This window comes from Microtus oregoni, unplaced genomic scaffold (assembly GCF_018167655.1).
Source record: "Microtus oregoni isolate MIOR12 unplaced genomic scaffold, Mior012 000054F_ref0000373, whole genome shotgun sequence".
NCBI classification, from domain to species: domain Eukaryota; kingdom Metazoa; phylum Chordata; class Mammalia; order Rodentia; family Cricetidae; genus Microtus; species Microtus oregoni.
The window spans coordinates 1,273,535-1,345,623 of record NW_024543830.1 but is presented as its reverse complement, the minus strand read 5'-3'; the positions used below and the strand labels follow the sequence as shown (position 1 = coordinate 1,345,623).

Below are 72,089 nucleotides of genomic sequence, written 5' to 3'. Positions count from 1 at the left end.
GAGGAACTTTGTCTCCTGGAAAGAGAAACAGTTCTGCCAACTAATGATACTACCTTGAAGGAGAACCTGGAGCTGAGACAGTGGTGGGTCAATGAATAGCAAGATCACACCCCCACCAGGGCTGCTTAGTTATGTGTATTTCCTGCCCTCTGTTTAAACCTAAGCTCTAAGTCAGAGCCTGGAAGATTGACTTGGCCATTAGACTTCCTTTTTCCTCTTCCCAATGTGGTTAAATTGAATAAATCTTCTTTTCGGCTTTTCACTATGTCTCAATAAGGATAGAAAGAGTAAAAATCTTAGAGACATGAGAAGAGAAAAGAGCCCATCCCTTGGAATCTAGAAAAAGTCTCTTACCAGCAAAGAAGCAAGAATTGGACTGGTGAGACGGCTCAGCAAGTAATTGTTGGGGAATATTATTTTAAAGTGTGTTGATTTTGTTTATGCTACTTTTGACTCTGTGAAGCTGTGTTAACTTTGCCTGTCTAAAACACCCGATTGTCTACTAAAGAGCTGAACAGCCAATAGCAAGGCAGGAGCAAAGATAGGCAGGACTGGCAGGCAGAGAGGATAAATAGAAGGAGAAACAAGGAAGAAGAGGGGCAGCAAGAGAACAGGGGAGAAGGATGTCAGGTGCCAGTCACCCAACCACCCATGAAGAGTGAAAGTAAGATGTACAAAAGTAAGTAAAGGAGAAAGCCCAGAGCCAAAAATTAGTTGGGAAAATTTAAGAAAAGCTGGAAAGAAACAAGTCAGGTTAAGGCCGGGGCATTAATAATTAAGAATAAGCTTCTGTATGAAGCTTTGGTGAGTCAACAGTCCAGTGAGCTTAACACAGTAAATATACAAGCTGTGGAGCCTACAAACCAAGACCTACTTGGTGGAAAAAGAGAATCAACCTCTGCCAACATAGTGTGACAAGCATGCTCTCCAATAATGCATCCAAATAGATAAAGATAATACACAAAGAACCAAGAATTTCAGCATAGTAATTGTGAGGACAGGTGAACAGGGGATGGAAACTGGTTGGACAGTTTTAGGGCAGAGATCTTGAAAGAGAGAAATTCTAATTTTTGTCCTTGGGCAGAAGCCCAAAGTAGCCAGATTGACTCATCCATCTCCAAAATTATTTTAAGGTCTTAACTCTTGAGAGGGGAATGTTACAGAGATATCAGGGCTTAGTTGAGGCCCATTAAGGGGGACCTACTTCTTTCAGATTAAAAGAATGGTATCTACCTCATGCCCTATGTGAACCCGACTTTCGGATCTGTTACAGAGAAGAGAACATTTCATATTATTTTCTCCTCCATTAAGAGTTAACCTGGGAACTGAGCAGCTGTGGTGCAAGTCTTTAATCCCAGCACTCGGGAGACAGAGTCCATGAGTTTGAGGACAGCCTTGTCTAAAAGCAAGTTCCAGGACAGCCAGTGTTGTTACATGAGTAAGTGAGTAGAGTACTTGCCCCTGAGGCTTGAGAACCTGAGTTGATCCTCAGAGCACATATAAGGGTGTAGGGGACTCTGCTAGAATGCCTTGGAACCACATATAGTTTCATTCTCTCTCTCTCTCTCTCTCTCTCTCTCTCTCTCTCTCTCTCTCTCTCACACACACACACACACACACACACACACACACACACACACACATGCTAGCTTCTTGAACCTCCTTATTCTCCAGGGATAGGTGAGTGCGCTATCTGCCCATCCTGTAGCCCCACGATGCAGGACCATCCAGAAACGCAGACCCATGATGCAGTACAATCACATGCAACAGGGAGCCGAGTCAAAGCAGGAACTCAGTTTATTACTGTGAATGTCAGTTTATATATTAAGTGACATGGTGTGATGTGGGGGTACTTCCAGCCAATAAAAGGCAGCCAAACCCTCCCTCTGGCTAGAGGGGTGTCTACCTAGTTTTTGCTGTCTCACCCCTACTCTGTCCTACAGGCCTCAAAGTCTGGGCTCTGAACTCGAGCCAGGCTTTTTTCTGTCCTCAAGGTACAGGCCCTGAGATAATTTTGGCCCAACACACACACACACACACACACACACACACACACACACACACACTAACCTGTTTCAGAGGGGGAGGAGTTGGCATTTCAGCAGAGTTCTGCCATGTGTGGATGTAGATAATCGAGTAATAGTGAAAAAGCTTCTCTGTAGCCCTAAAAACTGGGACCATAAAATCCACAGAAATTTAAGGACTCCTGAAAACTGTAGTCAGTGCCCTATCAGTTTATCTAAACTGCATTCATCAATGCTAAAACTCCAAACCTCCGAAGTTCCAGTATAATAATAGCATAGAAAGAGGACAGAAGTCTGAAACGTCTTACATATTGTAAGTTGTTTAAGGGAAGTTACATCTGAAACCTGTTTATTCTTTACTATGAAGTCTGTGAACAAGGCAAACCTGTTAAAGTTTTTTAACAGGAAACTTAACTAATGAACTAATGACCTACCAAGGTGGTTATTGCCTTGGGGGATGGGGCAGAGCTATTAAACTGGTAAGTCTGTCAGTACCCTAGTCATCAAATACTGTCAGAACTGAGAAGGATAAATTTTACCTGAGTAAGCAGAAGTGAGACCGCTTTCTAGCTACCTAGGTATCTATCCTAGGTTTCTCTGTGGTCACTGGGGACAGAAGTCCCAAGGCACTTACCAATCTTTAGCTGCCAAGCCCAGAAGATCTGACAGACTTTCCTGTGGAGTAAGAATTTCGGAATACTGGTCTACCTTGTCTTGTCAATCAGTTCCCCATTGTCCTGTGCAACTAAACACTTAGTAGCAACTTTAGTCACTGAAGCTAGCTCACAGGGAGGGGACAATTTGGGCCCAGTCATAGCTTTCTTTCTCCAAATCTGGCAGCTAAAGCATGCAGCCTTTTCAGCAGTAGGGTCTTACCAATTCTGGGATGCAAACAATGACGGTGGCAATATCCTTTATTGTTTTAGGAGTCTCTAGAATCTCTGGAGCTAAAACTCCTAGGAATGTATGGTGTTTTGAATAAGAATAACCCTTATGAGCTCATAAGTTTGGATGTTTAGTTCTCTGGTTGATGGAACTGTTTAGGAAGGATTAGGATGTGTAGCCTTGTTGGAGAAGGTGTGTCACTGGGGGTAGGCGTAGAGGTTTCAAAAGTCCATGCCAGACCTTGTCTTACACTATATATACCTGTTGACTGTGGATCAGGATGTAAGCTCTCAGCTCCTGCTCCTGCACCATGCCGCTGCCAGCTGCCAGCTGCCATTATGCCCCACCATGATAGTCATAGGTTTATCCTCTGAAACAATAAGCAAGCCCCCAATTAAATGCTTTTTCTTATAAGTTACCTTGGTCATTGTATATCTTTACAGCAATACAACTGTAACTAAGACAGGAGGTAACCTACTACCAATACTGAGATCCCCAGTTAATCAACTCACGTCTTTTGGATCCTTCAACATTACAGGCACAGGCTAGCTATTGCAGACTTTCCCTAGTCATCATGGTGGGTATCACTTGTACTAACTATAAAGCCCCCAAGAAACCCACAGCCACCTGGCCTTTTCACCCTTTGTAAACTAATTCCTCAGGCTTGCTTTGTCAGGTGCATTCCAATGTCTCTTAACTGAGTCTCCAAATCTGCAAAAACACTCAAAGGTTGGTGTTATGCTATGCAGATGTAACAAAATGTTTATGCAGAGGAGCGGCCCAACTCTGATCATGAACAGTGGGACTATGGAAATAACCCTGGTAAAACCCTTCACCACTCTGTTCCAAGCAAGTGTCTGGTGATCACAGAAGTTCACAACAAAGGAAATACTGATGGCATACATAAGCAAGGTGTAACACAGCTTGAGATGCTATTACCCATTAACTTCCGTTGTTCCCTCCATAGGTCCATGTTGGGCACAGTATTATAGACAGGAGGCACTAGCTTAACTCTCCACGGTCCTCAGTCATCTCTGAGTCATTCCTCTTCTATACCCTGGTGCTCTTCCGAGGAGCCTCCCCATATTTCCCCACCCCTGCTAGCTTTCTGGGTCTGGTTCTTGCTGCTCATCCCTGCCTAATGCCAAGGTGGAGTAAGGATTCCCTCTCCCCAGCTGTATCCGCTGCTTCTCTGGGCTAGAGAGGCTCTGGGTTGGCACCTTGTACTGGCCTCAGGATGTGCAGCCTGTGGCTTCAGGGCTGATGGTTACATCTCTCTGTTTCTTTGCTTCTGCAGCACTCAGAGTGAGCCCATCTGCACCCATATCCCACGGCCTCACAAGGCATGTGTGGGAGATTCTCTTTGCTTGTAAAGCTTTCTCCTAATTCCAGCAATTCCAGTGCAGAATATTCTTTGGTTGCCATGGTCTCTTGTGCAGAATCCCCATCTGCATGAAGGCTTGTGGGTTTTCCCTTTCTTGGTAGCAAAAGGTCAGACTCTCGGGTATCTTTTGTTGCTTTTAGGTCACTCATCAATACTGGACTCTTCTCATGGGTTCTAGACTTTGGAGTCTCAGAAGGGACTCTGTATTACTGGTCTAATATGGGCCGACTTTTACTTTTGGCTCACCCAAACAATGGCAGCCTAATGCTTCCATTTCTCCTCTTTTAGCCAATTTACTTCTTAAGTTGGAGGCTAGTGCTGAAGACAACACTCTCATATTTCTTTTGCTACAATTCTTTCTTTATACCTGTTTGATTGGCACTAGGCTTGCCCCTGCATAGTCCTGGAAGTCCCATTTCTATCTCTCTATCTCTCCAAACCTCACCCTCCCAGAGAGTATCTGAACAAAGGGAAGGCACCAAAAAGCCCAGTTCCATATCCTTGGCCACTATTGCATCTTCTTCCATGAAGTTGTTAGCTGCCCAAGTCCCCACCTAAGTGCTCAGCTTTTGACCATACTTGGGCACAAACCCAGCTTGTGGTGGATGCACTATCATCCCATGCCTACAATCTATAAAACTTTTCTGCCCTGGCCTGGACATACACATTCTCTGGCCTGGATCTCTGGGACCAGAGATCCTGTTTGGGAGTGGCTTTGATTAACAGACCTGTTGTTAAACTTTTTCAGTTTGGCTTGATCTGGCTTGCTGTATTGGTAGAGAACCTTAGTATGGGGAGGGCAGAAAACCTATTAACACCCTCCTGGCTGAGCCTTGACCTCAGATCTCTTGTTATGCACTGCAGTGGCCAGGCTGCTCCAACAACTATTTATTGACACCTCCATTCCTGTGTTACACCCGAGCTTGGAATGTCTGCTCCGGACCTCCAGCAGTCCCCAAAGCACTTCTATACTTCCAGGGTGGACTCTGCCCATCAAATGAGCATGGAAGAAGGCACACCACCTGGAAGAAGACTGCCACCCCAGGGGTTCCCCCACAGACAGCCCCTGCCCAGGTGGCCTGACCTTAGTTACATACTCCTCTCTGCACTGTCTGTGTCTTTGCCACTGCCCCTCCAAACTCCCCTTTAAGAACAATCTACCATGCTCCCCCCCCCCCCACCTTCCATATTGCTTCAGGGACAACACTGTTGTTTAAATCAGGGACAAAACCATTGGTCTAGTCAGGGCCTCTCAAGGACTACACAGCCTTGCCACACCTCCCAGGCAATTCTCAGTCCCCACATTACAGACATTCTTAGTATCACAGCCCCGTTGTTTGAAAGTACCCAATTAGGGGCTGGAGAGATGACTCAGTAGTTAAGAGCACAGGCTGCTCTTCTAAAGGCCCCAGAGTGGATTCCAGTACCCACGTGGCAACTCACAACCATCTGTAACTCCAGTTCTAGGGGAATCTGACTCTCCTCACCTCTGAGGGTACCAAGTATGTACATGCAAGTCAAAACAAATGAACAAGCCTACCTATACATATAGATAAAGTAAACTAAATCAACTTATGTTACTAAATATGGGAAGCAAAGTACCTCCCACTCCCGAATCCCGCTGTGGATTCAAGTCCAGCTTCTTGATTCTTTTTTTTTGTTTGTTTGTTTTTTGGTTGTTGTTTATTTTTTGTGTTTTCAAGACAGGGTTTCTCTGTATAGCCCTGACTGTCCTGGAACTTACTTTTCAACCAGGCTGTCCTCAAATTCACAGAGATCCACCTGCCTCTGTCTCCTGAGTGCTGGGATTAAAGGCACACACCAGTGATTTGGGAAGTCTTTCTGTATATGTGTTGCTTTTATTGGTTAATGAATAAAGAAGCTGCTTGGGCCTATGACAGAGCAGAATAGAGATAAGCAGGAAAACTAAACTAAATGCTGGGAAAAAGAAGACGGAGTCAGAGAGACACCAGATGCCCAAAACCTTACCAGTAAACCATGAGCCTCATGGTAAAATACAAAATAATAGGAATGGGCTATTTTAAGATGTAAGAGTTAGTTAATAAGTCGAAGCTATTGGCCAAGTAGTGTTGCAATTAATATAGTTTCTGTATGATTATTTTGGGTCTGGGTGGCCGGGAGTGAATGAGTAGGCTGTAACTATACACCATCACCACCCAGCCAGCCTTTGGATATTAATCTGCTGAGTCTGTATGATGGCATAACAATGCATCTTGGAAAAGAAACTTCAGTGTTCCACTTCCCTGCTTGAAAAGCTTATTACAAAAATGTCCAAATATCTAGTCATACTAACGCTATGCAATCTGAGCAGTCCATTCTGCTAGCTGAAAGGTCTGTCTGTGTGAACTATAGAGAGGGCACTGTTTAGGGACTGCTGACTCCATTTTCTTTTTTTTTAAATTTATTTTTAAAAACTTATCTTTTCTCATTTTACATGCCAAATTCATTCCCACCTCCCTCTCTTCCACCTGCTCCCCCCACCTTCCCCTCCTGACACTCCCCATCCCACCTCTCATCCATTCCTCAGAGAGGGGAATGCTTCCCATGGGGAGTCAACAAAATCTAACACATTGCTCTGAGGTAGGCCCAAGGCCCTCCCCACTATATCTAGGTTGAGGAAGGTCTATCTCCAGAGAAAATGGGTTTCAAAAAGCCAGAACAAGCAGTAGGGATAAATTCTGGTCTTACTGCCAGTGGCCCCATAGTCTGCCCCAGACATACACAACTGTCACCCACATTCAGAGGGCCTACTTTGGTCCTATGCTGGTTCCTTCACTGTCAGGCCTGAGTTGGAAGGCTTCCATTAGCTCAGGTAAGCTGCTTCAGTGGATGTTCCCATCATGGTCTTGACCTCTTTGCTCATATTCTCACTCGTCCATCTCTTTGGCTGAATTTTGAGAGCTCAGCCCAATGCTCTGCTGTGGTTCTCTGCATCTGCTTCCATCAGTTTCTGGATGAAAGTTCTATGGTGACATTTACAACAGTTATCAATCTGACTACAGGGCAAGGCCAGTTCGGGCACCCTCTCTACTATTACTTACGGTTTTAGCTGGGGTCATCTTTGTGGATTTCTGGGAATTTCTCTAGTGCTAGGTTTCTTGCTAGCTCCATAATGGCTCCCTCAACTAAGATAGATCTTTCCTTTTTCTATGTCTCTGTTCTTACCCCATCCTGTTCCCTCTAGCTCTCTTCCCTCTCCCCTTCTCCTCCCCTTCTGCCTTTCCTTCTCCTCCCACCCCCATACTTCCAATTTTCTCAGGAGTTCTTGTCGACTTTCCCTTCCCAGGAGTTTCTCTTAGGTTTCTCCTTGTTATGTAGCTTCTCTGGGGCCATGGACTATAGGCTCCTTAACCTTTGCTTTATAGCTAGTATTCACCTATGAGTGGGTACATACCATGCTCATCTTTCTGGGTCTGGGTTACCTCACTCAGGATGTTTTTTTTCTAGTTCTATCCACTTGCATGCAAATTTCAAGATGTTATTGTTTTTTTATTTTTTGCACACAATTGCATAAATGTACCACATTTTCTTTATCCATTCTTCAGTTGAGGGGCATCTAGGTTGTTTCCAGGTTCTGGCTTTTTACAGATAATGCTGCTATGAAAATAATTGAATAAAAGTCCTTTTAGTATGGTTGAGCATCCTTTGGGTATATGCCCAAGAGTGGTATTGCCGTGTTTTGTGGTAGGTTGATTCTCAATTTTCTGAAAAACCACCATACTAATTTCTAGAGTGATTGTACAAGTTTGCATTCTCACCAGCAATGCAGGAGTATTCCCCTTACTCCATATCCTCTCCAGCATAAGCTACCATTGGTGTTTTTGATCTTAGCCATTCTGATAGGTGTAAGATGGTATCTCAGAGTCATTTTGATTTGCATTTCCCTGATGGCTAATGATTTAATTTTGGTATGTGGTACCTATCCAGAAAATTGTCCATTTCTTTTACATTTTCCAATTTTGTGGAGTACAGGTTTTTGTAGTATGACCTAATGATTCTCTGGTTTTCCTCAGCTTCTGTTGTTATGTTCCCCTTTTCATTTCTGATTTTTTTTTTAATTTGTTCTCTCTTTGCCTTTTGATTAGTTTGGATAAGGGTTTGTCTATCTTGTTGATTTTCTCAAAGAGTCAGATCTTTGTTTCATTGATTCTTTATATCGTTTTCTATGTTTCTATTTTATTGATCTCAGCCCTCAATTTGATTATTTTCTGTCATCTACTTACTCTTCCTGGGTGAGTCTGTTTCTTTTTTTTTCTTAAGTGTTCAAGTGTATTAGTAAGTTACTTGTGTGAAATTTCTCTACTTTCTTTATGTAGGCACTTAGTGCTATGAACTTTCCTCTTAGCACTCCTTTCAAAGTGTTCCATATTTGACTATGTAGTCATTTTCATTGAATTCTCAGAAGTATTTAATTTCTTTTTTTATTTCTTCTTTGACCCAGGGGTGATTTAATTGAACACTGTTCAATTTCCATGAATTTTTAGGTTTTCTGCAATTAGTGATGTTAAATTCTAACTTTTAAACCATGGTAATCTGGTAAGATACATGGGGCTACTTCAATTTTTTTTGTTTTTTTTTAAATTTATTTATTTATTAAGGATTTCTGCCTCGTCCCCACAACCGCTTCCCATTTCCCTCCCCCTCCCCTGACCAAGTCCCCCCCCCATCTGCTCGAAGAGCAATCAGGGTTCCCTGACCTGTGGGAAGCCCAAGGACTGCCCACCTCTATCCAGGTCTCGTAAGGTGAGCATTCAAACTTCCTAGGCTCCCACAAAGCCAGTACGTGCAGTAGGATCAAAAACCCACTGCAATTGTTCTTGAATTCTCAGTATTCCTCATTGTCCGCTATGTTCAGCTAGTCCAGATTTATCCCATGCTTTTTCAGACCTAGGCCAGCTGGCCTTGGTGAGATCCCAATAGAACATCCCCATTGTCTTAGTGTGTGGGTGCACCCCTCGTGGTCCTGAGTTCCTTGCTCGTGCTCTCTCTCCTTCTGCTCCTGATTTGGACCTTGAGATTTCTGTCCGGTGCTCCCGTGTGGGTCTCTGTCTCTGTCTCCTTTCATCGCCTGACGAAGGTTAATATTCCTGAGGATGCCTATGTGTTTGTCTTTGGATTCACCTTATTTAGCTTCTCTAGGAACATGAATTATAGGCTCAATGTCCTTTATTTATGGCTAGAAACCAAATATGAGTGAATACATCCCATGTTCCTCTTTTTGGGTCTGGCTTACCTCACTCAGGATAGTGTTTTCTATTTCCATCCATTTGTATGCAAAATTCAAGAAGTCCTTGTTTTTTACTGCTGAGTAATACTCTAATATGTATATATTCCATACTTTCTTCATCCATTCTTCCGTTGAAGGGCATCTAGGTTGTTTCCAGGTTCTGGCTATTACAAACAATGCTGCTATGAACATAGTTGAGCATATACTTTTGTTGTATGATAGGGCCTCTCTTGGGTATATTCCCAAGAGTGGTATTGCTGGATCCAGGGGTAGGTTGATCCCGAATTTCCTGAGAAACTGAAACACTGCTTTCCAGAGTGGTTGCACAAGTTTGCATTCCCACCAGCAATGGGTGAGTGTACCCCTTTCTCCACAACCTCTCCAGCAAAGGCTATCATTGGTGTTTTTTATTTTCGCCATTCTGACAGGTGTAAGGTGGTATCTTAAAGTTGTCTTGATTTGCATTTCCCTGATCGCTAAGGAAGTTGAGCATGACCTTAAGTGTCTTTTGGCCATTTGAAGTTCTTCTGTTGAGAATTCTCTGTTCAGCTTATTGCCCCATTTTATAATTGGGTTGATTAGCCTTTTACGGTCTAGTTTCTTGAGTTCTTTATATATTTTGGAGATCAAACCTTTGTCAGTTGCAGGGTTGGTGAAGATCTTCTCCCAGTCAGTGGGTTGTCTTTTTGTCTTAGTGACAGTGTCCTTTGCTTTACAGAAGCTTCTCAGCCTCAGGAAGTCCCATTTATTCAATGATGCCCTTAGTGTCTGTGCTGCTGGGGTTATACATAGGAAGTGGGCTCCTGTGCCCATGTGCTGTAGAGTACTTCCCACTTTCTCTTCTATCAGGTTCAGTGTGTTCGGACTGATATTGAGGTCTTTAATCCATTTGGATTTGAGTTTTGTGCATGGTGATAGATATGGATCTATTTTCATTCTTCTACAGATTGACATCCAGTTTTGCCAGCACCATTTGTTGAAGATGCTCTCTTTTTTCCATTGTACACTTTTAGCTCCTTTATCGAAGATCAGGTGTTCATAGGTTTGTGGGTTAATATCCGGGTCTTCTATTCGATTCCATTGGTCGACTTCTCTGTTTTTATGCCAATACCAAGCTGTTTTCAATACTGTAGCTCTGTAATAGAGTTTGAAGTCAGGGATGGTAATGCCTCCAGACAATCCTTTATTGTATAAGATTGTTTTGGCTATCCTGGGTTTTTTGTTTTTCCATATAAAGTTGATTATTGTCTTCTCCAGATCTGTGAAGAATTTTGATGGGATTTTGATGGGGATTGCATTGAATCTATAGATTGCTTTTGGTAGAATTGCCATTTTTACTATGTTGATCCTCCCAATCCAAGAGCAAGGGAGGTCTTTCCATTTTCTGGTGTCTTCTTCAATTTCTTTCTTCAAAGACTTATAGTTCTTGTCAAGTAGATCTTTCACTTCCTTGGTCAGGGTTACCCCAAGGTATTTTATGCTATTTGTGGCTATCGTGAAAGGTGATGCTTCTCTGATTTCCCTCTCTGCTTCCTTATCCTTGGTGTATAGGAAGGCAACTGATTTTTTGGAGTTGATCTTGTATCCTGCCACATTACTAAAGCTGTTTATCAGCTGTAGGAGTTCTTTGGTAGAATTTTTGGGGTCGCTTATGTACACTATCATATCATCTGCAAATAACGAAAGTTTAACTTCTTCCTTTCCAATACGAATCCCCTTGATCTCCTTATGTTGTCTTATTGCTATTGCTAGAATTTCAAGCACTATATTGAAGAGGTATGGAGAGAGTGGACATCCTTGTCGTGTTCCTGATTTTAGTGGGATGGCTTTGAGTTTTTCTCCGTTTAATTTAATGTTAGCTGTTGGCTTGCTGTAAATAGCTTTTATTATATTTAGGTAGGACCCTTGTATCCCTATTCTCTCCAAGACCTTTATCATAAAGGGGTGTTGAATTTTGTCGAATGCTTTTTCAGCATCTAGTGAAATGATCATATGGTTTTTTTCTTTCAGTTTATTTATATGGTGGATTACATTGATAGATTTGCGTATGTTGAACCAGCCCTGCATCTCTGGGATGAAGCCTACTTGATCATAATGGATAATTTTTCTTATGTGTTCTTGGATTCGGTTTGCCAGTATTTTATTGAAAATTTTTGCGTCGATGTTCATGAGTGAGATCGGTCTGTAATTCTCTTTCTTGGTTGTGTCTTTTTGTGGTTTTGGTATCAGGGTAACTGTAGCTTCATAAAAGGAATTTGGCAATGACTCTTCTGATTCTATATTGTGAAATACATTAAGGAGTATAGGTATTAGTTCTTCTTGGAAGTTCTGGTAGAATTCTGCATTGAAACCATCTGGTCCTGGGCTTTTTTTCGAAGGGAGATTTTTGATAACCATTTCTAATTCTTCGCGAGAAACCGGTCTATTTAGATCATTCACCTGGTCTTGGTTTAGCTTTGGTATATGATACTTATTTAAAAAAATGTCCATTTCTTTTGTATTTTCCAGTTTTGTGGCATACAGGCTTTTGTAGTAAGATCTAATGATTCTCTGAATTTCCTCTGTGTCTGTGGTTATGTCCCCCTTTTCATTTGTGATCTTATTTATTTGCGTGTTCTCTCTCTGTCGTTTAATTAGTTTGGATAGGGGTTTGTCGATCTTGTTGATTTTCTCCAAGAACCAGCTTTTTGTTTCATTGATTCTTTGGACTGTTTTCTGGGTTTCTATTTTGTTGATTTCAGCCCTCAGTTTTATTATTTCCAGTCTTCTACTTCTCCTGGGCGCGTCTGCTTCTTTTTTTTCTAGAGCTTTCAGGTGTGTTTTTAAGTCCCCAATGTATGCATTCTCCGTTTTCTTTAAGTGGGCACTTAGTGCTATGAACTTTCCTCTTAGCACTGCTTTCATGTGTCCCATCGGTTTGAGTATGTTGTCCCTTTATTTCATTAAATTCAAGGAAGACTTTAATTTTTTTCTTGATTTCTTCCTTGACCCAGGTGTGGTTCAGTAGTTGACTGTTCAGTTTCCATGAGTTTGTCGGTTTTTTGGGGGCAGCGTGGTTGTTGCCTTCTAACTTTAATCCGTGATGATCTGATAAGACACAGGTGGACACTGATATTTTTTTGTATCTGTGGAGGTTTCCTTTGTTTCCGAGTATGTGGTCAATTTTCGATAAGGTTCCATGAGCTGCAGAGAAGAAGGTATATTCTTTCCTATTTGGGTGGAATGTTCTATAGATGTCTGTTAAGTCCATTTGCTTCATTACCTCCAATAATTCTCTTAATTCTCTATTAGGTTTCTGTCTGATTGACCTGTCCCTTGGAGAGAGAGGTGTGTTGAAGTCTCCTACTACTAGTGTGTGTGGTTTGATGTCTGCCTTGAGTTCTAGTAATATTTCTTTTACATAAGTAGGTGCTTTTATATTGGGGGCGTATATATTCAGGATTGAGACGTCCTCCTGATGAATTGTTCCTGTTATGAGTATAAAGTGACCGTCTCGGTCTCTTCTGATTGATTTTAGTTTGAAGTCAGTTTTGTTAGAAATTAGTATGGCCACACCTGCTTTTTTCTTAGGACCATTTGCTTGAAACACCTTTTCCCAACCCTTTACTCTGAGTAGGTGCCTGTCTTTGTGGTTGAGATGTGTTTCTTGCAAACAGCAGAATGTTGGATCCTGTTTTCGTATCCAATCTTTTAGCCTGTGCCTTTTTATAGGTGAATTGAGCCCATTAATATTAAGTGATATTAATGACCAGTGGTTGTTTACTCCGGTTATTCTTATTGCTTTTGGTAGTAGAGATTGTGTGTCTCCCTTCTTTGAGATGTGCTCGTGAAGGGTCATTAGATGCCTGGGTTATTGTAGGCAGTGTTGGCAGTGTTGGATTCCTTGGGTTGAGATTTTCCTGCTATTACTTTCTGTAGGGCTGGATTTGTGGCTACGTATTGTTTAAATTTGTTCTTATCCTGGAATGTCTTGTTTTCTCCATTGATAATGAACGATAGCTTGGCTGGGTATAGTAGTTTGGGTTTGCATCCATGGTCTCTTAGCTTCTGCAGAACCTCTATCCAGGACCTTCTGGCTTTCATAGTTTCCATCGAGAAGTCAGGTGTAAGTCTGATCGGTTTACCTTTATAAGTTACTTGCCCTTTTTCTTTTGCAGCTCTTAATATTCTTTCTTTAACCTGTATATTTTGTGTTTTGATTATTATATGGCGAGGAGATGTTTTTCTTTGATCCAGTCTGTTTGGTGTTCTGTATGCTTCTTGAATATTTAAATGAATATCTTTCTTTAAGTTGGGAAAGTTTTCTTCCATAATTTTGTTGAAAATATTTTCTGGGCCTTTGAGCTGTGACTCTTCTCCTTCTTCTATTCCTATTATTCTTAGGTTTGGTTTTTTTATTGTGTCCCATAGTTCCTGAATGTTTTGTGTTGAGAATTTGTTGGCTTTGCTGTTTTCTTTGATCTGTTCATTTATTTTCTCTATGGTGTCCTCAGCATCTGAGAGTCTTTCTTCTAGCTCTTATATTCTATTGATTATGCTTGTTTCTGTAGACTCTGCTCGTTGGCCTAGATTTTCCATATCCAGCTGGTCCTCAGTTTGTATTTTCTTCTTTGCCTTCATTTCAGTTTTCAATTCTTGAACTGTTTCCATTACCTGTTTGATGGTTTTTTCTTGGTTTCCCAGGGTATCATGTACGTATTTACTCATTTCTTCAAACTTTTTGTTATACTTCTCATCCATTTCTATAAGGGCATTTTTTACATGTTGTTTAAGGGACTCTATTATCTTCATAAAGTTGATTTTTTCCACTTCTTCTGTGTTAGGTTGTTCAAATACTTCTGTTGTAAGATCATTGGGTTCTGATGTTTTCATGTTGTTTTTCGGATTATTGGGTGAATTCTTGCCTTGGCGCCTGCCCATCTCCTCCTATTGATCCTATCCAATGGGTCCTTTAAAAACCGGATCAGTTTTCCCTGCTGGCCAAGGGCTCCGCTTACAAAATGCCCTCATTCTCTTTCGTGGTTCCTGCTGCAGGCCAAGAACCCTCTCACCCCTCCGAAGGATCTTCAGGACAGGACTAGGCTCCCCTTGTGCCAGTGACCTGGCCAACCAAAGGCCTACCTCTTTGATTCAATTGTAGTAGGGCGATCTGCTCTCCTTATTGCACGCCTGTCCCTGCTGCTTGGGTCTGCTGCTGCGCCGGTCCCCGAAAGCTTCTTCCTGTATGCGGTGTTGCTCCGCTGTGTCGCGCGCCGCTGCTCCGCCGCATCTGGCCGCGCCGCTCCGCCTCTGTGCATCTGGCCTCGCCGCCGCTCCACCTCTGTGCGTCTGGCCGCGCGCCGCTCCGCCTCTGTCTTCAATTTTTTTTTGTATCTGTTGAGGTTTGTGATCAGTTTTAGAGAAGGTTCCATGAGGTGCTGAGAAGGTATATTCTTTTTGTGTTTGAGTGGAGTGTTCTATAGATATCTGTTAAGTTCATTTGAGTCACAACATCTATTAGGTCTCTTATTTCTCTGTTAACTTTTTGTCTGATTGACTTGTTCTTTGGGGATTGTGGGGTGTTGAAGTCTCTTACTATTAGTGTGTGTGGTTTGATGTGCAATTTAAGCTTTAGTAATGTTTCTTTTACATATGTGGATGCTCTTGTATTTTGGGGCATAGGTGTTAAGGATTGAGACTTCATCTTGATGGATTTTTCCTGTTATGAGTATAAAGTGCCCTTCTCCATCTCTTCTGATTGATTCTAGTTTGATGATTATTTTCTTAGATATTAGGATAGCTACACTAGTTTGTTTCTTAGGTCCATTTGATTAGAAATTTTTTTTTCCCAACGGTCTGAGCGCTGGCTCAATGGCATGGAGCGCCGCCCGCAGAGCCCAAGGTCGCCAGTTCGAGTCCCAGGTAAGTGTGTACTGTGTGTGAATGCATCTGTCTGTCTGTGTGCCTATGTGAGAGACGTGTGCTTGCATAATTAATCGGGGAAAAAAAAGAAATTTTTTCCCAACCCTTTACTCTGAGACGGTATCTGTCTTTGTGGTTGAGGTGCGTTTCTTGCATATAGCAGAAGGATGGATCCTGTTTTTGTATCCATTCTCTTAGCCTGTGTCTTTTTATAGGTGAATTGAGTCCATTGATCTTAAGAGATATTAGTGACCAGTGATCGATAATTCCTGTTATCTTTTGGTGGTAGTGTTTGTGTTTCCTTTATTTGGGGTATGCTGGTGTGAGTTTATCTGTTGCCTGTGTTTTATTTGGGTGCAGTTAGCTTCCTTGAGTTGGAGTTTTCCTTCTAATATTTTCTGTAAGGCTAGGTTTGTGAATAGATATTTTTATTTTTATTTTATTTGTTTGTTTATTTATTTATGTATTTATTTATTTATTAAAGATTTCTGTCTCTTCCCCGCTACCGCCTTCCATTTTCTCCCCCCTCAATCAAGTCCCCCTCCCTCGTCAGCCCAAAGAGCAAACAGGGTTCCCTGTCCTGTGGTTAGTCCAAGGACCACCCACCTCCATCCAGGTCTAGTAAGGTGAGCATCCAAACAGCCTAGGCTCCCACAAAGCCAGTACGTGCAGTAGGATCAAAAACCCATTGCCATTGTTCTTGAGTTCTCAGTTGTCCTCATTGTCCACTATGTTCAGCGAGTCTGGTTTTATCCCAGGCTTTTTCAGACCCAGGCCAGCTGGCCTTGGTGAGTTCCCGACAGAACATCTGCATTGTCTCAGTGTGTGGGTGCACCCCTTGCGGTCCTGAGTTCCTTGCTCGTGCTCTCTCTCCTTCTGCTCCTGATTTGGACCTTGAGATTTCTGTCCGGTGCTCCAATGTGGGTCTCTGTCTCTGTCTCCTTTCATCGCCTGATGAAGGTTAATTGAATAGGTATTTTTAAAATTTAGTTTTGTCATGGAATATCTTGTTTTATCCATCGATGGTGACTGAAAGCTTTGTTGCATATAGTAGTCTGGGCTTTCATCCATGGTCTCTTAATGTCTGTAGCACATCTGTCCAGGATTTTCTGGCTTTCATGGTTTCCATTGAGAAGTCAAGTATAATTCTGATAGGTCTGTCTTTATATGTTACTTGGCCTTTTTCCTTTGTCTGTATGTTTTGATTATTATATGGTGTGGGGACTTTCTTTTTGTTTGTTTTGATCCAATCTATTTGGTGTTCTGTAAGCTTCGTAGGCATATTCTTCTTTAGGTTGGGAAAGTTTTCTTCTATGATTTTGTCAAATATATTTTCTGTGCCTTTGAGTTGGAGTTCTTCTTCTACACCTATTATTCTCAGGTTTGGTCTTTTCATGGTGTCCCAGATTTCCTGGATGTTTTGTGTTAAGAATTTATTCAATTTTTCATTTTCTTTTACCAATGAGTTTATTTCCTCTGTAGTATGTTCAACATTTGAGATTCTCTCTCCCATCTTTTGTATTCTGTTGGTTATGCTTGCATCAGTAGTTTGCGTTTGCTTACCTGGATTTTCCATTTTCAGAATTCCCTTGGTTTGTGTTTTCTTTATTGCCTCTATTTCAGTTTTCAAATCTTGAACTGTTTCTTTTACCTGTTTGATTGCTTTTTCTTTGTTTTCTTGAGTCTCTTTAAGAGATTTATTGATTTATTCCATCTTTTTTTGTCTTTTCCTCCAGTTCTTTAAGGAATTTTTAATTTTTTCTTTAACGGTTTCTATCTTTATAAAGTTATATTTAAGATCATTTTCTTCTGCTTCTTCTGGGTTTAGGATGATCAGGTCTTACTGTTGTATGACCACTGGTTTCTGGTGTTACCATGTTGCTTTTTAGATTGTTGAATGAATTTTTGCATTGGCGCCTACCCATCTCTTCCTCCAGCTGTTGCCGGCAGTGTCTTTGCCTCTTGGTCCACTCCTTATGGTTCCTGTCGTGTCTTAGGGAGATGCTCTTAGTCTCCTCTGTGCAGTTGCTATTTGTGTCTCAGGGAGCTGCTGAGGTCTCTCTAGGCTGCTTTCTTGATTCTCTCTGTGCAGTTGCAGACTGTGATTCAGAATTCCTCTGAGCAGGGGATGGGTGGGTTTAGGGATGAACTAGGTCTTGTAGCTTACAGCGTTTGATGGATGGGTGGGGATGTTGGAGCAGCCTATCTGCAGGAATCTTGCCTGCTGACTGGCTAGTGGATCTGAAGCAGGTGGGTGAGGGGCCTGGGGTTCTGCTCCAGTACTGAGGGCCTAGAGAATGGGGTACCCAGCTGGCTGGCTGATCACTCACATCTTGGTCCACTGTGTGCAGTTGCAGCCTGTCTCCATTTTCTTTTTAGTTAAACAGTGGTGGACTTTGAGCATGTCCTCAGCTAGAGATCAACTTTTTTTTTTTAAATTTACTCTTCCTCATTAATCTTGCGTATTACACATTGTAAATTGTTTCCAGTGTTCCAAGAATGAACTGACCATAAGATGTTTTATGGATGTTAACTGACTGACTGTTGGAGGGGGCTGCTTGTTGGTCCCAGGCTGCCCGGCTAGCTTAGACCCAAAATAATCACACAGAAACTATATTATTTAAATCACTGCTTCCCATTGGCTCTAGTTTCTTATTGGCTAACTCTTACATATTAATTTAACCCATCTCTATTAATCTGTGCATCACCATGAGGTTGTGGCCTACCAGTAAAGTTTTAGCACATCTGTCTCTGGTGGTGGCTCCATGGTTTCTCTCTGATTCTGCCCTTCTTTCTTCCAGCATTTAGTTCTGTCTTCCCCGCCTACCTAAGTTCTGCCCTGCTATAGGTCCAAAGCAGTTTCTTTGTTCATTAATGGTAATCACAGCATACAGAGGGAAATCCCACATCAACTGACCATAAGCCCATAACTGTACCTTTCCCATGACCATAACAAGAACTGCCAAATTCCATCTTTAATCACTTGCTCACTTGGTATAAAGAGACTGCTCTGCCTCTAGTCTGTCATTTTCAGTCTCCTTCTAGGGGAGACTGAAAATACGGCCCAGCCATTAGTAAATTTTTACTTTGCGACATATTGGTGTTGCTCCTGTTTTTGACACTGTGGCAACTCAGTGGTTAAGAGTAAGGGCTACTCTTCCAGAGGACCTGGGTTTGATTCTTAGCTCCTTCATTGGGTGGCTCACAATCACTTGCAACTCCAAGGGATCAGACACCCTCTGACACACACATGCGCACACACACTAAAATAAAAATAAATCTTAAAAAGAAATATGTTTGTAAATTAATACTGAATTTGCAAACTAGTTTCTTTAAAGAATTGATTTTGTTGGCTGTGTTCTTGTAAAACTTTTTAACTGTTGTCTGCTAGCAGTCTGTAGCGGTATTTGTTTTTGATGGTTGAGGGTTTTGGTTTCTTGTTCATTTGTTTTTAGACAGTGTCTCACTGTGCAACTCTGGCTGTCCTAGAACTGGATATGTAGACCAGGCTGGCCTAAAGCTCAGAGATCCTCCTACCTCTGCTTCTCCAATCCTGGGATTAAAGGAGCATGTCACCATACCCAGCTGGTGGCTGTGTTTTTGGAAAGCTTTATGAGGAAATGTTGTTCACTAATATTTTGCGTCAATGAAACTTCTAACAAAAGGACCTGAGTATTACTTTTCAGGTGCTTGGACTTCACCTGTAGGACAGACAAAAGGAAAATTCAAGAATCAACTCCAGGTAGGGTTGATTTAAGATACACTTCTTTGTTGGGCATTATGGTGCACACCTTTAATCCCACTACTTGGTAGGCAGAGGCAGGCAGATCTCTGTGAGTTTGGAGCTAGTCTGGTCTACACAGTGAGTTCTAGGACAGCTACATGCCTTAAAAAAAAAACGATCCACTTCTTCTATAACTCTTCATTACTTAAAATTGGCTATAAATGGTTTTATTGGCAGGAGATCCTTGGTGCATATATCACTGTACCAGATCTTTTCTTTTTTGACACCAAACAGTCCACAAACCATGACACAAAGACTTAGTATTCATTTTGAATGCACAGCCTAGCTTAGGTAGTTTCTCGCTAGCTCTTTTAGCTTAAATTAACCCATTTCTCTTTATCTACCTTTCGCCTTGGGGCTTATTACCTTTCTTTTTCTGTATATCTCACTTTCACTGCTCCACTGTTTGTCTGTCTGTCTGGCATTTGCCTGACTTCTTGCCCTTGGCATGTCCCTCATTATTCTTCTCCTATTCTTCCCTTTCTTTCTCCCGAGCCTAGATTTCTCCTATTTATTATAAATAGGAGGTTCCATATTTATAAATCTCAGAAGGGAGTGACTTCATGTAGAGATCCGGCTGTCCCTAGTTCTCTGGTGGGAGGCAGGAGGAGAGGGAGTCTTGTATTAGCAGGCAGGACACCAAGGAGAATCTAAGGAGTGGCACATCTGACAGGCACCCATTATATGGGTGGCCTGCTCAAATCCCAGAGACTAGCAATCTGAGGTCTATAAACTTTCTTGGGGAAGGGAGAATGATGTCTGCTATTCTTCCCAAGTCTGGACACCTGGGGAATCTGTTAGGTTGGAGATTCACAGTAGAAGGGCTGCCATCTTCCCTGTGGCAGCAGAAGAAAGAGGCTACACATGGTAGAGATAGCCTGCAGTCCCAAACTTACCAAAACAAATTGTCCTTTGAATTATTTCTTTTAATCATGGTGAAAAAATTAACACAGTGGTCTCAAATACATATCAAATACAACTGGAAGACAAGATTGCCAAGGTTCCGTGGCTCCTGCGAAATCTGCTCTAAAGTAAGGAAACAATTTCCCCATGAACAGCAGCTGACACTTCCCATGGCTGAGCTTGATCATGTGCCACAGTTTACTTTGTGAGAATGGAGGCTGGGGAGAGACATGGCTAGGAGAGAAAAGGAGATCCAGAGAAAGGAGTGAATGTTCCTCAGCATTCTTTCAGCTAGGAGGTTCTACAAGGCTGTCCAATGAAGCCAAAGGACAGGCATGAAAAACCAGCACTGTTTCAACTTCCACCTGTAACTAGATAACAGACAGCGATGGCACATTGTTCTTTCAGCTTCCCATTTAATATGCCAAGTCCAAGAAATACAAGTTGTCATAACACTCTCTCAGAAGCTTCAGAATTGGCTGAAAGGGTGAATGGAAATAAATGATGGCTGTTGCTCAAAGGTAAGTGGATTACAAAGCCGTAGCCCACCACTTCCCAGGCACTACCTCAAACCCTTGGAGTTTCCATGGAGAAGCAGCTGCCAATTTCAACCCCATGGGCTACAGGTGGCTACCAGAACTTCTCCTAGGACCCGAGTCCCTTCTGTGGCTTGGCCACCCCAGGTTCAGCTGGCGCTGGCTCTAGCTCTGGAACATCCAGCTGATCTTAGGCTGTGGAAGACTGGTGGGGTACCACATGGCTACCTGACCTGGGGGATGAAGACCATATGAGAAGATAAAGAAGGCAGAAAAGTTTGGGATTAGGAGATCTTGTACAAGTGGATGGCTCATGGACAACAGGTTTAGTAAGTAAAGAATTTACATACAGTTTGTGGGGAAAAGAGGAGACAGTCAACATAAAGCCATCAGACAATGGGATGAAGTCAGCAGGAACTAAACAGGAAATGTTACACAGAGGGAATACAGGGCATCTCAAGAGCTGTACAAATCAAGCACACACCAGCTTTGGGACTGATAACCATAGCATATTAAGGTGGGATGAGTTGTGTCCCTACCTGTGGGGTTACATGGGTCCTGATCTGTGAAGGAACGTAGCTCCTTTTCTAAACCAGGAACATGCTTGGCAGAGCCAGTTTTAGCCTAGGGCCAGAGCCTTGGGAGCTTTCCCCTGAGGCCCTGGTGTATGGAAAAGAAACACAGTTCCCTCTCTAAAACCAGGAATGTGCTTGGCAGAGCCAAAAATGTCTTAGGACCAGGCAGGTGGCTATGGGGAAAGGAGAGTCACTGTTTTAAACGAGTGTGGCTCCTGATAGGTTGATCTGCTCCAGTGGATATGACCTCACCCATGAGTACATGGGCAACAAAAACTGGGCTCAGTGGGTTATTTTTAAAAAAGAGACAGTAAACAAAGATGGGAGGCAACAGGGTGGATCTGCAAGAGTCTGGGAGAGGAATGGGGGAGAAAATGTCCAATATGTTGTACACATGTATAAAATTATCAAAGAATAAAAATTAATTATGAAAAAATTATTTAAAAAATTAATTAAAAAAAGAAGCAAAATACAGGAGGCAAGAAAGAGCAAGTATGGCTCTTCAGGAGGAGCTTGATTTCCAGTTCCAGAGGATCTGACACCTTCTTCTGTCCTCTTCTGGAGGAGCTTGATTTCCAGTTCCAGAGGGTCTGACACCTTCTTCTGTCCTCTTCAGGCACCCATATGCATGATACACACTCACACACCCAGACACTTACGTATAAATAAATCTTTTTTAAAGACAGGGTTTTACTATATAGACTACACTATAGATCACTCTATAGATCAGCATGGAGCTTATAGAGGTTCACCTGTCTCTGACTGCTAATGCTAGGATTAAAGGTGTGTATTACCTCACCTGGTCAAAAGTAAGTCTTTAAAGTAAATGCACAAAGCAGCAGCAAAATACCATGGTTAACCATGAGGTGGTGACAAGTAAGCCCTGGCATTTGGAGGCAGAAGCAAGTGGACCTCTGAGTTCTAGGCCAGCCTGGTCTACTTAAAAACCTCCAGGTCTCATCTCAAAAAACAAAATAAAAACAATAAATGATGACTAGAAGCCAGGTGGTGGTGGTGGTGCACGTCTTTAATTCCAGCACTTGGGAGGCAGAGGCAGGTGGATCTCTGTGAGTTCGAGGCCAGTCTGGTCTACAAGAGTTAGTTCTAGGACAGCCAGGGCTGTTACACAGAGATACCCTATCTTGGAAAACCAAATAAATAAATAAAAAAAAAATAAAAAAAATGATGACTGGAGAGATGGGTCAGCAGATAAAGGTGCTTGCCCCTAACTCTGATGACCTGAGTTCAATCGTGGGGACCCACACATTAGAAGGAGAGAACCAGCTCCCTCATACTGCCCTCACGCTGCCCTCACACTGCCCTCACGCTGCCCTCACGCTGCCCTCACACTGCCCTCACGCTGCCCTCACGCTGCCCTCACACTGCCCTCAATCTGCCCTCACACTGCCCTCTGAACTCCACACATACACTTTCATGGCACATACATGCCCCCCAATATATACAAATAAACGTAAAAACGAGAAGTAAATATGTTTTCTAGCACATTAATCTCCCAATTTATTTGAGCACCTACACACACACACACATACACACACACACACACACACAGATAGATAAAGAGAGAGAGAGAGGGAGAGAGAGAGAAAGGGAGAGAGAAAAATAAATAAATAAACCCTTTCAATCCTTTCAAAGGGAAATTTGGAATCAGGGACCACAGAAAGAATATGATGGAGAGATATAATGGGAAACCATGCTGTGTCTAAAAATCAGGGAATGCTGGAGGCTTTCTTGGTAGAAGCCAGGAGATGTGAAATAGCTCCCGCCCACAACCTTCAGAAGGAGCAAGGTTTGGTTAACACTTTAACTTTAGACGTCTGGCCTCTGGGACTATGACAGTGAAGTCTGTGTTGGTTTAAACACCTAGCTTCTAGTCCCAGGAAGCTCACAGCCTTCTCCCAGTGACGACAGCACAGTGATGTACGATACAATAGCACAGGTTGAGGAAAAATGAACAACGGTTTAATCTCTAGGACCCTAGACAACAGAGGTGTGGATCCATTCCCATAGGAATGAGCTGTGTTCCCTAAGATGGCTGGAAAGACGTTTGTTCACAAACAACAAACCTCTCTGTAACACGCAGTCTGTGCTCGTGTACACACACACTCCACACACACCACTCCATTTCCATGTTTGCAGTGAGTTTCAATGCAATCCTTTGCTCCAGTCTGCAGTGGAGCAGGTACTGGGCTTGTCAGCTTTGACGTCTGTTCATATTTCAGGACATTTGTCCTAGGGACACATGAGTGCTGAGACTCTTCCAGGGAGTGCTTCTTATGACAAGTCTGAAAGGCAGACAGCGAGTTCCTGCAGCCCTGTATTTTAGAGGCTGTTCTGAAGGGTCCGTGAGAGCAGGCTTTCCACTGGGGGTTCAGCAGCTGGGACACGAGTGGAGACCGGTGCTGCTTGGGTGGGGGGGACTTCATGCAGCACAGTGTGGAGTTCAACAGAAGTTCTTTATGTCAAACGTTTGTCAGGATCCAGTTTTATAAATAAAGCTAAACCAACAAAACAATAGATGATTGTAAGTCAACTCTTTTCCATTAGATGAGGCCAAGCAGGAAGACAGTAGGAAGGGATTGCTCATATCTTTATCTTTCTACTCTCGTTTCTCAGAAAACTTAACTAACTTTTGACTGGGGGTAGTAGTGCACACACTTAATACTAGCACATGGGAGGGAGGCAGAGATAGGTGGATCTCCGTGAGTACAAGGCCAGTCTGGTCTCTATAGTGAGTTCCATGCCAGTCAGACGCTGTCTCAAAAGTAAACAAATCAATTTTTGACTGTCAAAGTCATTACCTTCCTTCCCCTTTACCAGGTCCTCCATTACTTCATGATTCATTAATACTTCTATCAAGAGGAAGCCTGGGAGATGACAATTAACTGAGCCAACTGATATGGAAGGTTTTGTGAGCGTGCTAATAAGCTTTAACTGTCAACCTGACAGCCCTGATACCCGAGAAGGGTGTCTCAATTAAGGGCTCACCCATATCAGATTGGTCCATGGGAGCAGACAGTTCTGGGCTGCCTAAGGCAGCTAGGCAGGAGCCTGCTTACTGAAGCAGTGTCCTCTATGGCTTCCCTCAATGGTAGATTGTGGCCTGAAGAGTAAGCTGAAGTAAACTTTTCCTTTCTCTAGACTGCATTTGCTCATGGCGTTTTATCATAGCACCAGAAGCAATCTGGAAAAGAAAGACTTGGAATGGTCTGCAAACTGACTGTGGATTCAGACCATTATGCCATCCTCCTCTCCTTACCCATCGTTCTCGTGAAAAGCTGACACTTTGGGGAAGTGAACTTTTTAAACAGAGTATGAAAAGCATTACTCATAAAGGAAAAAAAAATCTACTAACCGGAATACACTAACATTACAAACTTCTGTTCATAAAGAGATGCTTTAGAGCAAATAAAACCATCTTACACACTGGAGGATGTATGGAGTGTCTACCTATCCAACATAGGCTTAACCAAAAGTAACTATAGAACTCCTGGAAATTGGTGAAAACAAGAAAAAAGAGAATATGAGCCAACAGGAATTTCACACAATGGGAAAGAAATATGGTCATGAACATATGAAGAGATATTCAACTTTATAGGTTACCTGGTAAATGTAAATCTAAATGACACTGAGATTCCATTTTAGCCAGGCATGGTGAAGCAGACCTTTAATGCTAGCAGTTGGGAGGCAGAGGCAGGTGGATTTCTGTGAGTTTGAGGCCAGCCTGGTCTACAGAGTGAGACCTTGTCTCAAAAAGGAATAAAAAGATGTATTTTAAAAGCTTTTTGGTAAATATTGGGAAATGTCAACTGCTAGAGAAGACAGGGATCAAAAGAACGTCATATATTTGGGGACAGCTTTTGACGACAAGGGGGGCTCCCGTGCAAAGCAGAGCATTTATACATCCAGAAACTCTGCTTTTAGGCAGATGCCAAGCTCCTGCCACGCAGAGGGCACAGACAAGAACACGCCCAGCAGGGGCAGAGCCCATTATTAGACGAGCCAAGTCACTGTGGTGGGATGGCTAATGGGGCATTACTTGGAAGTGAAAGAAGGGACCGCACAGCTCAGACTGGGGCTGAATCTCAGCAATGTACAGTTAAATAAAAACCAAACCCAGAGAAGCCACACATCATAATCTCTTTCTACAAAGTTAACAATGAACAGCTGATGAACATACCCCTTAGATGTGCGTTATTCTTTCTTTTTTGAGGGAGAGTCTTACCATATAGCTCATGTTGGCTTTAATCTCATAATCCTCCTGCCTCAGACTCCCGAATGCCGGATTATGAACCAATTTTTCTTTCTTTCTTCCTTCCTTCCTTCCTTCCTTTCTTTTTTGAGACAGGGTTTGTCTGTGTAGCCCTGGCTGTATTAGAACTAGGCTGGCCTCAAACTCAGAGATCTGCCTTCCTCTAACTCCTGATTACTGGGGCTAAAGGTGTGCACCCCCACACCTGGTATACTCAATCATTCTTAAGGAAATTTTAAAAATAAAATCTAGAAGCTAGAAAATAATACAAGCTACTAAATTCAAGATCAGAGTTTTCATTAAACAGGAAGAAAAGATGGGGTATGTAGAGATAAAATACGATTGAGTCTGATTCCTATTTGGTGGTAGGCCCTAGGGTATTATTTACTATTAAATTTAGTAGATGAATAAATAAAAGATGAACAGCTATATTCCAGTGGGGACCGTGTCATAACTCAAGAACTATGATTAGCATAAACAAGTGCACTAAAGGTAAAGGGAAATGTACCTAGAGCTGGAGACATTTCTAGGTGGGATTTCTGGCTTGCTGCCTACGGAGAGCTCAGCAGGAAGGAGCCTGCATCTCTAAGTCAGCAGAAATAGGCTGTGGTTTCTTTTCTCATCATAACTAAAAATTCAGTTTTATACCAAATATTGAATTTTTTTTTTGATAAATCGGGCTTCTTTTAAGTATTGGGATCCATTAAGTTCAACTCCCTTCCTGGTAATCATTTCTCATGTCTTACTCTCAGGATATGCACAGGGCCTACAGTAAACTGCCCACCTGGTCCCCTTTCCAGAATAGTCTCTGTGCCCTTCCAAGAGCTGTCTATGTACGTGCAAAGAATTGTAGACATTTGCCTTTCCTCCCATTTCAGAGTCTTTACTCTGGAGTAATTTCAAGTTTATAGAAAAACTGTGAAATTGGCACAAATGTATATCTCTCTCTAAACTATTAGAGAATAATTTAGCAACGTGTGCATAAAATGACTTTTCAAAAGTTATTACACTATTTGGGAGAACAACAGACTGGGAAAACCCACATGTCCAGTGCAAGCTCAGGATTTAATTACGACTTTCTCCCTCTCTGTGACTGTGTGTCAGAGTGAGCCTGCGCCCACCACTGCTGCCATGCTCCAGGCACACCTTCCTTGGGTCTTGGCATCCTGTGACGGGCTGCTCCCTGTGATATATCCTCCTTGTCCTGTCCAGGCTCTGACACTGCTGGCCACGGTTGCTGCTCGTCTCCCTGTCCCTGGGCTTACCTCATCTAAGTCTACATAATGGCTCTTACAATAAACACAGGGAGGGAGAGGAGGAAGGAGGCAAGGGCAAGTGAAGGGGAGGAATGGGGAGAAATGGAAGGACTTCTGCCTTTCTCTCTACGCCAGTGATACTGACTTAGATCTCTGCCATGCCCTCTCTGGCTCTCACCCAGGATATGTTAGTGAACTTGCTTCACAGCATAAGTTGGGGAAGAGCTGTAGTTCTTTAGCCAGTTTTCCGCGGAAGTGGGTCAATGCTCTGCGTATTCTTTTGCAGTTGCAAGTGAGGGATGCACAGTCCTAAAGCGTAGCAACCTCCTATGTTACGTATGAGATACAGTCCTGGAGTCGGATCAAATGTTCTCTCACCTCCAGTTGTAACAGATATTGGCAAATAGTCCTTCACTAGCAGCATGTAAGAATGCCTTTAGCTACGGGGCTGGGGATGTAGCTCAGTGACAGAGTGCTTGCCTTGTGTGTACAAAGCCATGGGGTTTGATCCAGCACTGAACCTCTCCTCCTCAAACAAAAACAAAACTAAAAACAAAACCCAACCAACCTAAGCCAGGTGTGGCGGGTGGTTCAAGCCACACTCAGAACTCAGGAAGTGGAGGGGGCAGGATCAGGAGTTCAGGGTTATCCGTTGTGACAATTTCAAAGCCATCCCAGGCTACCCTTGTCTCAAACACTCAACTCCTAAACACTGAACTTGTTTTGTGTGTTCTGAAATGAAAGCAGAGGTAACCCCAAGCCAGGCCAACCTCCCAGCCTAGAGACAGTGCAGTTTCTCACCTGTTGCCTGTGTGTATAACGTCTTCTCATCAACACTCTGAACAGTACAGGAAATAAAAAGTTTCCTTCCTTCAGTCTTACTAAGTTGGCTGGTTACCACCACAACAGAACAAAGGGGAATAGGTCTGCAGAAGGGAGAAAAAAAAAAAACCATTTTTTTTTTTTTGTTAAATCTGTGTAACACTGGCTGACCACCAGGTGCACAACAGGGTGGATACACACTGATGCTAGAGAGTGCTGGCTGTCTCAGCTGGAACATCCCTTAAGGGCTCTGACACCAACAGTGTCTCCGTCCCTCCTGCTTCCTTTCTCCCACACTCCTGCCTGCAGGGCATTCTAGGGCATAAGCTCCCAGACTGCCCTTCTGGGCTCCAGTCCACAGGCCAGGATTCCAGCTGTTCGGGCAGACTTTCCATCCGGAGATCCAGAGCCTAGTCTGATGCTAGTGGCAGAAAGCGGTGAGAACAGTCCTTGCCAGTGTCTGTTATCCTCAGAATTTCTTGGGCCAGTTAGATGACTCAGTAGGTAAAAGAATCTTGTAGCCAAGCCTGAGTTCAGTCCCTGAAAGTTGGCCTCTGACCTCCACATGCATGCTATGTGTACCCCACCCTAGACATAATAAATACATACATATAATTAAAATTTTTCTTATTGACTTTTTTTTAGAGTACTTGCCAGCAACAACCTTATTATTCTAAGCCAGTGTTCTGTAGCTGAGCTGTCCAATGTGGTAGTCACATGTGGCTACTGACCACTTGAAATGTGGCTAGTATAAATGAGAAACTGAATCTTACAATTTATTTCATTTTAATTAACTTATATTTAGACTTCGATAGCTATATGTGACAGTGGCTAATCTTTTGGGGAATCCTGGAGGTCGAGCACCACAATGAGAAAGAACTTTCTTTGAAGGTCAGAGTTCTGTTGGTTGATGTAAAACATAGAACATGGAAATGTCCTCTGTTCTACAGCACCACCATGTGGATGACACAGGAAGTTGTCACTGTGATTGCCCCCGGCCCAAACTTCCCTCCCATCACCTTTTAACAGGCCATTCCACTAGCTCTCCTGACCCCGCTGATGGAGATGCCAGGCGTTGCTCTTCTATTGGTGTCTATTCAACATCTGCCAAGGTCCTGGGGACATCTGGTGTTCTTACCTGTCCAGCATCTCTTTCTATTTTTTAAAATTTCTTTTTAAGATCTTAAATTATGCTTGTTTAATTGTGTGATAGTATGTGCAGGTGAGTGCAGTTCACCAATGAGGCCAGAAGAGGATACTAGATCCCCCCGGACATGGTTACAGATAGTAACTACCTAATGCGGGTGCTGGGAACTGAACTCAGATCCTGTGCCATAGCAGTAAGTGCTCTCAACCTCTGACCCACCTACCCAGTCCCCCTTTAAAATGTCTATTTATTTATCTACTTATTGTGTGTGTGTGTATGTGTGTGTAAGTGTGTGTGTGTAAATATGTAAGGGCAGACATTGATGTTTCATGAGGATTGCTTGCTTGCAAGGGAGGTCAGAGGACAACTTTTGGAAGTTGTTTCTTTCCTGCCTTGCTAGGGTAGGATCTCCAGGCTGGTTGGCCTGTGCACTGCCCAGTGAGCCTATCTCTGCCTCCTCCTTTAATGGAGAAGTTCTGGAATGACGGACTCCTGCCATGCCCACCTGTTTTCTCTGTACCTACTACTACTTTTTTTTGGGGGTACAGTTGATTTTTGCTGATCTCAGTTTTCTTCTGATTGTTTTTGTCTCATGTATTTTCCTTTCTTTAAAACTTTTCTGTGTCAGGCTAGGCACAGAGGTGCACAATTTTGATCCCAGCACTCAGGAGGCAGAGGTTGGAGGATCTTTGTGAGTTTGAGGGCAGCCTGGTTTATGTATGGTGTTCTAGGCCAGCCTGATTTATGTATGGTATTCTGGGCCAGCCTGATTTATGCATGGTGTTCTAGGCCAGCCTGATTTATGTATGGTGTTCTAGGCCAGCCTGATTTATGCATGGTGTTCTAGGCCAGCCTGGTTTATGTATGGTGTTCTGGGCCAGCCTGATTTATGCATGTGTTCTAGGCCAGCCTGGTTTATGTATGGTGTTCTGGGCCAGTCTGGTTTATGTATGGTGTTCTGGGCCAGCCTGATTTATGTATGGTGTTCTGGGCCAGCCTGACTTATGTATGGTATTCTAGGCCAGCCTGGTTTATGTATGGTGTTCTAGGCCAGTCTGGTTTATGTATGGTGTTCTGGGCCAGTCTGGTTTATGTATGGTATTCTAGGCCAGCCTGGGCTATTTACAAACAGACCCTGTCTCAAAAAACAAACAAACAAACAAACAACAACTTAAAAAACTTTTTTTTTGCTGGGCGGTGGTGGCGCACGCCTTTAATCCCAGAACTTGGGAGGCAGAGGCAGGAGTATCTCTGTGAGTTTGAGGCCAGCCTGGTCTACAAAGGGAGTTCCAGGACAGGCTCCAAAGCTACAGAGAAACCCTGTCTCGAAAAACCAAAAAAAAAAAAAAAAAACAAAAAAAAAAACAAAAAAACCCCCAAAACCCCCCTTTTTTTTCTGTATCGTTTTTAAATGTTTCATATGCTTCTCAGCTTTTTACATTAATTTCAATCTTATAACCTGTGTTTGGACTGATGTTTGGTCAGTCAGTGCACTGACTTATTTCTGGTACTATCTTACTTTGCTTTTTCTTTGATTCACATCTTTTTTCTTGTTTTAAAAATTGAGTTATTTTCCTATTTGTTTGTACTTTTCTATTGCTTTTTGTATTAATTATCACTCACTTTAATTTTTGTCCTACTGAAAAATACAAGGCATTGCTTGCCTTCTCCCCAGCTCTGTCTTGTTTCAGTGTTTCAGCTTCTTGCTGCTCTCCAGATGTAGACCTAGCCTTGCTGGTGAGCCCCATGTCCGGCACACGGACCATGTGTTTTCATAACCTCTCTCAATTTTTGGCTCAATGAAAACAACTTGACTTTGCCCTCTGAACTTTGGCATGCTGGACGCACAGTTCCTAGCTGGCCTAGTATGCTGCTGAGCCTCTTCTGTTGCTGTAGGTTTATTGCTAAGGTAATGGCGCCCTCTTGCGTCCTAGTATGCTGCTGAGCCTCTTCTGCTGCTGTAGGTTTATTGCTAAGGTAATGGCGCCCTCTTGCTTCCGGAAACAGCTCTCCTACGTGTGCTCTTCTGTGTCTGGTGCTTTTTAGAACTGTATAGCTAACTTCTCTATAATAATATAATGCCTTACTGTCATTTATCCTGATTGATATTTATTGTATTTTTTAAACCAATTTTTTCTACTGTTTCTTATTAGAGTTTTGATCTGTTCCCATTATATCTCAACTCCTGTTCTCTCTATACTGGATTCAAAACATCTCTCCCTCCCCTTACTCTTAAAATGATTCCAAACCACCACTAAACATATTAAATTGCCAGCTCTGAACACATCAGTAGTCCTAACAGCCTTCTAGAAAAACTGTTCTCATCTCTTATTGGATGAGCCATCTGAGGGTCAAAGAGTAGCCAATGCTGTATCAAATTGAATCCATGTCAATCTGACTGGATTCTGCTTCTCCTTTTTATTTACACTTGGTGTATCTGCAATTGGTTTAACTGCAGTGGACATGTTAATAAAATTGTGGGATATACTTGATGTCTCATTGACAGTGGAGTGGGTGAGTATCGCTGACCACCACCACTGAGCACACCAGCTCCGTGTGGAATCTGGAACAAATCTCAACAGAGGAGGACTGTCTGTAGTGAGGAGAGATTTGAGGCTTCACTGGGCTGTGAGATGATAAAGGACATGCGTGGATTTTCAGAGCAAACACAGGCAGGATTTAATTGTACATTTTAGAGGAGCAAGCTTGATGAGTGTGAGGCCAACTGCTACTCGCTGATCTAAACTGCTGAAAGGTAGAGAAAGAACAAATGTGACCTAAACTCCCAGGGGACAAAAGAACAGCTAGGGATGCCCCCACCCATTCCTGTTTCTCTCAAAGAGAAGGAACTGTGGTGGACAAGCATTAAAGAGCGACTTCCCAGGCGCTAAGGATTCACTGGCATAGCCTTCGTGTGGCGGTTAGAGATGGACATGCCACAGGTGATGCACCTTTATCAGGAAAATGGACAGAAAGCTTGGGCTGTGGTTTTGACTTTCTTTTTCCTTCTTTTCTTGGGGGGGGGGGGAGAGAGTGGTTTGAGACACAGTTTATCTGTATGTTCTGGTGGCCTTGAACTCACTCTGAGACCAGGCTGGTCTCAAACTCAGAGACCTCTGCCTCTGCTCTCTGAGCTCCAGGATTAAAGGTGTGTGCCATCTCTGCCCGGCCTGGCTTTCTAAACAGATTCAAAGAAAAGGTTTTGAGCTCCACGGGCATTGTGACTGCAGGTTCATTTCCTTAGTTCTATGTTTCTGGCCACTTTCAGTTGCATTAACTAAGCCCCTTTGCTCTTTAAATAATTCTGCCTTCACATCAAAGTTATATTGAATTCCACAGTAAATTTAATTAATAATCTTTACTTTCTTTTTCCTTTCATTTCCTTGAGCATCTCACATGGTTGTGTGCATCTGGTTATCCCATGAGGACAGCTAAAGTCTTTGAGTGTCTCACATGGTTGTGTGCATCTGGTTATCCCATGAGGACAGTCTTTGAGGATCTAAGTTTGTTGTTGCTTTTGCTGATAATCTTTAAAACTTTTAAAAAAAAGTACTTTCATCATTTATTTCTGTTTATATGTCTATACAGGTGTATACCATGTATGTAAAGGTGCCTGTGGAGGCCATGGGTGTAACTGCTGAACTGTCTCTCCAGCCCGATACTCACTCTTATGTATGTATTACGTACATATGTATGTATGTATGTACGTATGTATTTGATGTAGAATCTGCTTATGCTGAAGAATATCCTTGAGTATTTATTTTCTGCCACATAGAATCGGGAACTCCAGGCGAGCTTCTGGCCTGATATGTTATGAAGAGGTTATAGGCTCAGACACCTCCCCTTTCAGTACCATCAGTTTTTAACTGTTTTGCCCTCAATGTATTTAGAGACAACGAAATAGTTCAGATAGATTGGCTGGCTGGAAACTGAGATGGCTAAGGTGAGGTTTTGCTTCTTAAAAGTGAAAAAGCTGCAACCCTCATAAAGTTCCAGCGTCATTGTTTTGTTTTTTCCTTGTAGAATTAAAAAGGCAATTCTGAGACGTGTGTGGGAACAGAACCAGACCCATTAGTGCAATCTTGAGAAAGAAGAAAGCTGAGTCAAATATTACTTGATCTCAGGATACCTTACAAGGCCAGATAATTAAAACACAGTCCTGGCATATAAGTCAAAGGAACAGAACACTGGGTTCAGACACAAACCTACTCACATACAGTCTATGTTCTTGTGTGGTGAGCATATCTGAGTGTGAGAGACTGCATGGAGAAAATGGGGGCCATTCTCCATTTTATTCAGGGTCTTATTGAACCTAGTGGTCACTGACTTGCTTAGACTCTCTGGTCGGCAAGCCCCAGGGGTGCCCCCACATCCTCCTCCCCACACTGGATCGCAGTCATGTGGTGCTGTGCCTAACTTCTTCTTACAGTGGGTGCTGGGGTTCTGAACTCAGACCCTCTGCACACACAGCGAGAACTTTTCCAACTGAGTAACCACCTAACCTCACAGTCAGGTGACCTCTGACAAGGGTGTAAAGAAAACACAATGGGTAAGATACAATCTCTTTAACAAATAGGAAAACTGGATATCCGCAAGAGAACAGATGTAGACCCACATCTGTGGGGGCCTGAATGGCTGAGGACATCCTTTCCTGGCTGTTTTTAGATGATAAATTCCAATCTTGCCTAACTTTAAGTTGAAGTTACCATTATTGGCCACTAGAGAGGAAGAAATGAAAATAACATTTCTGTTTTTGTTTGAGGGAAGGTAAGGGATAGAAGGAACTACAGAAGAAGGCAAGCGGTTCTGTCTTTTTTCCAATTGAACCTCTGGGCTTGGCAAACTACAGCCCACTGGCTCCTCTTCTTTCTAAGTTAGTTTTACTGGAACACAGTTATTCTTATGTACTATCTATAGCTGCTCCTGTACTTTCATGGCTGGGTTGAAAAGCTGTGTCACACACTACACAGACCACAAATATAAAATATTAACAGAAAATGTCTACTGACCTCTGAAATAAACTTTTCTATAGGGCGATACTAGTCTAATACACCTAAGCATTATCTATAAAAAATAATTTAACATCTATGAAGCACGGCTTCCAAAAGCTAGTACTCGGGTAACACGGCTTTTGTGATATGTAGAGGGGGGATGTTTAGTAACTTACATACTCTATGTTTGTGGTAGTGACCCCCAAGCTTCCCTTCATATTCTGAAGCCTTTGTTCTTACACTGTTTTTGACCTTCAGCTCATTCTCTATTCTTTGCTAGAAGCCGTTCTGTTGTCTGGTGTGGGAGTGTAGCTGGATGGTGACTCTAACGCATATCAAACTCATCTTATTTCCACTCCATTTCTCTGCATAAAGTTATGAGAACCCTTTCTCTTATTTTTAATATGTAGGGGATATTTGGGCTCCATCCAGATCTTACTGAGTAGATGCTCAGCTGGCTGGGGTACTTGCTGCTGAGCCTGATGGCTGTGTTTAATCTGTGGGGTCCACATGCTAGAAGGAGACAGCTGACTCTTACAGGTTGCCCTCTGATTCTATACACACAACATGGCATGTACCCCCTTCTCACATATATACAATTAATAAAAAATAAAAATAAATTATTTCCTGGGTGATGCTTTACTCAAACAGAGAGCCAGGGCAGCCCACATCCTATAACTGGCATAGATTCCAGTTACTGACGGAATGAATGACTCTGAAGCATGACTCTCTCTTCCCAGAATTTCTTTGTGAGTTTGGTGGAAGCTACTCTTTGTAGAACTTTGAAAGCTGAGGCTTGGTAGCTTCCTCACTGTCCTGCTTCTTCATCTCCCTTGCTAAGTCCTTTGGGAGCACTTCCTTGATAGTAACAGACATACACCTTGACTCAGGATCTGCTGCTGGAGAATCTGACTTAAGAACATAAGAACTATCATGGACTTACTTTTTGTAGTCGATGTTGAGGTTGGCAGTCATGGCAATTCCCTCAGCAATTGCACACATGCCAGTAGTAACATCGATGATAGTTGCAATGGCACCTCCATGAACAAATCTAGCCACAACAGCAGCAGAAGAGAAACTTTCAGAAGGTTAGGAAATTAATAATTTATATCTTGAGAGGCTATTTCCTATTCAAGTGTCTTTATACATTTACCTCATGTTCCGTGTATTTAATGTTTACATATATATATGTATATGTATATGTACACACACATCTCCTTACTTTATTCTTAGCAGAAAGGATACTTTTAATAAAACTGGAGCTTGGTACTAATCATATTATAGAATGAAAAGCTAAACTTTAATTAGGAAACATTTAAAAGTTTAGAAAGTGGGGCTCAAGAGTTCAGAGCACATAGTCTTACAGAGCACCCAAATTCAGTTCCTAGCGTCCACACTGGGTGCCTCACAACTACCTGCAACTCCAGCTCCAGGAGGACCGGACACCTCTGGATTCCGTTGGTACCGGCACTCACATGTGCACACACACACACACACACACACACACACACGCACGCAGAGTTAGTTTAAAGTAATAATAAAAGGAATCTTTAAAGTTTAGGAAGTGCAGATAAATAAAAGGAAGAAACCTTTAAACCCTTACTACTACCATCAAGTCACAGCAAATCACTGTAAACGTGTCCACCATACTCTGCTGTTCTATGTTCTATATTATATGCATCATTTAATACTATGTTAAAATTTTGAAATTTAACCAACATAGATAATATTCAACTAGTGTGTTATAAGCATCTTTCTATACCAATAAATATATATTTATATTGCCATTTTAATGTTGTCTTTGTAGTCCCTGAATATGTGAGAATAAAACTCTTTCTGCTCCATGCTGCTAGGATAGTTCTTACCCAGGTACCCCTTGCAGGTGAAGACCTCCTTGAAACAAACAAACCATCTTCTTCTCCACTTTATTATAGAACATCACATACTCAAACCCCAGGCCTTCCTCTAAGCTTCTACTGAACTGTTGGGCCTTTGACACTTGTTCTTCATTCATAAACCTGGGATCTGAAAAGAAAATAAGGGTATGGGACAGGAGGGCAAAAAACAGATAGAAAAACACCATGACAGAACTAAGCACCCGTGCCCTGCTAAAATCATATGTGGGTAGATAACTGATTGGAATACCAAAGAGAGGAATGGAAAGGTCACAGAAACAGTGGCTAGAGATGCAGTTTAATTGGCAGAGTGCTTGCCTAGCAGGCTCAAAGCCCTGGGTTCCCAAGCCCCAGCACCACGTGAAACGGTGTGTGGTATTGCGTGGCTGTGATGTTGGAACTTGGGAGATAGAAGCAGAAAGATTAGAGGTTCAAGGCCATTCTTGGCTACGTGGTGAGTTTGAGGCCAGTCTGGACTGCATAAACCTTCTCTCAAAACAAACTAAAACTAAAACAAACAAACAAAATTAACAGAATATAACAGAACACAAACTTTCTGGGACAGCAAAAAAAAACATATATGCAAACATACATGGGCAGAGTAAAAAAAACCAAAGTACCTACATACACACAACAATTAGTGAATATGGCAGGAAACTGAGCGAAGCAGTGAATTCTTCTGGGCTCAAGTGTGGTTTAAATGGAATTTAGCAAGAATGAATAATCCGACAGAAAGGAAATGGTTTTCCTGGCAGATGTGAATTTACCCTGCTATCCTGAATTAGAAACAGAGATAGTTTAGCCTAATAAATCATCTTTGTGTAAGAACTATGGTGGCTCCTGAAATCAACTTAAGAGTTTAACATTTCTGGTCAAGATTATCAAATTGTAAGGTAACTTATAAACATGGGAAAAATAAGTAAAACACATTTGTTAAGAGAATTTGAGCGTCTACCCCTGTTTAACTGAGGCAGAATCTGCTGTTTGACAAGATTCCCAGGGTTTCACATTTGGGTTAAAGCCTCAGACTGAAGAGTGCTGCCGGCTGTAAAGGAACACCGGGAGATTGGCACTCTTGGTGGGAGGAGGGCTCTGATGGAGGCCAACTTTACACTATAAAATGAATAGTGCTCACCAAAATTGGCATGCAGATCAGTATCAGTTTCCATGCATATATCATTCCCACAAAGCCGAGCAGGTAGAAGCCAGGCTGCATCCAGTCAAGGGCATTCAATGAATCGTGTGATGTCAGAACAACTGTAGTAAAAACAACAACACTACTTTTATAGTGCTAGCGATTAGAGCCAGGGCTCTGGGCACACTAGCCAAGTCATCTAGCAGTTAATCCTGTGGACTGGGGTGGGACTGGTTTCAGTTAGAACAGGGTCTCACCGTGTAGCCCAGGATGGCCTCAAACTCTCATCCTCCTGTCTGAGCCACCTGAGTATCAAAACGATAGGCATCCTCTGCCATACCCAGCATGGACAGTTACTTTTAAGTAATTTGTAATAGTTGAAATTTAATAATGCAACTTACTTAAGAGTTAACTTTTCCCTTTATTGATAAAAGAATAATTCTTGGCTCGCAGCTGAAGAAACAGAAATCTGAAAATGACCAACTATTCTTGGTTAATTTGACTTTTGTTTCATTTATTCCTTCAGCCATGAGAACACCAAGGCATGGGAGGGTAAAGTATTTTACCCAAACTCACACAGATTTCTATGCTGTGTAGAACCCCAGAATTTCAACCTAAACGTGTGAGACTAAGTGTGGTGGTTAGTATTTCTGTCAATCTGACACAAGCTAAAGTCATTCAGAAAGAGGAACCTTAACGACGGAGGGGCAGCCTTCATCATTCTGCCCCTAGTCGAGCTTGAGAGCTATTTTGTTGATTAGTGATTGGTTGGGGAGGACCCAGCTTACGGGGGCGGTGGCACCCCTGGGTCCTGGGTGGTATAAGAAAACAGGCTGGACAAGCCATGCAGAGTAAGTCGCCAGGAAGCAGCCTTCCTCTGTTGTTCCCGCTTGAGTTCTTGCTTCCCTTCATAACTGGCTTGTAAACAGTAAACATAAAATAAACCCTTTCCTTTTCAACTTGATTTAAGTCATGGCGTTTACAGCAACAGAAAGCAAGCCAGGACCTGAAGTTCCAATGATCATATTTTCAGTGGCTCCTAAGGCCATGAGACTGAAGGGGCGTCCAATGATAGAGAGTATTATGTACTGAGAAATGGGTGCACCCATGAGAGTCTGGTGGCCGAGTGTTGGGGTGGCCCCGGGACACTAGGACGAGTACACAGTTGAGGCAGGTCTGCCTGTTTCTGAGAAAGGTGTGGCAGGGAGCAGTGTCACAAGCAGGCCAAGGGAAGGGAACACGGCACAACCACCTTTATTCATGGTCAGTTCATTCATGCAGGCTAGAAGCAGATCAAGCTCGGGGACAGGAAGGAGGGGACAAGAAGTGAGGAGAACTTGGAAATGCCCTTCTGCTGGCTTCCACCTTTATTTAGTGCTGAGAGTGAGAGGGGGAGGAACTAGAGGTGTGAGTGGAAAGGAGGCAGGACACAGGCATCCAGAAAAGCCCAGTCAGTAGACTAGGGAAACGGGGACAGGCTGCCAGGAAACATTAAGGGCTAATTAGAAGTCATCAAATATTGTGTAAAACTCTCAGAGAATTAATTAAAATAGTTATTTAATACAAAGCGTGTTAAAAATAAAACCAAACAACCCAGAATGATGGGAAGTGTAATTTGTGAGTGTTAGGCATGAGGTAGTCTTTGGGTCTGAAGTCTGAGAGATTAGAGGATGTGCTGGCTAGTTTATGTCAGCTTAACATTAGCTATTATGTCAACTTGGCATAAGCTAGAGTCATCAGAGAGGAGGGCGCCTCAGTTGAGGAAATGCCTCTGTAAGACACTTGCTTAATTAGTGACTGATGGGGGAGGGTCCAGCATCTCATGGATGATGCCACCCTTAGCCTGGTGTTCTACAGGAAAGCAGGTTGAGCAAGCCATGGGGAACAAGCCAATAAGCAGCACCCCTCCATGGCCTCTGCTCCTGCCTCCAAGTTCCAGTCCCACTTGAGTTCCTGTCCTGACTTCCTTCAGTGATGGACTACAGTGTGGAAGTAGAAGGCAAATAAACCCTTTCCTCCCCAACTTGCTTTTGGTCATGGGGTTTCATCATAGCAATAGTAATCCTAACTAAGGCAAAGCATAATTCAAGCGTTCTGATCTTATCAAAGGGAAGAGCCCAGATTTTGAAGTAAAGAGAGAGAAGAGATTGGTGATGTCAGCTTCAAGATTCTAGGTTGGGAGGATTTTTTTTTATGGTTTTTCGAGACAGGGTTTCTCATGTAACAGTTCTAGCTGTCCTAGAACTAGCTCTTGTAGACCAGGCTGGCCTCAAATTCAGGAGATCCACCAGCCTCTACCTCCCGAGTGCTGGGATTAAAGGTGTGAGCCACCACTGCTTGTCTTAAAATTAAGATCTTTAGTTTGTTTGTTTCTGTTTTTTCAAGACAGGGTTTCTCTGTGTAGCTTTTTGAGCCTGTCCTGGAACTAGCTCTATAGACCAGTCTTGTCTCGAACTCACAGAGATCCACCTGTCTATGTCTCCCAAGTGCTGGGATTAAAGGCGTGCGCCACCACCACCTGGGATCATCTTATTTTTGATATGTTTTATTTTCTCCCACAATTCACAAAATTTCATGAGATTTCTGGCCTATAAAAGTAGGGACTATAGAACCCACTGTACTATTGCTTTTTTTCTTTCCCCTCTTCCTAATCTCCTTCCCATTTCCCTTACTTTTTCTTTCTCTCTTCTCAATCCCTCCTTGCTCTGTTTCCTGACACTCCTTTCTTCCTTCCTCCCCACTCTGAAATGGAGTCTTACTACGTAGCCACTGCTGGTCATGAACGGGACAGTGTGACCCAAGCTGGCTTTGAGCTTATGCTCTTTCTGCCTCAGCCTACTGAGAGGATTATACACATGGAAAAATTACCATGTCTGGCTCTTCCTTCTCTTAAGTAATAATTAGTGCTTCAATCTGTTACACTTTACATTGATGTTCAAATATTATTTATGGGAAAGTGGCTGTTCTTACCAACAAAACGGGTTTGGAAGTCTTTAAGGGTTTGAGTAGGATTTTGTCTGTATGAGGGCAAACGTTTCCAGGAGCCATCTTCACACTTCTTCATGAACTGGTCAAAGAGGAGTCTTAGGTCCTTGCTCCAGCTGGGGTTTGGGAGACCATAGTCCTTGGGAATGACTTTCTCAGAGGAAAATAACCTCTAAAAGACAAAAAGGAATAGGAGGTATGTGCTATTTCATATTTCTACAACCTCCTAAGACTACTGTGCTGCTTTTCTTACTGCTAGAAGATGATCACTTCAAAATGGCTGGGAACTTCAGAGCTCATTAGACCTCCACCCCTTCATAGAAATGACAGAATGACAGAGGGTCAACGGTTTTCCCAACTTCTCTCAGCTCGTTACTGGTAGAGATAGTATTAAGCCCAGGTGAGCCAGTCATCAGAAATAGAGAGATGGACAGGTGAAATACATACGGGGTGTTAGTTTGAATGTAATTGGCCCCCATAATCTCATAGGGAGTGCACTATTAGGAGGTGTGGCCTTGTTGGAGTAGGTGTGGCTTTGTTGGAGGAAATGTGTCACCACATTTGGGGGTAGGCTTTAAGGTTTCCTGTGCTCAGGATACCACCCAGTGTCCAGATCATTTTCTGTTGCCTGCAAGATGTAGGACTCTCGGCAACTCTGCCAGTATCGTGTATGACTACACATCACCATGTTACCGACCATGATGATAATGGTCGTAAGTGAGCCACACCAATTAAATGTTTTCCTTTATAATAGTCGCTGTGGCCATGGTGTTTCTTCATAGCAATAGAGACCCTAACTATGACACACAGGAAGCTGGAACACAAGGGAATGCTAGTATTTGGCTTTTTGACCTGAATATTGATAAGTAGAGACTAGCCATTTGGAAAGAGTAGCATAAAAATAAAAATAAAACCAACCAACCAAATAGCAACAACAAAATCAATGTGTGCAAACGTAAGTTTTTATTTACTCTATGCAATAGGAACTATTGTCCACATTGTACAGATAATAAAATTAAGGTCTAAAAGAAGCTAGGCACAGTGTAAGAGAAGGAGCAGAAGGATACGGAGGTATAGGCAAAGCCTCAATGCTAAGCTAACTGGTTTGAGTCGTATCTGCAGCACTCTCTGATTATTTAAGCAGGGAGTGACATGCTCGGATTTGGCCATAATAGGAAAGAGAATGGTAATGTTCAAGATTGCATGGAGGATTCTACTTGGAGGCTATTGGGGTAATTCAGCAAGAATTATTAGATCATAAAGCAGAACTCAGAGACTACTTCCATAAAGCAAATGAAGGAATAGGATAAACACTATACCAATCCCTGGTGTATGAATGGCACCATGGAGTAAATGACAGTTTACAAGAAAGAATACAAGAGGGACAAGGAGAAAGCTCAGAGACAGAGGCTGGTGTCATGGTAACCATGACTGTCACTCATGCTATTTCTCTGGAGCACTGAGCATTGCCACCATTCCAGTCAACATCCGAGATGTAGAGGACCAGGAAGACAGAGTGTGATCTATGAAGGAGCACAAAACAGATGCTCATAGGGAGCAGACAGGGGAGGCCAGCAGAAATCTCAGGACAGTTAACATTAAAGAAGGCATCAACCATGTGGCATTCTCCTTCTAGTCACCGTTATCAATCCATCTTGATTAATGTATGTTTGACTTGGACCACACTCCTGACATCAAGACACCATGCTTACTCTCTGGTGGAAGAACTGACTTCCGCTGATGCCTTAGTTGGCTCCAGTCCCGATTCAATAGGAAGAACAGAGGGAGCCTGTCCCCAGCACTCTATGAAACCAAACACTGGATTAGTGAGATGACTCACTGGGTAAAGGCGTCTGCACCAAGCCTGATGACCTAAATTAGATCCCTGGAACCTATATAGTGGGAGGAGAGAACTAACGAAGTTGTCCTCCGACTTCTATTAAAAAATAAAATGTAAACAAAACAAAACAACAACAACCCTTCCATGGAGATGGAAGTACTTGATTTTGTGGTATTAGAGAAACGAGAAAACAAACAGAAATAACATTTTGCCTGTAGCTCAGGATAAGTAACTTCATTTTCTATGCCTCTTTGACCGGCTTATCCCTTCAGAACCCAGCTTAGATAATCTAGGAAAGACAGAAAAACTGGGAAAGGCAGAAAAATACTCTGCCCATTATTTCTCCCTGTAAATAAAATTGTGGGATAATATTGATGCATTTCCTGCAAGTTCTTTTCATGCACTGCTCTGCATCCTGGTTTACACTGCCAAGGTAGTTCACTTTATATTTTTCCTGGCAAGCCTCTGGCAGCAAAAACCTTGCATAGTTCCAAAATTGTAAACATCATTCAGCAGATTTTTTCCCTCTTTTTATACTGCTCATGCCCACTGAAGTTTCTGTTTGTTGGGGAACATTATTTTAAGGTGTGTGACTGTTGTTTATGCTGCATTTGTTTATGCAAATGTAAAGCTGTGGTTCTCTGCCTGCCTGTAACACCTGATGATCCCAATAAAGTGCTAAATATTCAATAGTGAGACAAGAGCGGGGGGGGGGGGGGGGGAGGTGAAGGGGCGGAGGCTGGCAGGCAGAGAGTATAAATAGGAGATCTCTGGATGCAGAGAAGGAGCAATGAGAGAACAAGGGAAGGAGGACGACAGGGACCAGCCACTTAGCCAGTCACGGAGTAAGAAGCCCACGCAAGAGGTAGAATAATTAGTTAAGAAAAGCTGGGAAGAAACAAGCCAAGCTAAGGCCAGGCATTTATAACTAAGAATAAGTGTCCATGTGTGATTTATTTGGAAGTTGGGTGGTGGACCACCAGAAGAGTCAATCACGCTCTATCTATTCTTTTACTTTTCACTGAGAAAAGTTTTAAAGGAGTGGAAAGAGGGCAAAAGCCAGAGGATCCAGGACTTTGCCATGAGGTTGTGTTTCTTAGTATATAGCAGTAATGTTGCCTCAACATGACTGCCCAATGTGAGCTGAACAAGGATGACAGCAATGGACATGCTAAACTACACAGAGACCAGCCCAAGAGGCTTCAACCCTCCACAGAGAACTACAGGCAACTGAGTAAAGCTGGGATTGGGAGGATGAGGTGGTCTTCCCCAGGGAAGAGCACACCAATTGGTTGTCCAGTCCCAAACAGTCAGTGCTGAAACATGCATACTAGTAATATTATATGGACTTGACAGTTAGATCTGTGATTATGTATGCATATATAAATACATATAAGCATACAAGAACAACTGATGATAAAAGAGGTGAATTTAAAGGAGAGGGAAGAGGGTATATTGTGGTGATATTTAGTTTGTCATCGAACAAATAAAGCTTGCTTTAAGATCAGAGGGCAAAGCTAGCCATACTAGTTAGCCATAGTGGTCAGGCAGTGGTGGCACACACCTTTAATCCCAGCACTGGGGAGACAGAGGCAGACTGATCTGTAAGTTCAAGGCCACCCTGGGCTACACAAAATTGTATCAGTCTAAAAAAGAAACAGAGGTCTTGATCCCAAGACTCGGGAATCCCGTGCCTTTAATCCCAGCACTAGGGAGGTGGAGACAGGAGTGATGTGGCTGGGCTGAGAGAGGAATATAAGGTGGAAAGAGGCAGGAGTTTAGAGCATTCAGTCTGATGACTTGTAGAGACAGAATACCCCATTAGGTCTGAGAATTTCATAGAGATAGGAACTAATGGCTGGCTACTCTGCTTCTTTGATCGTTCAGCTTTCATCCCCCGCCCCCCAATATCTGACTCTGGGTTTTTATTATTAAGACCAATTAGAATTCATGCTATATCATATGAGAGGGCTTACAGTGTAAAATGAAAGGAAGAAATGTATTTAAAATACAATCACAAAATAAACAAAAATTTTATTTCATTTTGTTTTTGAGACAGGGTGCTGCTATATAGCCCAAGCCGGCCTAAAATCTGTGATCTTCCTGCCTCCCAAATGTGGAATCACAGGTATGTACAACTGTGTCCAGCCTGAGAGTCTTATTATTTATTTATAAGATCAGGTCTCACTATGAAGCAATGATGTGGGAGTGTCATATATCTGTTGATTTCATTGGTTAAGTAATAAACAAACTGCTTGGCCTCATAGCTTAGAACATAGGTGGGTGGAGTAAACAGAACAGAATGCTGGAAGGAAGAGGAAGTGAGCTCAGAAGCAACGCTTCCCTCTCTGCGGCAGATGCAATGAACTCCGACCCAGGATGGACGTAGGCTAGAATCTTCCCGGTAAGCGCACCTTGGGGTGCTACACACATTATTAGAAATGGGCTAGTCCAGGTGCAAGAGTTAGCAGAGAAGAGGCTAGATATAATGGGCCAAGCAGTGTTTAAAAGAATACAGTTTGTGTGTTGTTATTTTGGGTAAAGCTAGCCGGTGGTGGGAGCTGGGTGGCGGAATGCAACCTGCAGCTCCCACAATACCTGGATAGCCTGGAATTCATTATGTAGATCTGGCTGGTTTGAGCTCACAGAGATCTGCCTGCCTCTGCCTCCCTGGTGCTAGGATTAAAGCTGTGCATCACACCATACTAGTTCTTTGCAGGAAACTGTTCTCTTCTTCTATTGTGGGATCAAACTCATGTCTAGAGGATTGTGAGCAGGTACCTTTACCCAACTTGCATTTTGCAAGCACAGTACCCCCACCCTGTCTCTCTTATTGATTTACTTCGGGATAGGTCTCACTATATGTAACCTTGCCTGGCCTGGTACTCAATGTGTAGACCAGGCTGACCTTGAACTCAGAGAGCCACCTATCTCTGTCTCCCGTGCTGGCATTAAAGGTGTGTGTCACCATTCCTGGCACATTTTCATCTCTTTAAACATTTAACATTTCTTCGTTCTAGTAACTTTCAAGTGCCTTTCTTTTCCTGTATAAACTATATAGTAGGGGTTTGGGGCGACGGCTTGGAGATGGCTCTGTGGGTGAGAGGTGTTTGTCTGCAAGCACAAGGACTTGAGTGTAAATCCCCGCACCCACAGAAGCTGGCCATGGCTGAATGTGCCTGTAACCCCAGCACTGAGAGTGTGGAGACAGGTAGATCCCCAAGAGTTTGGTGGCCAGACAGCCTAGCCAAAATATCCGGTTTCTAGTTCAATGAAAGCCTCTGTTTTAAGGCAAAAGTAAGGTGCAGAGTGATAAAGGAGGGCTACCTGACAGCCTGCCCTGGGTTCTGTACGAATGTGATGAGTGCGCCACACAACTCTATAATAGGGCTTGGAGATACAGCTCAGTGGTAGGATACCAATTTGACCCTCCCCCCCAAGAACATACCTCTACATAATAAACCACTGTAAACTGTAACCACCACCCACCTGTGCTGTGGTGTTTATACTCATGTGACTATATTTCGATATTGGTTATTCAGCCTCTATATTCCTTCCACCCTTACTTATCTCTCCCCTTTCTAGTCTCTAGCAACCAGTACTTTCTGCTTCTATGACATTAGCTTTTTTTATTTATTTTTATTTATTTATTTATTTTTTATTTTTTTTTTTGGTTTTTCGAGACAGGGTTTCTCTGTAGCTTTGGAGCCTGTCCTGGAACTCCCTTGGTAGACCAGGCTGGCCTCGAACTCACAGAGATCCACCTGTCTCTGCCTCCCAAGTGCTGGGATTACAGGCGTGCGCCACCACAGCCCGGCTGACATTAGCTTTTTTTAATTCCCAGAGTTCTTCAAATAAAAGTTTCCTTAATATACTCTTAATCTGAGAAATAAATTTCTCTGTGTTGCCATTTAAAATGATTTAGTATTCACTTTTCTGTGTTCTTAGTCTTATTACCATATGTGTGTGTAGACGTATGGTATATGTGCATGTGTCTGCTTGGGTGTGCTTGACATACATGTGAAGGAAATCTCACGTCCTGCTCTGTTATACCTTTGAGATAGGCTCTTTCATTGAACTTGGAACTAGGCTGGTGGCCAGAAAGCTCTGGGGATCCTACTATCGCTACCTGCCACAGTGTTACACACTCAAATGGCCACGCTCAGTTCATTTCTGTGTACGTGTCTTTGTGAGTGTAGGCAATGTGTGTGCAGGTACCTGTGGATACCAGAAGACGGTGTTGGCTCACCTGGAGCTGGAGCTGCAGGCAGTTGTGAGCCATCCCATGAGGTACTCTGGAAGAGCAGGGTGACTGAATGAGAATGGACCCTACAGGCTCATATATTTTAATATGTGGTTCCCAGTTGGTAAAGCTATTTGGGAAAGATTAGGAGGTATGGTTTTATTGGAGGCGGTGTGTCATTGGGGGAGGACTCTGCGACTTTAAAGCTCACATCATTCCCAGTTAACTCTCTTTGCCTCCTACTTGCAGTAAGGAAATAAGGTCTCAGCTACTGCTGCAGCACGATGCCTGCCTGCAGCCATGCCTCCTACCATGATGGTTATGAACTTGCTCTCCAGAGCTGTAAACCCCAAATATATGCCTTTTTCTATAAGGGGCCTTAGTCATGGCGTCTTCAAAATGTCTTGGCTCCACTCAGATCTCTTAAATAGGAAGCCCCAGCTTGGAACAGTTCTAATATCCTTTTATAGGCTAGTGAAATACAGTTAATTGAAGTCTTTTAGTAATCATAAGAACTCCTGGGCTCTCCTACCAATGTAAGTTGTTGTTTTTTGTTTTTTTTGAGACAGTGTCTCACTATGTAGCTGTTCTGTTTGAGACAGTGCCTCATTTTGTAGACCAGGCTGGCCTGGAGCTTACTTTGTAGACCAGGCTGGCATAGACCAGGCTGTCTTGGAACACACAGAGCTCTGCCTGTTTCTGCTTCCTAAGTGCTGGAATCAAAGGTGTATTCCACCATACCCAGTCTGATTTTAACTTTTAAACATAATTCAAAAAATTTTCTTGAGTTCTATAATGTGGCCTGTTTTTATACCAGGGACAGGAAAGACAAAAAGAAAAGATCTAGGCCCTGCCTGCAGGTGTTAGGAGCCCCAGATCTGGAAATATTACTACAGACAGAGAGACAAGTGCTTTCAGGGAATACTTAAAAGCAAATAAGCAAACAACACACATCAACAACAACAAAAACAACACACCCAGAGTAATTTCTTGCAGCTAAAGCTCGTGAAGGTGAGAACTAGGGTTACACTAAGCAAAGACATAGAGGCTAAAAAGACTACATAACACACTAGATTGACAAAACAAGCGGATCACACCACAGGTCTTAAATTTAACCTTCTAGGTCAATCAATGGTTTAAAGAATTAGTGTGAAAGGTGATTTTAGGTAGCACAAGGACAAAGACTGATGTATATTTAAATATTATGTATAACATAATATGTAATTATAGTAATAATAAAATCCTTTCTGTATATATATCACAGAAGAACATGAGTAGCACATGAGACAACACACAGAAAATTTAAAACTATTTTTCTTCTTTTTTTAAGTAAAAGACATTCCACGAAGGCGATACTTGAGTGTTGAAATGCCTTTTTCCATGATGAGCCTTCAGCAAAGAAACAACATTGGTTTTCAGAAAGTTTCATCAAGTGAAAAAACAATGAGAAGGAAAGGGAAAGCGGCCAGAGATCGTTATAAAGGTCTAGGTCAGAAGGTCCACAGCAGAGTTAGGTACGGAGGAATAAGAAGAAAAGGTTCAAGTGACAGTCAGCACCAGAACCCAGGGAAACGGGAGTTACTGACTTCAGGAAACAGAAAGTACTAGAGTCTTGGGTGACTCCAGAGTTGTGGCTTTGATGGCAAGGTTAGAAGAAAAAGGTGTTTGTGAGGGTGGAAGTGTGGGTCAGAGAGAATGGGTCTGAGGGATGCTGAGTTACCTTAGATGGACAAAACCACTCAGCTTTCAGTTCAAAGAGGCGAGAACTAAGAGCTACTTGCCGTAAATGCACTTGTAAACCTACTGCACACTTGTGACTGAAGGATGAATCCAAGGGTCGTTACCCTTTGTTCTCAGTAGAGGAAAGGTCATGCTTGATCTTTAGTTACAGATTTATCAAGGTTGGACTTGTAAGAAAAGTTATGGCCTTTTATGCCTCCTTAAAGATGTCGAGCCTATAAATACTAACGCTTAATTGTTTACAGCACAGACTGCCAGGCACCAACGTGTAACTAAAGAAACTAATTCACCTTTGTGGTTGTATAATTAGCACAGTGCATTTTCCTTTCTAGTGGGCAAGATGGTACCTGATTAATAATCTGCATTCATTATTCTCTTAAAATTGTGTGTACGTGTGTGTCCGTGTCCACCACTGAGCTACACCTTCAGCGCCCACTTTCAATCTAGCAGGAAGCTGCAGCAGCTTGAGAGAGATGCCACAGCCATCTAACAATCAAAGTTCGCTTTCAGTTCTTGCTCAGTGGAGAGCTGTTCCCTGTTGTCCCTCAGTCATTTATTTTAACAAAAATTGAGGCATTTGAATTTAGCAAACTGACCCCATTCTCCCAAACTAGACCATAAAATCCTTAGGAGGAATTTTTTTTTTCCTTTTTTCTTACCTAACTGTAATATGTCTTACTTCTTATCAATGGCCAATTATGCCTGTAGGGCCCAGCCATGACAGGCTCAACAGAGACCACTCAGACACCACCCAGGAACAGACCATCCAAAGGATGGTCCCAACCATTGCAGATAGGATCATCTGATGTCCCTTAGTACAGCACATACCTATCCCCTTTTCACCAGGGCACCCCTAGACAAATGTCAGTCAATCACGGGTGCTCAACCTTAGAAATCCCTCACCTCAACCTCTGCTATTATAAAAAACCCCACCCCAATTGACCTCGGGGGTTCTCTGCTCATGCCAATGCGCTGGACAGGAGAGTCGGGGTTCGAACTTGAATAAGAATAAAGGCTCTTTGGTTTTACAAATGGGACTCGGTCTCCTTGTTGGTTTTGGGGGGACTCTGCGGATCTGAGCATAAAAATGCCTGGAATATTGTTGGAGCTCAACAAGTACTGACTGCATCAGTGAAACAAAGTAGGGATATAAATAAGGGCAGGGGATTATTTAAGACTTACATTCCAGGCATGCTATACGCTTCCCTTGCATTATCTCATTTAACCTTATAACATCCTCTAAGATGATGAAAATGGGCTAGAGAGGGCATAATTGATTATCTGACAGTGGGAAGCCTTTTCCCCTGTTGGTTATAATAAATCAGAGACCATCAGGATTAGATCCTGGAAAGGGTAAGTGCTCTTCTCCAGCGGTCTATAATGGCTGGCTCTTTCACGGCTTTTCTGGATGATCTTGCTAACCATTATTATTATTTCAGTAGCAGTGGCGGTCCTATCCCTGCTGACCTATCTCAACCTCGAGTTACGTTCCCTTCCCGATCCTCCCGATTTGAGTCTCAGGGCTGAGGAGCCGGTGCCCGTTACAGCAGAGGATCGCTGTCCCTCCCGCTCGCACCCTCACCGGGGCGACCTGGGACTCACCCACACTGCTCTGGGCCTCCTCGCAGGCGGAACAGCAAGAGCGCGCAGGCGCGTAGCGCAGCTTCTTAGCATCGCTCAGGCCAGGGCAGGACGCCGCTGTGTCCTCTCAGCCAGAAAGAGCGGCATAACCACACACGCCGACACGCTGGCTCCGGACTATTAACTGTGGAGGCGGGTGGAGGGCGGAGCCGCACGCCGCCGGAGCGCCTCCCCGAGCCCGGGCGGACCGACTCCCCGCCGCCCGCCGTTGGTTCCGGGACGCTTTGCGCCCGGCTCCCTGTCGCGGTTCCCTCTAGCAGGGACTCCTGCACAAGCACGGCGCGTTAGCTGACGCCTTTAGTTCGAGTCCCCAGGCAATTAGCGCTCCACCCTGCGAAAGGCTCAGCACCTCGGGCAGACAGGAGTGAATGACCTTTGGGAGCCGGTTGCTGGTGTGGAAGTACGGTCTTCCTTCCGGTGCAGGGCATTTGCACGTTTAAAATTGTCAGTCCCTCCGGGCGGTGGTGGCGCACGCCTTTAATCCGGGTACTTAGAAGGCAGAGACGGGTGGGTCTCTGGATCCGAGGCCAACTTGGTCAACAGAGCGAGTTCCAGGACAGCCAGGGATACACAGAGAAGCCCTGTCTAGCTCAAAATACAAAAACAAAACAAACAAAAAACAACCAAACAAAAGAACAGCAACAACAACAACAAAAAAAGGTCAGTCCCTTCTATTTAATATACACACTCTTCAGTTGCACTCTGTGTGTGTGTGTGTGTGTGTCCCCGCACGGATCTGTGTACTGAAAAGAATGTGTTTCAACTTTTACTTTTGCAAGAACCGTCTCTTTCAAAGAGAGTACAACTGGACTGATTTGATAGAGTTAGCCTGAACTGTCTGATGGGAGCCTCTTTAAAGACTATCCAATGATTCACTGATGTGTTGTTCATTCTGTGCTGGGGATTGCTAGACAAACAGAAATCTCACAAGGGAACAAGGAAACAAGGGGAGCAGTTCAGCAAGGCAATTCTTTTTGTTGAAAGAATGCACCAAGACCCACCCATGGCTAGCAAGCTACACAGGGACAGGTGGCAGAAACCACCCTCCCCCAATTGCCTGGAGTCTATCATGATTGGCTTAATTTTTTTTAAAATTATTTTCGAGACAGGGTTTCTCCGTAGCCTTTATTGGTTCATGTCCTGGAACTAGCTCTTGTAGACCAGGCTGGACTCGAACTCACAGAGATCCGCCTGCCTCTGCCTCCCGAGTGCTGAGATTAAAGGCGTGCGCCACCACCGCCCGGCGATTGGCTTAATTTTAAAACAATAATTATGGAGAAAATGGAAGGGGTTGGCTCTTTAAGACAAGTTGCTTAAGTTCAGAGAAGGCAGCAGTCTATGTAAACAAATATTTTATCCGGTTGGGGGTAGTCTACACAGCACTTGGGCGGCAGAGGTAGGAGGATCTGAGTTCTCGTCTAGCCTGGTCTACATAGTAAATTCAGCTCAGCCAAGGCTACCTAGTGAGATTCTGTCTCAAAAACCAAAAATGAAGAAGTGAACAAGAATCTGCATAGAGCTGGAGAGCTGGTTCAGGGATGGGTTAAAAGCACCGCTCTTTCAGAGGACCCAGATTCGATTCTGAGCACCCACGTGACAGCTCATACTTGTTTGCGATTCCTGTTTCAGGCAATCTGATGCCTCTTTTTCGTCTCTATGACACCAGGCATGAGTGTGGTGCACAGACAAAAACACCCATATAAATAAAATAATTGTTTCTCTACTCTGTTTCATAGTGGATAGTTATATGCCTTAAAATTCACTAATTGGAGCATTTAATCTGTTTATCCCACCAAGCCTCTTTTACCTAAGACACTCATTTTTTTAAAATAAGAATCATGATGCAGTTCATTAACTTAACATATGATTGGGAACAATACACACATATGTCTTAATTTTCATTTTACAAGTGCACAGTAATGGGTTTCATAAAACTGCCACACAAAAATGAGATTATAGCAGGACACTCATTTTCACAAGCCCACACTAAGCTGAGTCAGTATGATGCTCCTTCATCTGCTTGGTGGAGATGCTGGTGTAAACAGAACATCTCCAAAGAACTCACTTTGTACAGAACTCAGGAGCTAATAAGAATGTACGTGGAAGAATTATTTGTAATTATGAAAGTAACAATCCTCAAAATTTCAACTTATTATACAGCAGTTATTTGTTCTGCCTACTCATTTAAAATAAGAGAGTTTGTAGGATTCTGACAGCCTCTCCTGTACACCGTCTTTCATTTTACCTGGGCTAGACCACCCTCTGATGACTGGAAGGACTGGAATTGGCATTATGATGCTAAACATTGCTGATCCCAATGGGGCTGGAAGCTTGGGCTTCATGATGACTTGGAAATCTTATTTGTTTGCTTTTAAGCAGTATCTCATCAGGAGACTGGATGCTTTGGAATGAACTATGTAGACCAGATGGGTCTCTAACTCACAGACATCTTCCTCTATCTCCCTAGTGCTGGGATTAAAAGTATGTGGCATAATGTTTGACTTGGAAACTGCTTTTAAAAGCAAATATATCTAGAGATAGTAACTACAAGTTATCCATTTTCAAATTTCTAAATACAGAATGTCATTTCTATTAAATTTTGCTAGGCAAGAAACCAGAGGCTAGGATTATTGGGGAACATAAACACACTATCAGAAGGTTATAGGATGGTCACACTGCTGTTAAAATGATAAAATGACTACAATGGTGGCAAGATGCTCATTTTTATCTGGGAGTTTTCTCTTTTGTTGGAGGCTAGAGTCAAAGATGCCTTACCACAATTCCAGATAAGAGAGAGAGAGAGAGAGAGAGAGAGAGAGAGAGAGAGAGAGAGAGAGGTTTGCAAGTCATCCCAGAAATTTGTAGCACTCTTAGACTCTTAGACTCTGGTCTGGTGGATCCTGGTCTTAGGTTTCCCCTTTCAAGGTCCCGATTGCAGCTTCGGTGTCAGTGTAGCCTCCCCTTTCTTGGTAAGGTCTTTCCTGGGCAAGGTGTTTACAATGTGACATAACTGCTTTATGTGCAGGATCATTTAATCCCAGTTAGACCTTCCCTAAGTTTTCCTTTAGGCACATTCTCATAGTTGTAATTCAGTCTAAATTTGTAAGATGCCTGTTTCCTTCAGGAAACCATAGTGTTTTTTCTTCGTCTTCTTCAATGTTCCATGGCTTCCTTCTGTATCTGTGGTACCCAGCACAGATCATAGACACTTGAAAGCAGTTGCTGAGAGAAAAAGGAAGCCCTACCCAAGGTAGGGTCTCACTTGATCTAGGTTGACTTTCAACACATTGTATAGCCAGGGGTGTTGGCAACATTGGCAAGTGAAACTGTGCCAGCCTTCGAACTTCTCAGCCTTGCAGAGGATTGACGCTGCCCAGACTTGGTATATCCCATAACCCTATGTGAGCCTAGGGTAAAGCTACAGATAGCAGGTAAGTCCATTACTTTTATTTTGGACATGGGAGCTACCTATTGTGTTCTAATATCTCACTCGGGCTTTATGCTCCCCTCACCAATTTCAGTTATAGGAGTAGATGGGACCCGTTCCTCCCCACTTAAAACTTTGCCACTGCTCTGCATTCTTGCAGGACAATTTTTTCTCTCATTCTTTCTTAGTGATATCTGCTTTCCCAGAACCTTTCCTGGGTCAAGATATCCTTAGCTGCTTCAGGGCCACACTCACTTTAGCCCCCACACACGCTCCTGAGTCACACTTTCTTCTTACTTTAACAGCCTCACAGGTTCCTACCCCAGACTGTACTGTCCCTACACTCCCTTATCCAGTAGATCCCCAAGTATGGGACACTTCTACTCCTGTGATTGCTACTCACCACCAGCCAGTCCTAGTTTACCTTAACAACCCTTCATCCTTCCCTTTCAGACCCCAGTTTCCTATTTCTGAAACCCACCACAGAGGCCTTAAGCCTATTATCACCGTCTCCTACCTCAAGGACTTTTAATTCCTATTGACTCACCCTGTAACACTCCAATTCTTCCTGTGCATAAGCCCTCTGGCGCTTACCATCCAGTTCAAGACCTCTGCCTCATAAGTGAGGCAGTCGTTCCAATTCACCCAGTGGTTAACAACCCTTACAATCTCCTGTCTAATGTCCCTCCTACTACCTCCTACTTTACAGTTCTAGACCTAAAAGATGCCTTCTTTACTGTCCCTTTACACCCTGACTTATACTTCCTCTTTGCCTTCACATGGGAGGACCCTGACTCCCGGTCCTCCAGACAGCTCACATGGACTATTCTCTCTCAAGGTTTTCGAGACAGCCCCTATTTCTTTGGCCAAGCTCTGGCTTCAGATCTCTCAAACTTTGACACGGGGTCCAGCACTCTCCTCAGTATGTGGATGACCAACTTTTCTGCAGTTCTACATTGTCTGTCCCAACAGGCCACCTCTGTGTTCCTTAACTTCCTCAAATCCCTGGGGTATCAAGTTTTACCAAATAAGGCTCAGCTATGCTCTCCTACAGTGGTATATTTGGGTGTTCAACCTAGCCTGGGGTTTAGGACCCTCACCTCTGACAGGGTTCAGGTATTGCGGGATTTACAGCCTCCAACCACAGGGGATCAGATCCTCTCATTTTTGGGTCTGTTGGGGTTCTTTCACCACTGGATCCCTAACTTTTCTATTACATCCAAGCCTCTGTACCAGGCAGCTAAAGAGACACCCAAGGAACCTTCTCACCCACCCGGCCATCGTCCATCGCCACTTCTCTCTACTGTGAGATGCCTTCTAACAGCTCCTGCCCTTGTTCTTCCAGACCCCACAAAGCCTTACCATCTCCATACAGATGAGAGGTCAGAAGTGGCCACAGGAATTCTAACCCAATAGGCTAGGCCTTCGAATTGGGCTGTCACCTTTTTATCCAAACAGCTGGATGTCACCGTCTATTGATGGCAACCATGCTGCTGGCAGCAGCAGCTGAACTCACTTGGGAGGCTCTCAAGATTGCCTTGTCTGGACCAATCACAGTATATTCTACCCATAGCTTCTCAGACCTTCTGAGACACTCCTCTCTCTCCCTCCTTGGGTCTTCATGAATCCAGACTTTTCACTTACTTTTTCTAGAAATCCCCCAAATTACTTTGGCTTCTAGTCCTGCCCTAAACCATGCAACTCTCCTTCCTGTTCCCTTCCCCTCTGGTACCTCCTCTCACTCTCTCTCAGAGGCTGTAGAGGCTTTAACCTCAGCCCGGCCTGGTCTTCTGGACCAGCCACCTACAGATCCCCAACTCACCCTGTTAGTTGATGGAAGTTCCCTTATAGATAAATCAGGAAACCGACAGGCAGCATATGCAGTGGTCACTTCCACTGACATAGTCGAAGCGACGCGCCTGCCAATGGGAACCTCCTCACAAAAGGCTTGACTGGGGCACTCCAGATAGCCAAGGGCCAATGGGCTAATATCTACAATGGCTCTAAATATGCCTTCTTGATAGTCCATTCTCATTCTGCACTCTGGAAGGAAGGGGGCTTTCTTATTACCAAGGTCACTCCCATAGTTAATGGACCCCTTATAGCCAACATTTTGCAGGCCCTCCAGCTCCCTGCAGAAGTAACCATTATTCACTGTTGGGGACATCAGTCCTCCAAGGACCCAGTGGCCTTAGGCAATGCCAAGGCTGACTCAGTGGCCTGGGGGCTGGCCTCCAGCTCCTTGGACTCCACAGAACATATTTTGTTCTTAACTCCCTCCTATCAGCCCTGTTACTAACCAAAAGAGAGGGATGAGCTTATAAAAAGAGGGGGGGCACAAAAACAAAGGATGGATGGTTCTATTTAAATAACCGTCACATCCTTCCTCAAGACCAGGCACTGTCAATCATTTCAGAAATCCACCAGACCTTACACATAGGCCCCAAAGCTTTGTTCCGCTTCTTGGTGCCTCTTTTTGACCCCACTCTTCTCTGAGATTCTAATTTACAGGTTCACTCCTCCTGCCAGATGTGTGCCCAGGCCAATCTACAGGGGGCTCTCCACATACATCAGTCTCTACACCAGCTTCGCGGACACCAACTGGGTAGAGATTAGCAGGTTGATTTCACTTACATGCCTACTCATAAAAAAACTCCGTTATCTCTTAACACTTGTGGACACTTTTACAGGATGGATAGAAGCATTTCCGGTCTCCAGGGAAACAGCAGATGTGGTGGCTCAGGTACTCCCGGACCACATCATTCCTCGGCTTGGTGTCCCACAAACTATCCAGAGAGACAATGGGCCAGCCTTCACTTCCAGGGTCATGGAGCTTGTGTCAGAAACTCTCAACATCTCCTGGAAATTTCACAGCCCCTACCATCCACAATCCTCAGGAAAGGTGGAGAGGGCCAATGGACTCATTAAACAATACCTAACCAAGCTCTCCATTGAATTCAGGTTATCTTGGCCCTCCCTTCTCCTCATTGCCCTTACTCACCTCAGGGCCACCTCATGTTCCCCTATGAGCTGTTTTATGGCAGGCCCTTTCTCCTTAACCATCACCTCCCAGTCCAAACTCCTCCACTGGCAGGGCACCTACCCTACCTCTCCCTTTTAAGGTCCTTTCTCCCATTCACACACTGACAGTTGGACTGCCCCCACACCAGTGGACCCTAATGCTCCTAAATGTGCCCTGCTCTCTCCAGGGGACAGATATTCCTTAAACAGTTAACTTCTAGGTCTCTCAAACCTCGATGGACAGAACCTCACATGGTAATCCTCACCACCCCCTTGGCTGCCAAGCTCCTGGGACACCCATGTTGGTACCATTTCTTCAAGTTCAAGTGGGCACCTACTCGAGACACTTGGTCTGTCCAGCAGACAGGACCTTCCACCCTTCGGTTTTCCAGGATGCAACAATGAAGGGCCTACCTGCTCCTCATCCTGGCACACTCATCTCTGGTGATACAAACACAATGGGTAAAAACAATATTTTTGTCCTAGACACCTGCCTTTTCCTCTCCTCCCCCCAGTGGTCACGTTCGTGGCTTCCCAGTTCTCCCTTGGGGTCACCCAAGAGTGCAGGAATCCATTAAACCTGGATATTCTTTAATTTGGCTTGTTGTGATTTGACTTGATTGGGATTTTTGCTTCGGCAGAGAGCTCGTGTTAGGAAAATTCCTAATAGTAGCCACACTGGTTGCCACAGAAACTGGACAGTGCATTCCTTTAATCCCAGTGGTGCACGCTTTTAATCCCAGAATTAGAGAGGATTATAAAATGAGAGAAACAGCTCTCAGACATAGTCTCATTCTGTGATTCCTGGAGGCAGGATCACCATTTCAGATTGAGGATGAGTAAGAGCCAGTGGCTGGCTGTTTTGCTTTTTGGATCTTCAGGTTTAACCCCAATTTCTCTGAATCTGCTGTAAACACTTTGAAGATGGATTTTGGTCATTAAACTTGGTCCTTCCTTGTGTGATCATATTGCTAATAACGCCCTTCTCTACCCTACATTCAAAGATAGTTACAGCATGAAAGAAATGAGGGGGAGATGTTTGGAAGGAGAGCTAATATCTTTTCTCTCTAGACTTTCTGTAACTTATCATGGTTTTAACTCTCATTTTTAAATCATTAGTCAAAGTTCTCTTCATTAATCACTGGGCTAATTATGTGAGATGTCCATTATCATCTCCATTTTACAGCTGAAGCACTGGGGGAAAGTATCATCATGCTATCATCAACTAGAGGATTTCATGGGTATTTTAATGCTTCCTTATAAAATTTCCTCTTAATTGTTTCTGATTACAGGATGTTGGTGTCTTAGTCACTGTTCTATTGCTGTGAAGAGACACTATGACCACAGGAACTCTTACAAAAGAAAGCATTTAATTGGGGCATGATCACGATTGCAGAGGTTTAGTCCTTTATCAGCATGGTAGGAAGCAAGGCAGGCAGGCATGGTGCTGGAGAGACAGCAGAGAGTTCTATATCTGGATCTGTAGGCAGTAGAGAGAGAGAGACACTGGGCCTGGCTTCAGCATTTGAAACCCCAAAGCTCACCCCCAGTGACAAAGCCTCCAATAAGGCCACTCCTCCTAATCCCTGTCAAGTAGTGCCACTCCCAAATGACCAAGCATTCAAATCTATGAGCCTATGGGGGCATTCTTATTCAGACCACCACAGTTAGCTTTATAATTATGGGCATTGCTTTTGTTGAACTTAGAGCTAAATAGCACTGTAGGATTTGTTATGTAGATATCTGATTAATGGGCCAATGAAACTATTGCATGAAGAGTCTGGCAATGAGTGAGTGTCAGGAATACATAAGTAGCACTCTTCACAGAAGTACTGGCTTTGTGGGAGCCTAGGCAGTTTGGATGCTCACCTTACAAGACCTGGATAGAGGTGGGCAGTCCTTGGGCTTCCACAGGTCAGGGATCCCTGATTGCTCTTCGAGCAGATGAGGGAGGGGAACTTGATCGGGGGAGGGGGAGGGAAATGGGAAGCGGTTGCGGGGACGAGGCAGAAATCCTTAATAAATAAATAAATTAAAAAAAAAAGGAAACTTTGGTTTAGCCAGGTGGTGGTGGCACACACCTTTAATCCCAGCACTCGGAAAGCAGAGGTACTCAGATCCTGCAGTTCGAGGCCAGCCTAGTCTACAAGAGGTAGTTCCAGGTTAGGGAAATAGAAGTAACCTAAGTGTCTTTTAACTGATGCATTCTTAGTGAATAATAAGAACATTGATATACAAACACCTTGGAGTATTATTCAACTGTAAAGAAAAATGAAATAATGAAAGTTGCAGATGAATGGATAGGACTAGAAAATATAATACTGAATAAACATCCTAGTCACTCTTCTTTTGCTGTGAAGAAGCAATGATCTTCTTATAAAAGGCAACTCTTATAAAAGAAAGCATTTAATTGGGGCTTGCTTACAGTTTCAGAGGGTTAGTCCATTATCATCATGGTGGAGAACATGCTGGCTTTCATGCCAAACATGGTGCTAGAGAAGTAGCTGAGAGCTTTATGTCCTGATCCACAGTTAGCAAGAAGAGAGAGAACTTGGGATGGGTTTTTGAAAACTCAAAGCCTACCCCCAATGACATACTTTTTCCAATAAGGTCACACTTCCTAATCCTTCTAATCCCTTAAAAGAGTTCTACTCCCTGGTGACTAAGCATTCAAATATATGAGCCCATGGGGCCCATTCTTATTCAAACAACTGCAGCAGGTAACCCAAGCCAAGAATGACAAGTGTTATATGTTCTCTTTTATCTGTGGTTTCTTGCCCCAAATGTTCAGATATGTGATGTGGGATTCCCCTCTGTATCCTGTGAATATGTTTTATTATCATTGGTCAATAAAGAAACTGCTTCAGCCTATGGCAGAACAGAATAAAATCAGGTGGTAAATCTGAACAGAGATATAGAAAGAGAGTAGGAGGAATCAAGGAAATACCATGGCAGCTGATGAAGAGAAGACACTGGAACCTTATCAATAGGTTACAGCCTCATGGTGATACATAGATTATTGGAAATGGGTAAATTTAAGATGTAAGAGTTAGTTAATAAGAAGCCTGAACTAAAAGGCCAAACAGAGCTTTAATTAATACAATTTCTATGTGATTATTCAGGTCTGGGCAGCTGGGAAATGAATGAGCAATCTCTGATTACAGATATGGATATAATACCTGGGGAAGCAAAAGACCATATTGGTGGCATTCGAGAGCAGGAAATAGCAAGATAGAGGTGATATGAAGGGACAAATGTGGGGCTTTATTTGGGGGAGGAAGGTTAATATTGAAGGAGAAGCAAGGAGGAGGGATAAATAAGGTTCATTGGTCAGTCCAAAGAGGCTCCCCTGTAGCTACTCTTTCTCTGTCCTGCCTGCCAGCTCCCAAATCATGGCACAGAGATTTATTATCAGCTGATAGCTTAAGCTTGTTTTAAACTAGCTCTTCTAACCTAAATTAACCCATCATATTAGTATATGTGCTCTCCTGAGGCCAGTTTATGTCATCTATGTACTGCCATTCTCCTTGCTCTGAGTCTCATGGCATTTCTTTGGGTTTCCCCGCTTTTTCCCAGCATCCTCTCTGCCTGGAAATCCTGCCTAGCTATTGGCCATTCAGCTTTTTATTAAACCACTCGCAGTGACTTATCTTTACACAGTGTAATAAAATATTTCACAACACTCCCTAAAGAATATAGGCTATTACTGATGCTGTTGGTGTGCCTCCCAGAATTTGAAGGTAAGTTTCTACTGCCTAAGACACCATGAACTTCACACACAGAATTTGGATGGACTATTTGCAATTTTAAAAATTTAAAATATAATTTCATCACTTTTCCCTCCTTATCAAGTGACTAAACTCAGAAGATGACACATATGTGTATATATATATGTGTATATTAAAGTAAATATATATGTATATATAAATTAAAGTAAAAGGGGCCATGAATTTGAGAGGGAGGGAGGTGGGAGTCAGGGTGGGGACATAGATGGGTTGAAAGGAGGAGAGGGAGGGAGAAATAATATAATTATATCTTACTTCTAAAAATTTAAAGTAAAATTTATACCATAAACCAAATGGATTTAAAAATATCTATAGAATATTCTATCCAGTAGTGACAAAATGCAATTTCTTTTAAGAAATATTTATTTATTTGTTTGTTTGTTTATTTATTATGTATGCAATATTCTGTCTGTGCGCATACCTGCAGGCCAGAAGAGGGCACCAAACCCTATTACAGATGGTTGTGAGCCACCATGTGGTTGCTGGGAATTGAACTCAGGACCTTTGGAAGAGCAGCCAATGCTCTTAATCTCTGAGCCATCTCTCCAGCCCTGCAAGCTCTTTTTTTTATTAACACAAGGAAGTTATACAAAGCAGACATATTAAACCACAAAACAAGTCTTCTTTTGCTTGTTTTTCGAGACAGGGTTTCTCTGTGTAGTTTTGGTTGTCTTAGAACTTGTTCTGTAGATAAGGTTGGCCTTGAACTCACAACAGTCTGCCTGCCTCTGCCTCTTGAGTGCTGGGATTAAAATGTGTGAGGCAACTGCCCTTCACAGAGCAAATCTTAACAAATTAAAAGAAAAACTGTAGTAACTGGGAATCTCAGTCAGTAAAGAGCTTGCATTTCTAGTTACAGATGCCTAGGGCAATAAGGGCACTAAAATTTTTATGAAATGGCATGAGATGGACTTTGGCAGTTGGGTTGGGTCCAAGGAATCCCATGGAGGGTGTGAGACAGACACGCCATGCAGACAGAGCTTATGTGGAGGGTTTTATTGGTAGGGAGGGAGAAAAGAGAGAGAGAGAGAGAAAGAGAGAGAGAGAGAGAGAGAGAGAGAGAGAGAAAGTGAGCAGAATGTGATTTCATGGGGAGAGAGGAAGAGAAAGAAAAAGTGTAATCAGAGACTATTCTTTTGTTCCCGGCTGCCCAGACCTGAATAATACACACACTCTATTCATTACAACAATGTTTGGCTTAATTATTTATACATCTTAAATGAGGTATACAAACATAATACCTTAAACAAAAGCAGAACTATGTATACAAACTGTAATAAAGTTGACCTTAAATTTGAATCAATAAATCAAGATTCATACCAATGCAAGGTATTCACCTCTATATCATATCTCCCCTCCTTTTTCTAGAAAGAGATTTAACCATTTATACCCAACTCCTTTTAAATGAAAGCAAACATTTATAAACAATCATTTTGGGAATTTGGGTATAGTATTCTCCAAATTGTTTCCTTCTGTTTGTTGGGCAAAGTATTTTTAGGATTCATGGAGACCTTTCAGGGGCTCTTGTTCCATCAAACCACATTAGCCTGGCAAGAATGCACAGGTTTTCATCTTTTGTGGAAACAAAAGCAGAACCTCTTTTCCAAAGTAACATGTCCCTAGACCCAAATTTTGAAGTCAAGATACCTTTATGTTGGTTTAACTTAGCAGTCTCCGAATCAAATATCTCTCTGCAGCCAAAAAATTCAAAGAAATCACAATAATATACATAATCCAAAATCTCTTTGTATTTTCCATCTTTTTTTTATTGAGAAAAGAAAAAAAAACATAAACAAAAAAACAAGTTTCCACCTCCTCCCAGCCTCCCATTTCCCTCCCCCTCCTCCCATTCTCTCCCTCCTCCCTCCCTTCTCCCCCTCCCCCCACTCCTCTCCCCCTTCCTCTCCAGTTCGCAGAGCAGTCTGGGTTCCCTGCCTGTGGTACGTCCTAGGTCCTCCCCCCTCCGTCCATATCTAGGAAGGTGAACATCCAAACTGGCTAGGCTCCCACAAAGCCAGCACATTAAGTAGGATCAAACCCTGTGCCATTGTCCTTGGTGTCTCATCAGCCCTCATTGTTCGCCATGTTCAGAGAGTCCGGTTTTATCCCATGCTTTTTCAGTCACAGTCCAGCTGGCCTTGGTGAGCTCCCAATAGATCAGCTCCACTGTCTCAGTGGGTGGGTGCACGCCTCGTGGTCCCGACTTCTTTGCTCATGTTCTCCCTCCTTCTGCTCCTCATTGGGACCTTGGGAGCTCAGTCCAGTGCTCCTGTGTGGGTCTCTGTCTCTATCTCTATCCATCACCAGATGAAGATTCTATGATGATATGCAAGATATTCGTCAGTATTGCTCTAGGATAGGGTCATTTCAGGTTCCCAATCCTCAGCTGCCCAAGGAACTAACTGGGAACCTCATCTTGGGCACTTGGGAGCCCATCTAGGGTCAAGTCTCTTGCCCACCCTAAAGTGGCTCCCTTATCTAAGAATTGTGGTTCCATGCTCCCCTATCCACCTTTCCTTTATCCCAATTCTCCTGTTTCCCCAGGTCCCCCCTCCTTCCCTTCTACCTTTTCTCTCCCCACCTCCACTTACCCCCATCCCACCCCACCCCCAAGATCCCATTTTCTTCACGGCAATTTGGTCTACTTCCCTTAGCCAAGAGGATAACTATATGTTTTTCCTTGGGTCCACCTTCTTACTTAGCTTCTTTAGGTTCACCTATTGTAGACTCCGTGGCCCTTATTTATGGCTAGAAACCAATTATGAGTGAGTACATCCCATATTCATCTTTTTGGGTCTGGGACACCTCACTCAGGATAGTGTTTTCTATTTCCATCCATTTGCATGCAAAATTCGAGAAGTCATTGTTTTTTACCGCAGCGTAGTACTCTAGCGTGTATATATTCCATACTTTCTTCATCCATTCTTCCATTGAAGGGCATCTAGGTTGTTTCCAGATTCTGGCTATTACAAATAATACTGCTATGAACATAGTTGAACAAATGCTTTTGTCATATGATAGAGCATCTCTTGGGTATATTCCCAAGAGTGGTATTGCTGGGTCCAGGGGTAAGATGATCCCGAATTTCCTGAGAAACCGAAACACTGACTTCCACAGTGGTTGCACAAGATTGCATTCCCACCAGCAATGGATGAGGGTACCCGTTCCTCCACAGCCTCTCCAGCAAAGGTTATCCTTGGTGTTTTTGACTTTAGCCATTCTGACAGGGGTAAGATGATATCTCAAAGTTGTTTTGATTTGCATTTCCCTGATCGCTAAGGAAGCTGAGCATGACCTTAAGTGTCTTTTGGCCATTTGAACTTCTTCTGTGGAGAATTCTCTGTTCAGTTCAGTGCCCCATTTTTTAATTGGGTTAATTAGCATTTTAAAGTCTAGTTTCTTGAGTTCTCTATATATTTTGGAGATCAGACCTTTGTCTGTGGCAGGGTTGGTGAATATCTTCTCCCAGTCAGTAGGTTGCCTTTGTGTCTTAGTGACAATGTCCTTTGCTTTACAGAAGCTTCTCAGTTTAAGTAGGTCCCATTTATTCAATGTTGCCCTTAATGTCTGTGCTTCTGGGGTTATACATAGGAAGCGATCTCCTGTGCCCATCTGTTGTAGGGTATTTCCCACTTTCTCTTCTATCAGGTTCAGTGTGTTCGGGCTGATATTGAGGTCTTTAATCCATTTGGACTTGAGTTTTGTGCATGGTGATAGATATGGGTCTATTTTCATTCTTCTACATGTTGACATCCAGTTGTGCCAGCACCATTTGTTGAAGATGCTTTCTTTCTTCCATTGTATACTTTTAGCTCCTTTATCGAAAATGAGGTGTTCATAGGTTTGTGGGATAAAATCCGGGTCTTCTATACGATTCCATTGGTCGACTTCTCTGTTTTTATGCCAGTACCACACTGTTTTCATTACTGTAGCTCTGTAATAGAGTTTGAAGTCAGGGATGGTAATGCCTCCAGAAGATCCTTTATTGTATAGGATTGTTTTGGCTATCCTGGGTTTTTTGTTTTTCCATATAAAGTTGATTATTGTCCTCTCCAGATCTGTGAAGAATTTTGATGGGATCTTGATGGGGATTGCATTGAATCTATAAATTGCCTTTGGTAGAATTGCCATTTTTACTATGTTGATCCTCCCAATCCAAGAGCAAGGGAGGTCCATCCATTTTTTGGTACCCTCTTCAATTTCTTTCTTCAATGCCTTAAAGTTCTTGTCAAATAGATCTTTCACTTCCTTGGTTAGATTTACCCCAAGATATTTTATGCTGTTTGTGGCTATCGTGAATGGTGAAGCTTCTCTGATTTCCCTCTCTGCTTCCATATCCTTTGTGTATAAGAGGGCGACTGATTTTTTGGAGTTGATCTTGTATCCTGCCACATTACTAAAGCTGTTTATCAGCTGTAAAAGTTCTTTGGTGGAGTTTTTGGGGTCGCTTATGTACACTATCATATCATCTGCAAATAACGAAAGTTTAACTTCTTCCTTTCCAATTCGAATCCCCTTGATCCCATTATGTTGTCTTATTGCTATTGCTAGAACTTCAAGCACTATATTGAAGAGGTATGGCGAGAGTGGACAGCCTTGTCGTGTTCCTGAGTTAAGTGGGATGGCTTTGAGTTTCTCTCTGTTTAATTTGATGTTAGCTGTCGGCTTGCTGTATATAGCTTTTATTTTATTTAGGTATGACCCTTGTATCCCTAATCTCTCCAAGACTTTTATCATAAAGGGATGTTGAATTTTGTCAAATGCTTTTTCAGCATCTAATGAAATGATCATATGTTTTTTTTCTTTCAGTTTATTTATATGCTGGATTACATTGATAGATTTTCGTATGTTGAACCAGCCCTGCATCTCAGGAATGAAGCCTACTTGATCATAATGGATAATTTTTCGGATGTGTTCTTGGATTCGATTTGCCAGTATTTTGTTGAGGATTTTTGCGTCGATATTCATGAGTGAGATTGGCCTGTAGTTCTCTTTCCTGGTTGAGTCTTTGAGTGGTTTTGGTATCAGAGTAATTGTGGCTTCATAAAAGGAATTTGGTAATGACCCTTCTGTTTCTATATTGTGGAATACATTAAGGAGTATAGGTATTAGGTCTTCTTGGAAGTTCTGGTAGAATTCTGCATTGAAACCATCTGGTCCTGGGCTTTTTTTGGTAGGGAGGTTTTTGATAACAGCTTCTAATTCTTCGCGACTGACAGGTCTGTTTAGATTGTTCACCTGGTCCTGGTTTAGTTTTGGTAAATGGTATTTATCTAAAAAAGCGTCCATTTCTTTTACATTTTCCAGTTTTGTGGCATACAGGCTTTTGTAGTAAGATCTAATGATTCTTTGAATTTCCTCTGTGTCTGTGGATATGTCCCCCTTTTCATTTCTGATCTTATTAATTTGCGTGTTCTCTCTCTGTCGTTTGATTAGTTTGGATAGGGGTTTATCAATCTTGTTGATTTTCTCCAGGAACCAGCTTTTTGTTTCATTGATTCTTTGGATTGTTTTCTGTGTTTCTATTTTGTTGATTTCAGCCCTCAGTTTGATTATTTCCAGTCTTCTACTCCTCCTAGGTGAGTCTGCTTCTCTTTTTTCTAGAGCTTTCAAGTGGGCTGTTAAGTCTCCAATATGTGCTTTCTCTGTTTTCTTTAGGTGGGCACTTAGTGCTATGAACTTTCCTCTCAGGACTGCTTTCATAGTGTCCCATAAGTTCGAGTATGTTGTTTCTTTATTTTCATTGAATTCGAGGAAGACTTTAATTTCTTTCTTAATTTCTTCCTTGATCCAGGTATGGTTCAGTAGTTGACTGTTCAGTTTCCATGAGTTTGTAGGCTTTCTGGGGGTAGCATTGTTGTTGAATTCTAACTTTAATCCATGGTGATCTGAGAAGACACAGGTGGTTACTAATATCTTTTTGTAACTGTGTAAGTTAGCTTTGTTACCGAGGAGGTGGTCAATTTTCGAGAAAGTTCCATGAGCTGCAGAGAAGAAGGTATATTCTTTCCTCTTTGGGTGGAATAATCTATAGATGTCTGTTAAGTCCATTTGCTTCATTACCTCCATTAATTCTCTAATTTCTCTGTTAGGTTTCTGTCTGATTGACCTGTCCATTGGTGAGAGAGGAGTGTTGAAGTCTCCTACTATTAGTGTGTGTGGTTTGATGGCTGCCTTGTGTTTTAGTAATGTTTCTTTTACGTACGTGGGTGCTTTTATATTAGGGGCATAGATATTCAGGATTGAGACTTCTTCCTGATGAATTGTTCCTGTTATGAGTATAAAATGTCCCTCTCCTTCTCTTCTGATTGATTTAAGTTTGAAGTCAACTTTGTTAGAAATTAGTATGGCCACACCTGCTTGTTTCTTAGGTCCATTTGCTTGATAAGCCTTTTCCCAGACCTTTACTCTGAGTAGGTGCCTGTCTTTGTGGTTGAGGTGTGTTTCTTGTAGACAGCAGAATGTTGGATCCTGTTTTCTTATCCAATCTCTTAGCCTGTGCCTTTTTATAGGTGAGTTGAGCCCATTGATATTAAGTGATATTAATGACCAGTGGTTGTTAACTCCGGTCACTTTTTTAGTAGTAGGGTTTGTGTGTTTTCCTTCTTTGATTTGCGCTGGTGAAGGGTCTCTAGATGTCTGAGTTATTGTGGTCATTGTTGGACTCCTTGGTTAGTGATTTTCCTTCTATTATTTTCTGTAAGGCTGGATTTGTGGCTACGTATTGTTTAAATTTGTTTTTATCCTGGAAAATTTTGTTTTCTCTATTTATAGTGAATGAAAGTTTGGCTGGATATAGTAGTCTGGGCTTGCATCCGTGGTCTCTTAGTTTTTGGAGTACATCTATCCAGGACCTTCTTGCTTTCATGGTTTCCATAGAGAAGTCAGGTATAAGTCTGATAGGTTTACCTTTATAAGTAACTTGGCCTTTTTCCTTTGCGGCTCTTAATATTCTTTCTTTTATTCTGTATATTTTGTGTTTTGATTATTATATGGCGAGGGGATGTTTTCTTTTGGTCCAACCTATTTGGTGTTCTGTATGCTTCTTGAACTTTCATAGGTACATCTGTCTTCAGGTTGGGAAAGTTTTCTTCTATAATTTTATTAAGTATATTTTCTGTACCGTTGAGCTGCACTTCTTCTCCTTCTTCTACTCCAATTATTCTTAGGTTTGGTCTTTTTATTGTGTCCCATATTTCCTGAATGTTTTGTGATGAGAGTTTGTTGGACTTGCTGTTTTCTTTGATCAGAGTGTTTATTTTCTCTATGTTATCCTCAGAATCTGAGATTCTTTCTTCTATCTCTTGTATTCTGCTGGTTATGCTTGATTCTGTAGTCTCTATTCGTTTACCTAGATTTTCCATGTCCAGCCAGCCCTCTGTTTGTGTTTTCTTCTTTGCCTCCATTTCAGTTTTCAAGTCATGAACTGTTTCCATTATCTGCTTGATTGTTTTTCCTTGGTTTCCTAGGGTATCATTCACTGATTTACTCAATTCCTCGAACTTTCTGTTATACTTCTCATCCATTTCTATAAGGGCGTTTTTTATATGCTGTTTAAGGGTGTCAATCACTTTCATGAAGTCAGTTTTTTCTACTTCTTCTTGATTAAGGTATTCATGTCCTCCTGTTGTGAAGTCACTGGCTTCTGGTGGTTTCGTGTTGTTTTTCAGATTGTTGGGAGAATTCCTGCATTGGCGGCTGCCCATCTCTTCCTCCCAATACTCCCCTTTGGATCTTCTTTTACAGGATCAGGTCTTCTTGCCCACTGATGTACCTTCCCAGTGATGTCACTCCCCAGAGATGTTTCTCCACAATGATGTTTCACTTGGGGCCCAGATCAAAACTCCGCGCTGCTTGGTTAGCTCGCAAACAAAGGACCCACCCTGCTTGCTGCGAGCAGGCTATGGGAACAAAGGAGCTACCGGCCACCCCTTTGTCCTCCTGGTTCGGGCTCGGTCCCAGCGCCCCAGCAGGCTGAGCAGGGAGGCGCTATGCTGCCCAAGAAGGGAGGGAGGGAGGGAGATAGGGGGTGGGGGGGGATCTGGATGTAAGCTGAATGGGATAGGAAGAGAGAGGAGGTATGGGCAGTATAGCCCCTGTAGGATGGCCAGGAAGTGTGGGCGGGCTGAGGTATGTTCCCAGCTGCCGCAGCACTCACTCACCACAATGATGTTTCACTCGGTGCCCAGGTCGAAACTCCGTGCTGCTTGGTTAGCTCGCGAACAAAGGGCCCACCCTGCTCGCTGCGGGCAGGCTATGGGAACAAAGGAGCTACCGGCCACCCCTTTGTCCTCCCGGTTCGGGTTCGGTCCCAGCCTGTATTTTCCATCTTTACATGGCTTATTTTTTTTTACTTCTTTAATCTATGACTGTGTGTACTCTTTTATGTTATTTTTACTGTCTCTTCAAAGACTTTGTTTTATTTTTGAAAACTATTTCTATCCTCTTTTTCTTCTCTCTCCCAAGCCTATGTACATTTTAAAAACACACTATGATCTGTTCACAGGTTTATTTCTTTCTGAATCTGTCTTTATTGCATATCTGTATGTAATCATTTTCTGATCAGGAGTGCTTTAAAAATGGTAAGCAGCTTGGTCACAGGGGCCCTGGATGCTGGCTCAACCTCTCTTGGCCATTCAACATGGCAGAAGTATGTTTATTGCCAGCTCTGCAAGCCATGCTCACTCACTGCTCCAGCTCCAGGGACACAGCAGGTATATGTCACCATTAAGCAACTGGTAGCACTGTGCTAACAAACCCTAAGGGCTCTGTAGCAGAACCTCCTGAAAGAGCTGCTGCCAGTACAAACCAGGAAGCCATTTCTTAATGGAGCTGCACCTCTCTTGCAGCCTGCAAACAGAGCCTATCTGAAAAAAATGCAGCTACTAAAAAGCTGTGCTTGGCTCCCATTTTTGTGGATCTAGATGCCCTCTTTTTTTCTTAAGCTTTTTTAAAGGTCTTATGTGGATCCGTGCCCCAGATGGTGGGCACCATTATGTAATTGGAGACTGCTCTTTCATTCCTGGCTGCCCAGACCCAAATAATCATACAGGAACTATATTAACTAGAACATTGTTTGACCTGTTAGCCCAGGCTTCTTATTAACCAAGACTTACATCTTAAATTAACCCATTTCTATTAGTCTATGGATTGCCACAAGGTTGTGGCCTACTGGTAAGTTTCTGGCACCTGTCTCCTTTGGTCTGTCTGACCCTACCTTCTTTCTCTCTGAATTCAGTTTTTTGTCCTGCCTAGTTCTCTTCTGCTCTGCCATAGGCCAAAGCAACTTCTTTATTAACTAATGGTAATAAAGCATATTTATAGTATACAGAGGGGAATCCCACATCAAGAAAGAAGAGAAAGGAGTAGGCAGAGTTCTGCCATCTAAAGGGACGAAATGAGACCACACAGCAGACTAAGGTATTGCCTGCCATGTAGGCAGGGGTGATACACTCTGCCAAGTCCCCAAGGGGCAAGGATAGGTGTGCCTGGACGCTAATGAAAATCACTTTAAAGTAGTTTGTTTTTAATTGGTCATTTAAAATACTTCAACAAAAGTATATGGCTAAAGAACATGACTTTGTTAAAATAGGGAAAAGATACCTGTGGTGGTTTGAATGAAAACGGCCCCCAAAGGAGTGGAGCCATTATTAGGAGGTGTGGCCTTGTTGGAGGAAGTGCGTCACTGTGGAGGCGGGCTTTGAGGTCTCTTTCACTCAAGCTTCTCTCAGTGTGACTTCCAGTTGCCTGCAAGATATAGGACTCTCAGCTACAGTACCACACCTGCCTGCACGCTGCCAGGCTCCCTGTCATGATGTTAATGGACTGAACCTTTGAAAGTGTAAATGTTTCCTTTATAAGAGTTGCCTTGGTCACGGTGTCTCTTCACAGCAGTAGAAACCCTAACAAGACAATCGCCAGAGCTTTGAGAAAATCATCAGAGAGTATAAATTTAAAAACAGAACAAAACATCAAGTCTTGCCCTCTAAGCTATACATTTTGTAAATGTCACCAAGGACAGAACTGTAGCCTCCACAAAGCCTTGATGCTTCAGACATAAGAATTAGGTTTTAATTTTACATTGATGAATTAAATTTTCACCAGAGGAAAAGCCTCTTAGATAAGTTTACATTTTAAAATAATCTTATAATGCTTTTAAAATAGTATTGAAGACCATGAATTTTTTTTCAGATTTGGGATTCAATGGGGACATGGAGTTGTCATGGCCAGTAAGAGATTTATTATGAGAGTTACTAACACTATAAATAGACAGACAGAAACTCAGGAGGGGCTCTGATGAGAGCTCACGCCTTGGGAACTGGGGGGGGGGGCCCTTCTTACAGCCCTCAGCAGAAGCTGGTGGTTTCCTGACAGGTAGTTGATTTAGTCCACAGCAGGGATATTCACTGTGGAGAGGGAATGTGCCACTCTGAGGATGTAGGGGGTGAGGAAGAACTTCATACCTAGTTGTGAGTAGTATCATTATCCTGGCAGCCCTTTGATGTCTTGGAGTCTGACTCTGTAAATTGCCTTGGGGAAGTGAGAAGGGTGCTTTCCATTCTCCCGGAATTCAGGCACCTGGGAAGTCTGTTAGGAGGGACAGAAATTCACAAACAATTTCATTGTAGCAGGATTAGCATTTCCTTTACAGGGGCTGTAAGAAAGAGGGGTGGCAAGTGGGTGCAGCTGAATTAGCTCCCAGTTCAAAACCTAACAGATCATAAACAGATTTATTACCTGGTGTGTAAGTGTATCTCACATGCGTGATAGCCCCATCTAACTAGAGCTATGAGGCTGTTAAAGGACTTTAGCCTAAACATAAATTTAAATGTCAAAAGCCCCACACAACTAGGAGAAAATATAGGAATTAAATTTCTGTCTTTTAAAGTCAGCTCTTTTCCTATTTTACTAAAAGTAAATTTTGACTGTTGCTTTTGTTTCAGACTTGGTCTCGTTATGTATTTCTGAGTGTCCTGGAACTTCCTGTGTTGAACAGGGTTGGTTCTTTGAACTCACCGAGGTCTGCCTGTCTGTGCTTGTCAGGTCCTGGGATTAAAGACTACACCACCACACCTGGTATAATCAAAGGAAGTGTAATTGCTGTGAATATAAAGCATGAACACACTGATGAACATTTATAAACAACATTTTGGTTATGATTAACCTAACTGCTTCTAAATCTTTTCTCATGAGATTTATGTTTTAAGCAATTTTATTAATATGTGCTACATAGATAATAATGTATCTTCTTAGGGCATTTTTATACACGAATATAATACATTTCAATCATATTTACTACCTTACCTTCTCTTTCTCCCCTCTTCTAGCTGACCTCCTTTCTCTTCTCAACCAGCTCCTTCTAATTTAATATCATTTTAGATTTTAGACGCACAATGATTTTACTAATTTTTTGATAATGTCATACAAACAAAGAATGTATTTGAGAATATATACCCCATTCCTTGATTTTTAAAAAAGTAGCCCACAGTGTCCATTTTGTGCTGTCTGTTGACTTGTGGGTATGGGACCAACCACAGGAGCATAGTTAACCTACCAGGGGCCATAACTCTAAGGAGGCTATCTTTCCTATAACTGGTATCATATAGCAATCATGAAGGGACACTCACAATTATGGTAACACTTATAAATTTATTTCTATACATCAGATAAATTATGAGTGCCATTAGTAGATATACTCATTATATAGTCATTAAAAATATCTGAAAGATTTAAAAAATAAACAATTTTAGTAACATTTCCTCATGTTGCCTCTGCTAAGTGTTATGTGGAATTATGTTACATATAGTACAAAAATATTTTGTTACAAATAAAAAGATGGAGTTTAATGATCCCATGAACAGAGACACTGAATATAACATTGTATTTTTGTGGCTAGAGCTAGATTTATCTTAATGATTTTACAGTATAAATGGATAAAAAAATTAAATATGAAAACTAATCAAATAACATTATTTATATAAAAATGTACTATCTATTAGCAACTATGCCAATAGAGAAGTAACCCATCTCAACACTGACAAAATCTTTGCATATTTCATATGTCTAGAGCCCAGAAGTCAAGTAACATTATCTTTACATATGGACCAATCCTAAAATTAATGTTTTAAATTTAATTTGTCTAGGAAAAAATTATATTTATTCTGAACATTTAAAAAAAGCATTAACAATTTAATAATTAAATACTAATGTTACAGAATATTTGTTTACACTAGAAAAATGTGTCTCTGCCTAAGGTGCTTTCTAATTGGTTTAATGAAGAGCTAAATGGCCAATAGCGAGGCAGGAGAGAATAGGTGGGATTTCTGGGTAGAGAGAGAAACTGGGAGGAGAAATCTAGGTGTGTGGATTATGCCAGAGAGATGACAGGAGACTCTGAAGAAGTTGGACATACAGTACATAGCAGAGACAACCCAGCCATATGAAAGAATATAGATTAATAGAAACAGATTAATTTGAGTTGTAAGAGCTGGTTGGGGATAAGCCTAAGTTAAAGATCAAGCTTTCATAATTAATCATAAGTCTCTGTGTTGTTATTTGGAGGCTGGTGATCCAAAAATAGTTGGACAAGAAAGTTTGCTATATTTGATGCCAAACATGACATGTAAACTCAAACAGGGCCTGAGAAAGCTG

The 72,089-nt window shown here is 42.6% G+C and overlaps 1 protein-coding gene across 1 annotated transcript; it reads right to left on the bottom strand.

Annotated features, from left to right (window-relative positions):
- Positions 1 to 23,198: 23,198 nt before the first annotated feature.
- Positions 23,199 to 49,555, bottom strand: LOC121437929 (acyl-coenzyme A thioesterase THEM4-like). Its single transcript, XM_041638067.1, has 6 exons — positions 49,167 to 49,555; positions 39,727 to 39,913; positions 35,592 to 35,751; positions 34,670 to 34,777; positions 27,568 to 27,692; positions 23,199 to 23,756 (listed from the first exon to the last, which is right to left on the bottom strand). The coding sequence occupies exons 1-6, from the start codon at positions 49,236 to 49,238 to the stop codon at positions 23,716 to 23,718; spliced, it is 693 nt and encodes a 230-aa protein (XP_041494001.1). The 5' UTR covers positions 49,239 to 49,555; the 3' UTR covers positions 23,199 to 23,715.
- Between the last annotated feature and the right edge of the window lie 22,534 nt (positions 49,556 to 72,089).

Coding starts and splice junctions, on each gene's coding strand:
- LOC121437929 (XM_041638067.1), bottom strand. CDS start 49,238: ATGCTAAGAAGCTGCGCTACGCGCCTGCGCGCTCTTGCTGTTCCGCCT. Junction 35,752..39,726: donor CTTCCAAACCCGTTTTGTTG/GTAAGAACAGCC, acceptor TTTTCTTTTCAG/ATCCCAGGTTTATGAATGAA. Junction 34,778..35,591: donor CACCTGCAAGGGGTACCTGG/GTAAGAACTATC, acceptor TGTTGTGGCTAG/ATTTGTTCATGGAGGTGCCA.